Genomic DNA, 72,089 nt, shown 5'->3' with positions numbered 1-72,089 from the left:
TGATCCGACAAGGCAAATTCTATAACATTAATATTATATTTTTTAGAGAAGTTATGCGCTATATTATCGATACAGGTTTGACTTCTAATTCGAGTGGGCTGTTCGAAAGCTAATATTAAATTAAATCGCAATAGGAGACATTTAAAATCTAAAGTTACATGACTAGGCTGCAATATATTAATGTTGAAGTCACCGGCCAATATTACGTGTTTATATTTTTTGCGATTGTTCATTTTCAACAATAATTGTTCCATCTTAAGAAAGAAATAGTTTAGATTGTCAGTTTTTGGCGTTCGATATACACATATGACAGCTATCTTATAATCAACGAGCTCAATTCCACAGCACTCGAAGATTGAGAAAGTTGGGCAATCTCTGGTAGTTCCTTAAACGAAAGACCTTTAGTATTGAAAATAAATCTTATTTTCTCAAAAAAGGCGGTTATTTCATATTTCGAATTATTTGAATTGAGGGTCAGTTTGTTGTTTTCTTGTTCACTTTTTTCAATTCACTGTTATTATTTCGATATTTTAGCTGTAGTTCTAATTGAAACAACTTGATGGTAGTGCTGAACCATAGATAATCTTTTATTTGAAAAAACTTGTACCACTAAGCTGTCACAGATAACAACACAAATGAAAGTTAACAGATAACATAATTTGATATTAAGACTTCTACACCCCCACTATATCTAACAATGTTATGCTGTTAACATTTAATTTAAAGTGGGTCAAAACCGCGCCCAAAGAAGTCGGTTACAAACATACAAGTGAAGCTAACAAAAAAAAAACGTGTAACAATACATATAATAAAAAAATTAAAGAATATGTTGAACCCCTAACTTATCAAGTAAGTAATAATGCTTATTAGAGCATAAGCTCTTTGTAAGCAAGTCAGCTGGCATCTCAGCTGATGGTAAGTATTTAACATTTACAATATTATTACTTACACAGTCTCTACAAAAATGATAACGTATATCAATGTGCTTGGTTCTTTTATGGAAAATTGGATTAACAGTTAACTTTAAAGCACTCTGGTTATCATTATATAACTTAATAGTGTATTTTTTGTTAGTGACTTCAAACTGTAAGTTTCTTAGATACAGGGATTCTTTACAGGCTTCAGTCAAAGCCATATATTCTGCTTCACTGCTGGACAGAGCCACAGTCTTCTGTTTCTTTGTCTCCCATGAAATTACGCAACCTGACAAAGTGAAACAGAAACCTGTGTAGGACCTCCTGTCAATGGTGTTCCCACCCCAATCAGCATCCACAAACCCTTCAATGACCGCGTTCCCATCGGCAGAAAATTTTAAGCCATGATGTTTGGTTTTTTTTAAATATCGCAATATGCGTTTGACATATGAGCAATGCTGTTTGGTATAGGAATTATTAAATTGACTCAAGAAGCCCACTGAAAACGCTATATCAGGTCTGGTAAGAACTGCCAAATACATTAAGGAACCTATCATTTGCTGATAAGGAAACACTTCATCTACATTATTCTTATCTTTAGACACATGCAACTTAGTCTCCATGGGAGTATCAATAGGTTTACATAGATTCATATTAAATTTAAGTAACAGCTGATCAATATAATCTTCTTGACTTATTGATATTGTTTTCTCAGATTTATTTATTTTGACATTTACTCCAAGACACTTCTTAATTTCGCCCCAAATCTTTAATTTTGAAATTATTAGATAAAACATCCTTTAAGTGCTTGGTTTCTTTGCTATCATTAGAAAAAATAAAAAATCGTCTACATAAAGGGTAACAATAGTTTTCAACTTATCCTTTGTTTTCAAAAACATACATGGTTCTATCTTAGACTTAACATAGCCAATTTTTAACAAACATTCCTCTACCCTCTTGTACCACACTCTCGAAGACTGTTTTAAACCATACATAGATTTTTTTAATTTTAGAACTTGACCTTTTTGTACTCTCTCAGAAAATCCTTCAGGTATTTGTATATAAATATCTTCTTCGAGAGTTCCATACAAGAAAGCAGTTGTCACATCAAGATGTGTGATTATATCAAGATTAAGTTGAACAGATAGAGCAAACAAAAGCCGCAATGTAGTATGTCTTACTACAGGGGAAAAAGTGTCTGTATAGTCCACACCTTGCACTTGCGAAAAACCTTTTGCCACTAAACGTGCACGAAACCGAACACTATTGTCACTGTCGTATTTTTTACGCAGCACCCACTTACACTGTACAACTCTGCCATCTTGAGGAGGATTACTCAACTCCCAAGCTTCATTTTCTTTGAAACTCTCTAACTCTTCAGCCATTGCCATTCTCCATTGTTCTTTTTCAGATCCAGCTAGAGCGTCTTGAAGAGACAAACCAGTCACATCATCATAAGTATTCTCTCCAGCACAAAAATTTGAAATATAAAACCTGTCTGGTTGTTTCCTCACTCGTGTAGGTCTTTGAGATCTGATCTCTGGCACATCTTCAGGTTCAGATTCACTAGGTTGATATGTCTCATCATTCACATCCAGAAATGTGTCCTCCGAGCTACTTGTGCCGTCAGATTCCAAGTTTGCTTCATCCATCTTAACTTCTTCTTCCCCCACTGAATCAAAACTCTGTGATGAAACTTCTATCTGACATTCAGATTTTGATTCCTGCTCAACTATGATCACATCTCTACTAGTCAATATTGTCTTAGTTTCTGGATTGTATAGACGGTATCCCTTTATGTCATCTGGAAACCCAATGAGAATACATTTTTGTGATTTCTTGTCCCACTTTTTGCGCTTCTCTTTAGCTACATGGACCATTGCAGTACTACCGAAGATTCTGATGTGACTTATATCGGGTTTACAGCCAGTCCATATCTCATATGGTGTAATATTCCCCAATGCTGAAGCCACGCTTCGATTCTGTAGATACACTGCAGTGCTGGTGGCCTCAGCCCAGAATTCTTTTCCTAGGTTGGCATCAAAGAGTAGGCATCTTGCCTTTTCCACAATCGTTCGATTGAACCTTTCGCACAAACCATTCTGCTGTGGAGTGTAGGGGTTAGTCTTTTGATGTATCACACCAGCTCCTTTTAAGTAGTTGTCAAACTCTTTATTACAGTACTCTAGCCCATTGTCACTTCTTAATACTTTGATTGTCTTCTTAGTTTGATTTTCCACTTGGGCTTTGAATTCCTTGAACCGCTTCAGAGCCTCATTCTTGTGTTTCAGAAAATAAACAAACACCATTCGACTACAATCATCGACAAACAACAAGAAGTATCTTGATCCACCTATGGATACATGTTCCATGGGTCCACAGATATCTGTGTGAACAATATCTAGTAGGTTACTACTTCTCTGGCTGGCACTCTTGAAGGGTAAACGGCACTGTTTTCCTTCACAACATGTGGCACATGAAGATTTGCCAACATCCACTTTATCATCAAAATTCATACCTTGTACTGCAGTCTTCATCTGATTCAGGTAATCTTTATTAAGGTGTCCTAATCTGCGATGCCATGTTATACCGGACACAACTGATGCAGCTAAATGCTCCTGGTTTAGCAAATTTACTTTGTACACTCCATTTTCTGATAATGCTGTAGCTACTAACTCATTATTTTTGTTATAAATTGAGCAACTACTATCAGAGAATGTTACTCTGTTTCCTTTGCTTATGAGTTGGCTGACTGATAGTAAGTTAGTTGCCAAACTTGGGACGCAATAAACATCTTCCACCATTATGTCGTAGTCAATATCAAAAGTTGTAGTCGTAATCTTAACATCGCCAGAACACAAAACTGACAACTTTTCACTGTTCGCAACGATAATTTCCTTCTGCTGTTCGTAAGACGCATTCATTAGCCAACTTTCATTTGCCGTGAGATGAACACTAGCTCCCGAGTCTATGTACCATGAATTTTTGTTAAAATTACCGCTCAGGAACACTGCGCTAAACGCATTAGAATGCATACGGGGTTTTTCTTTGCAATTCGTATTGATATTTTCGTTATTTGTACATTGGTTACGATAATGGCCTTTCTGTTTACATCGGTAACATGTTACTGTTTTGACGTTTGTCTTTGACGGATCGGCAGTGCTACCAACATTAACATTTTTTCTTGGCGCCATTTTATTTTTCTTCCCGCCAATGAACTTCGAACGAGCTGCAAATGCGCCGCCAATTTCATCGTGTTCTTCTGTTGATGATTCCATGTCTAACAATTTTGACTTGATAGAATCGGCTGTGATGCTAATGCCTGAATGTTCAATAGCCATGATCATCGGTGAAAACCGATCAGGCAATCCTGCTAATAACAATGAACCTGTCCACTGGTCGTTTATTTCAAAACCCGTGCCACTTAATTTCTGAGCTGTATCAATAATTTGTGTCACGTAGGACGTCATTGAACTGCAATTTTCCAGTCTTATCGAAATTAGATTCCGTAACAAATGTATCCTTCTTGAAAACCGTTGTCATCGAACAACTGTTGTAGTTTATCCCAGAGTTCTTTCGCCGTTCTTACACTTTTCACATGAACGTATAAGGCCGGGTCGATCGTCATGATCAATTTAGCCCGCGTTTTTTCATCGTCTGCAGCTCCTACGGTTACTCCTTCTTCTGGCTTTATACATAGTTTCATGCCTTCAAGTATTAGGAAATTCTCTGCAGCGAAACACCACTCACTGTAGTTTTCTCGTCCACGTAACTTGGGTACATTTACCAAGTAGTTTGCCGCCATTGTAATTCAGAATAAAATAACTTTTTATTTCACGAATGGCCCACCAATCTTCATTAACACAGTGAAAACGCTTATCGTAAAAAGTCTTTTAACACTCGTATCGTCACGAAATTCTTGTTAAAATCTACTTTTTTACAATTTTTCTGGGCCCATAACCTCTAATTGAAACAACTTGATTGTAGTGCTGAACCATAGATAATCTTTTATTTGAAAAAACTTGTACCACTAAGCTGTCACAGATAACAACACAAATGAAAGTTAACAGATAACATAATTTGATATTAAGACTTCTACAGTAGTTATTGTAGTATTCCGTTTCGAGCACATACACTTAATTATCGTGTATAAAGCGCATTTTCTAGGATTTTTGGTGAATTTGAATGCGTAAACAAGCGTTCCACTATTTTAGTTAATAAGTTTTTTTTTAGTTTTTAAATCACATAGTTAACACTATCACATCTGCATCATAGTTATATTTTACTGTTACACTACTTTTTAGCACTTATTATACAAATAAACTATTTTTAAACTTTTTTATTTACGGAGCTGATGTTGTTTGTGGCACTAGCGCCATCTGACGATGAGCGAATTAATTATACTTCGCCTAAAAGAAAACAATAGATCTATAATTAAAAAACTACAGAACACAATACAAATCGAGATTAGCAAGGCCATAACCGATTTTAAACTCGATTTAGACCTTAAAATGAAAATTTGAGAAAAGAAATAAGAGATCTATCAGCCAGGACAATCCAAACACCAAAAATAACTGAAAACCACCATCATAAAGTTTTACTTTATGGCCTCACAGAGTACTTTCAAGAACCTGAATGTGCATTGTATAACAGACTGATAGATCATATCTGATAAGAGTACATTGAACAGTACTGACTCACCTCACCATAAAGATATACCTAATGAAACTATAAACCATACATTTCGAAACCAAAGACCTACCATTTAAAATATTATTCCAGAACTTCCAAAGCCTCTACAATAAACAATACTTACTTGACTCTTTCATATCTCAAAATTCTATGTTCAGAACAATATGTATCTCAGAAACATGGCTCTCAACAGAGAAACTAGAACTAATTCAGTTCAGTGGCTACAAAATTACATCATCATACTGCCGCAGAACCCGATCTGGCGGCGGGGTCTGCATCCTACTTCAAGAACATATAGACTACATAAATAGAAGTGATATAACAGATAAATCTATAGATTATATACTAGAGTTATGTGCTACCGAATTGCCTAAAGAAAACTTATTAATCATAACTATGTATTGGAATAGAAGAGAGGAAGAAGTTTTTTATCGGCAACTTGAACAAATTCTAAATTACATAAATACCAAATGCTCTAAACTAAATATAATTATAGGAGGCGGTTTCAATATGAACATACTAATGGTAATCCTAAATCGAACCAATTCATAAATTTAATGCAGGAATATAAATTTTCCCAGCACGTAAAAAGCGCGACGCGTGTAACACCTAATACAACTACGTGTTTAGATTTAATATTCGCAAATTTTAAATGTAAAAATATGTATGCAACCGTAGAGGAGTTGGGATTTTCAGACCATAGTAGTGCCATATTATATTTAAAATTCCGAACAGACAAAAAAAGTTGTCTGGTCCGTGAAGAAAAGATATACAATCAAACAAATATTTTAAAATTTAAATCGAAACTACAGGATATAAACTGGAATGAAATCATTATGACTGGCAAAGATATAAATAGTAATTATGAAGCTTTTAACAAAATGCTCATTAAAATACTGAACGAAACTATAATAAAAAACTAAAATAAAAAAAAATACTGGCTCACTGTAGGCATAAAAATTAAAGACTATTAAAAATAATAACAACTAAAACAAAAAATCCTACATTGTTAAAATATTATAAAAATATGAAAAAACTCTACAGAAAATAGTAACAACAGCAAAAAAACTACATTATATAAATAAAATTAGCAAATCTAACAATAAAGTTAAAACAATGTGGAGAATTATAAATGAACGTACAAATAAAAAAATACCAAGTGACAAGTGTAATATAAACCTTCAAACATATAATGGTGTAACCTCTGAACCTAAAGATGTAGCGAATACATTCAACAATTTTTTTGCTTCCATCGGAAAAAACTTAAGTGATAAACCGAAAAGAGCTACTACAATACATCCCACAAAGAACACAATCTACCTCAGTCCTACAGATCCGTTTGAGGTGAACAAATTAATTAGAAATTTAAAAAATAAAAAAAGCCACGGTATCGATGAAATCCCACCTACATTACTAAGAGAATGTGCAGATGAATTAACCTTGCCATTTTATAAATTATTACACCAATCATTCGAAGAGTACCTTCTTCCTATCGCTTTATATCGCTTTCCTAATCTTCTAAAAATAGCTTGTCCTATTCATAAAAAGAATTCAAAAACTGCCCTTATTATCGCCCGATTGCCCTTTTACCGCTTCTAAACTATTGGAAAAAGCGATGTGTAACAGAGTGTATGCGTTTTGTGAAAAATACCATATGTAATGACTTTGACAGTTTCCGTAGAAACCGTTCCACCAATTTGACTGTTTACAAATACATACAAAAGGCTCTTGATATCATTAATGATAAAAAATACGCGATAGGACTCCTACAGGACATGACAAAGGCATCTGACAAAGTTCAATTTAACAGCTTATTAAACAAAATATATGACATAGGACTCCGTGGTAAATGCCATGATCCGTTTGTATCTTACTTAAAACACAGAGAAAAAATAGTAGAAATAGAACATTACAATATTAACACAAATGAAATAGAATTAATTAGATCCGACAGAAACCAAATCACCGCATCAATACCACAAGGAAGCGTAATAGGATGTTTTCTGTTTCTAGCCTACATAAACGACCTTCCTAATTATTTATTTATTTATTTATTTAATGCAGCATGGAAGGCTTACAGCTAAATACAATTCTAATAAAAAACAGTGTGTGCAACAGTGAGCCAATTACAAGCCTTCGCTTATAGGAGATCGCATAGCAATTAATGTTTTGTGGGGCCCACATATTGAAAGGTTGTCTGGAAGATTAAGTTCAGCCGCATATGCTGTGAAAAAAATCCGACAGATAACTGATGTGGATACAGCCAGAATAGTTTATTTTAGTTACTTTCATAGCTTAATGACGTACGGCATTCTCCTCTGGGGCAGCTGTACCGATATTAATTCAATATTCGTCTTGCAAAAAAGAGCCATTCGCGCGATTTACGGCTTAGGGCCAAGAGTTTCTCTCCGAGAGAAATTCAAGGAAATAAACATTCTGACTGTAACATCACAGTATATACTTGAAAATTTAATGTATGTTCACAAAAACGAGCCTGAATTTGTAAAAATGTCTGATGTACATTCCTTGAACACTAGAAACAAACATAATTTGGCTGTTCACTCCACTCGTCTCCACAGAATTAGCAACTCGTTCATGGGTCAATGTATACGCTTTTACAATAAACTTCCCATTGACGTTCGTAAATTACCTATTAAGAAGTTTAAAGTATATGTCAAAGCTAAGTTATCCAAAAAAGGATATTACAAGATATCTGACTATCTTACTGATAAAAACGCATGGGATTGAGCTGATCGCTAATAGAGCTGTCTATTGCTGCCCGGTTATCTTCTGCATGCTGACATGTGTTTTGCATTTTGCATATGATACGTTTTAATTAATTGATGACATGTTTTGTGCTTTTGCATATACATTTATACAATTTTTGACATATTTTGTGCTTTTGCATATAATGTTATTATCGAATTATTAATTTTATTTTATTTTTACCCGACTGCCAAAGAAGGAGGGTGAATGTTTTTCGAGTGTATGTAAGTATGTATGTATGTCTTTTCCTTTGTGACCTCCTGTAGCCTAAACGGCTTGATGGATTTTGATGTATGAGGTATCGTTAGATTTGTCTTGATTACGGGAGTGTCATAGGATACATTTTATCCTAAAAGTCCCACAGGATAAAGACATAATAATATTTTTTCTAAATTTCCCTTTAAAAAAATATGTATGCGGTATCATTAGATTCATTTCAATCACGGGAGTAATTAATATAGGATACGTTTTTTCTCAAAATTCCCACGGGAACATGTTAATTCTGCGTCAACGCAAAGCAACTCATGCGTTAGCAAGCAAAAAGATAGGGCGTGGCCTGGCATGCGGCGCGCGGCGCGGTGCGGAGGGGGATATGCTCGAGTATACAGCCCGAATGCGGGCACACGCATAAGGGCACACGTCGTTGACGGTCGTCTCTAAATAGCGATTTTTTCGATACTTCGTCGTCTGACGCGAAACTTATAAAGTATAAATAACTCGTTCTTTTTTTTTTCTTTCGTGTTTCTCTCTTTAAATTTATTCGTTCTTTCTAATTAATTAACTCGTTCTTCCGTTCTTTTTTTTGGTTCTTTCTTAAATTCTTCATATTAATTAATAATATAATAATAATTATTAATAAAATAACTAGGTAGGTAGATATTTTTGGTTAGTTTAAGTAACATACTTTTAAACAATCCTCACTTATTCTTTTTGTATCTTTTTTTTAGTTATAGTTCAACTGTTTTTTTTTTATTATTATTAAGTACTTCTCCATTAGTACTGATTTTTTCGGCAATAGGTATCAGACCATTTTAAGAAATAAAAACATACAATATGGGATTATCTCGCAAAACAAAAAGGGCTCAGGCTCGGGCTAAAAAATTAAAAGCCGAATCTCCTGAGGCACGCGAAAAACGCCTTATAGAAGCAAGAGTAAGAATGTCCCAACGGTACAGCCAACTTTCACCTACTTCACGTCAAGAGCTTATAAATAACAAAAGTACCCGTAGACGTACTTTACAAGCACGTGAGTCTAGCGTTGATAGGGAACAAAAGCGGCGTAGACTTGCAGCTAGCAAATCTGAAAAGAGAGCTGCTGAGTCCCCGTCGTCTCGTATGACACGACTCCAGCAGATGCGGGAATATGCCACAAACGTTCGTGAACATGAGTCTCCATCATCTCGCGCTGCTCGACTCGAGCAGATGCGGGAGCATGCGGGAAATGTTCGCGAACACGAGTCTCCACCAACTCGCGCTGCCCGACTCGACCAGATGCGGGAGCATGCCGAATTAATTCGTGAGCATGAGTCTCCATCATCCCGCGCTTCTCGACTCGAGCAGATGCGAGAGTATGCTGTGCAGTCTCGTAACAACGAATCACCTGGCTCGCGTTTAGAAAGACTTTCGGCTATGAGGTCACAGTCTCGTGTTCGACGGCAGTTGTTTACAAATAGTGATGCCACATTCAATGAAGCGATTTCTCAAGTGGCGGATGTGGTGTGCTACGTATGTCATAAGCTTCTATACAAGAAACAGTCACGCAGTATCTTAACTGCTAATATTACTGTTCTACCACAAAATGTTTCAGACCGCATAGATTGTTGCAATAAATAATAAATAAATGCGGACAACATCACATACATTGTTCTGAACCCAAAGTAAGTTGCTGAAGCACTTGTGTTATGGAATTCAGATACAACGAAGGTACCACAAACACCCAGACCCGAGACAATGCAGAAAATGTGAATTTTTACATTGACCCGACCGGGGATCGAACCCGGGACCTCAGAGCTAGCGACACCTTGAAACCGGTGCGTACGCCACTCGACCACGGAGGTCGTCAATAGATGCGCCAACAAATTGTCAAGGAATCAGTGCCCGTCAAATGCATTTTGGAACAACATGACTGTTGCACCTATTCCGCCTGAAATTGAATGTCTATCAGAGATGGAGCTGCGGCTCATTTCTCGGATAAAACCGTTTATAAAAGTGGTGCGTCTGGGTGGTCGTTACGGACAACAGGGATTTAAGGGGCAAGCCATCCTCTTTGCACAGCAAGTTGAAGAGATACCTGAACAGCTTCCATTGAATATAGCAAATGCGGGAATAAGTGTGGTCACTGAAAATTTAGATAACGTGACAAACAATCGACGATACTCGGTAGACATCGAAAAAATTAAGAAAGCATTAGAGTGGCTATTGCGAAACAATCATTTGTACTCTAATGTGCAAATTAATACTAACATTACCAATGAAGAGATACGGTCAAGTATTCTGGAGGCAGTTATCACATTAGAAAATGCAGATCACATTAGAAATGAGCCAAAAAATCACTTCAAGGCTTTGGGACATGACCGTCACATCTTGCGTGGGTCTTTTCACCAAGGCAGTGATCGGTTTGAAGAGGAATCCCGTGGCCGCCAGTGCACGGCTAATGCCGCCACGGCTATCGCCTACTCCAGTTCCAAACCATTAAATGAATGGGCCCCATCTGACTTGGATCGAATTTTATTAGCTGGTAATACATATTTCAACAGGTGCATGTCACGACTTGCAAACAGACCGCAATTTTTAAATACTGAAGAGCTATTACCCGCAGTTTCTGTGGCCGCTACAGAATTCGAATTAAATATACAGCCCGATGTTGTCGTTGGAGTTGTTAACTCGAGTGCGCCATCTGACGTTCTTGAAGGATACTTCCCTAATTTGTCTTCGGGGATTGAATATTTTTTTACAACACACGATAAAGGAATTATTACATGTCAAACAAATATTGCATTGGCGGTAATGAAAGTAATCGTCGAACGCAATCAGTCTCCTGATGTCGAGATCCCAGAATATTACTTATTCGACTCACATTCTCGGGGACCCAAAGGTTATGTTGCACCTAACAGAGGAGCCTCCATGTTGATGAAGTTTGCAAATCAAGGCGATTTATGTCAACATCTTGCTGTTGCACTACAGGTAAGAGGCCATCGAGATATGCAGTATAGTATCACAGCTATAAATGCAACACCCTTGGTCATCCCAAATGAATCGCCAGTACTGAATGAACAACACGACACTCAGATAGTTAGCGACGGCAATCTGAATAGCAGTGATCCTGTTCACGAAGAACACGCGTTTGTTACTACAGCTCTTATGCCGATTGATACTAATATTCCAGATCTAAACGAAGTTGTTTCGAACGCTAATACCGTAGAAGAGAGACCAATACCTATCTACGAACTCAAACGGAAAACTGTGCCCCCGGTCAGCGTCTTGAGAGAGCAAAGAGCAGAAGAGCTAGCGTGGATAAGGTTATTCCCAGATGGTCGAAATGGGCTTAGGGAACAAAGACCCGTTCCAATAACACCGCTCGATTACTACCAAACTCGAGTGATGAGCAATGACAAACGGTTCCAATTTAACGAGTACATATTTTACGCCCTCTCGTTAGTAGAACTTTGCAAGGCTCAACAAAATGTTTCAGTCTGTGGCCGGTTGCGTCAGGATGGAGCTGAGCCCACAGATGTTGTACAAAATGTGCACCTGGTAATGCGCAACATACGTGGCACGTCCGCGTACTGGCACAAAGCGTATACGGATCTTCTTGCCATGGTGAAAAATTTAGGTCCTCCTCATTGGTATCTTACTCTCTCTTGTAACGATTTAAATTGGCCCGACATGCTAAAAGCCCTTTTAGTTGCCGATGGCCGCCCAAATTTTTCTTTTGAAGATTTGACCTTCCTTGAAAAGCAGCACCTTGTCGAGTCCTACCCAGTCACGTTATCAAGACAATTTATGTTGCGCCTAAACACTTTGTTTACTAGGCTGAGAAGAGAAGAGGATCCGATTTTAGGAAAGAAAATTATTGATTTTTGGTGGCGCATAGAATTTCAGCTACGAGGTAGCCCTCACGTTCACATGGTTTTATGGTGTGCTGATATGCCGGCTTTTGACACCCCTGAAGGTATTCAGTTGCTGGAGCGTGTTGTCACGTGTGAGGTTCCCGCCGCTGAGGACGACTCAGAGATGCATGATTTAGTCGTTCAGTTACAAACACATCGACACACTCAAACATGCTTCAAAAATAACCGAAACGTTTGTAGATTCGCTTTCCCGAGACCAGTGTCTGAAAACACTACAATCTTAGACGACGAGCAAGCAATGAGAAATGGTGGAAGATTTTATATATTAAAAAGAACAGATTCGGAAACCATGATAAACTGCTACAATTCGAGATTATTAAAACTGTGGCGCGCCAATATTGATCTACAGCCTTGCGGGTCAGCTTTAGGTGTGGCGTACTACATCTCAAAGTATATCTCAAAAGCTGAACCTGCAGAGGTCTCTAGATCAATAAGGCAAGCTATAAGTGCTGTAAGAGACCGCGGTGGAAGCAACTTAAGACGGCTGGTTTTTGCTATCCAAAACGCAATCTTGTCTCACAGAGAAGTCTCTGCCAACGAATGTGCGTTTCGATTGTGTCATTTAAAATTAAGAGATAGTTCACGTAAATGTGTTTTTGTAAACACTTGCGCGCCTGAACAAAGATACCGAATGCTTAGGATTGACACAGAAAGTTCCGAACCGTACAAAAATGTATTTGATAGGTACGTTCACAGACCTCTTTCTCTGGAGCAACTTAGTTTAGGTGAGTTTGCGATTTGGTACGAGGTTGCCTCTACTAGAAACGATACAGAGGAGGATGAACAAGATGCTGATGCCTATGATGCTGAGGATGAGGACGTGTCTAGTCGTCGATACATTACCTTATTAGACAACGTAGGTAGGATGAAAAAGCGGACACGTCCAGCTATACTCCGAACGCGTTATTATACGCTGTCTTCAGACCCAGAAGCATATTACTACTCATTGGTCCTGACTCATATTCCGTTCCGAGCAGAGGAAGAGTTGTTGGATGGTTTTAATACTGCAAAAGAAGCTTTCTGGGCCAAAAGGCATCGACTACGTCCGCTGCAAGAAGGTTTTGACGCCGAAACTATGATGCGGTGGGAAACTGAGATCCAACAAGCTATAAGCCGCATTGTGGCAGAAAACTTGGCAGCAGGAACCGTTGAGGAACAAAACGATGACGCAAATGACAACAATGACGTTCAGCCTATTGAACACATACTCGACGACGGCGGTCATAATATTATGATCGAAGAAGTCGAAGATGAACCAACTGACATAGGCATGCCAGACAATCAGTTTGAAACATTTGTAGCTTCGTTGAACATGAGTCAACGACAACTGTTTCAAAAAATTTCCCAAAAGTTATTGGACGTGTCAAATTCTGATCCGTTACTAGTTTTTGTTACTGGAGGAGCTGGTACCGGAAAAACATTTACCTTAAAAGTTATGACTGAACAAATTCGTAGGTTGAGTAACACTGAAATAGGTAAAAACGTGGTTGTTACTGCACCAACTGGAGTAGCAGCCAGACTAATCGGTGGAACTACACTGCATTCCACTTTTGCGCTACCAATTGAAAAGGGAAGAAATGAAACATTACGCCCACTAACAGGTGAAAGGCTGCAAAGGGAGCGACAAAAGTGGAGGCATATAAATTGGCTCATCATCGATGAAATATTAATGGTGCCCTACTTAACACTGCGAAACATTCACATTCGCCTCCAGCAACTAAAACAGGATCAAGGGAACTTTGGTGGTATCAATGTAATTTTGTTTGGAGATCTCATGCAGTTACCACCAGTTTCCAGAATCACCGGTGGTTCTTACTGCTTCCGACAGCCGTCGAACTTAACTGGTGAAACAAATCTGTGGCAATTGTTCAGCTTTTGTGAATTGCCACAGAATATGAGACAGGCAGGAGACAATACCTTTGTGGACATTCTCAATAATATTCGTGTTGGTGAGTTAACGATGGACCAACTTAAGATCCTGGACAGCCGCAGAATTCCACTAGAGGGTCCATTTGCCGATGGAGAGGCAGTTCGAATTTTCCCTACTACGAAACAAGTCGATGCTTATAATTCAGCCATGACTAAAAAGTTGGGCAAATCGTTAAAGCTCTACCAAATAAACGCTGTTGACATCTCCCTAGAAGCTAAAACCTACGGTCAGTGCCCTCGCAAACAATTCATTTCTGACGACCCGAACAAAACAGGGGGCATTCTCGGCACACTAACTATTGGAATTGGATCTCGCGTGATGTTACGCCGCAACATCAATGTAAACCACGGTCTGGTGAACGGTGCTATGGGTATCATAAGAAGAATTGAGTGGCCTTCTCTTCGCAGAGAGCAGTTAGAACCAGGTGAGTTACCGCAGGCAGTATTCGTAGAGTTCGACGATCGTTCTGTTAAGGGCAATGAATTGGGTGTGGGGGTTCGCATAGAGCCCTCCACTGTCGACTTTGATGCGCTTCGCGGACAAGGGAAGATTGAACGTCGGATGCTGCCTTACACAAACTGCAAGGTACCACCTTGGATCGGGCTGTCGTGGACCTATCAAACGTGTTTGCAAAGGGCCAGGCTTATGTAGCCCTAAGCCGTGTTAAAACACTTGCTGGGTTAGCAATAAAAACACTTGACCCAAAAAAGCTGTTGGACCGGCCCCACGACGAATGTTCTTTAACTGAACTTAAACGTTTGCGGGATCTTCAGCAGTAATGACTCACCTAATTCTTTTTCTTCTTCACTACCAACAGTCCAGATTGGCGGTAAATTTATGTTGCGGAGTAACATCACTCGTAATCTAAAGCCAAATGTCGTCGAAATAATTTAAAATGGTACTTACATATACATAGTCTTCTACATCTACAACATTTTCGTTAAATAAAAACAGCTAAAAAGTTATAAATAAAAAAAATATTATTAAAAAAACAAAATACCCGACTGCACACTAAAAAAAGAGTAAAACAAGCCCCACAATAATATTGATCAATCAAATGCTAAAAACTAATTATGTAATACCGTTTAAACAATACCTATATTAAAATACACTACAATATGTGTTCGTAATCGATAGTTAAATAAACAGAAACTTATTTTGAATACAAATTTACTGAATATAATTTATAAATGTTGATGGAAAGCATCGCAGGCGGGGACCAACAGAGGCTCATGTTTAAGTTTGCCTTCATTTAGTCCATTTTCCATACCAGAGCTTCGGGCGGAAAACTCACTATCATTGCAATGAATTTCCAAATATTGTGTTGGCAAAATGCTTGAGAATACGAAGAGTGTCACTTTAATCCAATTGCCATTTATTAATCGGCCATTCTAAATAGCGAAATCGGGGCCCTGTCATGGCGTCCCATCGTGTCATTATTCACGTAAAATCGTCTAAAAGCTATAACGGAGTTACGCAACAACCTGTCAACCTTTACACATATATTATTTTAACACCTATTTTGGGTTTACAGCGCCGACATATATAAATAGAATGCTCTGGCTTAACCACCTTGACCAACAGAGGCTTATAGAGCCTCTGTTGGTCCCCGCCTGCGATGCTTTCCATCAACATTTATAAATTATATTCAGTAAATTTGTATTCAAAATAAGTTTCTGTTTATTTAACTATCGATTACGAACACATATTGTAGTGTATTTTAATATAGGTATTGTTTAAACGGTATTACATAATTAGTTTTTAGCATTTGATTGATCAATATTATTGTGGGGCTTGTTTTACTCTTTTTTTAGTGTGCAGTCGGGTATTTTTTTTATTTTTCAATCTTTTTTGCTTTTATTTTATTTTATTGTAAGTATAAACTTTATGCAGGTATATGTTAATTGTAGTTTCTCAAACTGGCGATTTGAGTGAGATTATTTGTTTTTTTCCCTTGCTCAGATCGATCTGGTACTTTCTTCAAAAGGCCAGTCCAAAAAAATACCGTGCATTGGTTTATACATATCTATTCGCATTGAAATTGTCTGGACTTTAAAAGAGACTGTGACCCCTTGAGTTTGTTTCGACATTTCTTCTCAGGGTAGTCAGATAGGAAATGTCGACTCCAGCGTTCTCAAAAAAATAAGAAGACATGTAAAAGTGATGATATATCCTACTTACAGAATAAATGATTTCATTTCATTTCATTTCATTTCATTTGTGAGCAAAGATAGGTAGAAGAAATATAATAAAAAAATAAAAGGAAATTACTCGTACTTAAAGAATTCTAGGCTTTGCATCGTCTTGCCGCTGACACACTAGTTAAAAATGGATCAAGATCGTGCTGCTTACATAATTTGTTAAAGGTTCTACTTGCACATACAACACAACTATTTTGCCTATAGTTTGTTAGGGTGTTTGGTATTCGTAATGGTGGGTTGAAACGAACCGATTTGGCCGGAACATTAAAGCCAAATTTCGCCAAAGGTCGGAGCTGTCAATTTCACTTGATATTACTTTGGACAGAAAAACAAAATCTGCTATATCTCTACGGTTCTGAAGTGGCAATAGATGGTATTTTCTGCAGAGCTGGAAGTACTTACAAGAATCATATGGAATCCGCTGATGGTAACATAGATATTTAATGAAGCGTTTTTGTACACTTTCAATGCGATCAATATATTTTTGATATCGCGGATTCCATATTTCCGATGCGTACTCCAAGTGACTACGAACGTAGGTACAGTAAAGAATTTTGAGTGTCTTAGGTCCGTATTACAGAAGGCTACTCAAGTCCAGTTTGATGTTAAATCACCTGATCATAGTTTAAATATTGAATCCGCACTTGAGGGTCATTCTTATTTCAGAACATTACCTAAACTTCAATCAGCTGAATCGAGATTCAAATCGCGTCTCAAGCAGAGAATATGCCTTGTCTATGAATCAGGCTGTTTTTGTTTACAAATTTATCTTTCCCGAAATTCTGGTTCAACATACGCAAAATAAGAATTTAGTTTCAAACCGAATTAATAATTATATTGTAGTTTTAAGACAATATTAGCTTTTTACCCTTCGATTTTATTTAAAAAAACTTAATTTCACGTGGCGTAAAAGTATTAAAGAATGTGAAGTCGGATATAACATATAAAAATTCAAAAACACATTGACGTGTTCCTAGAATGGAATGTTTTACAGGTATATCTGTGGTGGTGGAGATTGACACTTGACAGAATAATTTAAAAACAGTTGTTGATTTTTGTAATCAATGTTTTGGAACGAAATTTATTAATAGAAACTCTCAAAGAGTTCAAAGATGTTATAGAAAATAAAAAAAACAGATAGTGTAAGCGCAGCGAAGAAGAAGTCTGCTTAGGCGCATATTGCGGAAAAATTCAATGCCTCATCTATGATTAATGAGCCTGTAAGTATCTTCTTATATTTATATCCATTATTTCCTAACCGTCACTCACCGTTATGGTTTCATGTCAGTTTTAAAAGTATCTAAATTACGGATAAAAAAAGTTCTAAGCAGTCAATAGGTAATATAACCTACTATTGGTCATTTATTTTTACTCCTCAATGTTAAAGGCGTCAGGAGAACAATTAAGGCGTCTTTGGCAAAATTTGAAGACCCGGCAAAGAGATGCTTTCACTCTGCCTCCGCAGCCCCTTTGTGCTTGCGCACTGGGGACTGTCTCCACAGCTCGCCTCTGTGTTTGCGCATAGGGGGCTGGGGTGCCGGTCCCAAGCCCGGATAAAAGAGGAGGGCCCGCGTCCCTTTGGGGCACTCGGTCATCACTTACGATGGCTGACTGACACAATGGGACGCACCATATATAGGTCTATGTAATTTATACCTTATGAAGCAGATATATATTACCCACTATGTATATATGTACGCAGTCTATGTAAGTTCATCTCACACTCACACACAAATACCTCCACCTGCACCGCGTCTCATAAGAGGATATGTTGGCGCGGGCCCGTTCATCACAACAGTCCGTGATGTCGGGTAAGGTAAACATCCTCCCGCGTGTTTGTGCCGTGCGTGGAGACCCGTAAGGCAGGACGAAGGAAACCTGGAGGTTGAGCTGAAAGATGGCCGGGTCAGATGTCGTCTGGAAGCAACACACCTCTTTGGTCTGGACTTCTGCCAAAACGGGAGGCCTGGGTCCAGCCACCCCAGGCCAATCGGCTGCGGCAACCCGTCAGAGGGCTGCCAGGCGAGGTTCCTGAACATGTGGAGGCGAGCGGTTCCGTCGCGGTTGTAGGTCGGCGACTTCGGGTGGTTCTTACCCTCCACCTGAAGGTAATCGCGGCCACGATCTCGGCGGGGGACTGCGCCGTCTGCTGCATGGGAGGAGACCTATATCCTCGTAGTAATCCTGGCGTCTGGGTACGCTCGGTGCTCAGCGCCCCCTTTTGCGGGCTCCAAGGAGGGTGGGAAGCTACGAGGACGAAACCAACTAAAAGATCCCATGGATACCAAAAGGGACACTAAAATAACAAAAGCCAGGCCGGCAGCGACACACGCGCCGGTGAGGGATGTGACGCCAACCAGTGAGCATCCCTCCAACAACCACAACCGACAACCTGCTGCGCTCCCTTGCGCGCAGGTAAACAGCAATGACCCGTTGGACCTGTCCAACCTCAAAGCTGCCATGCCGCCCTGCACCCGCCCTGCGGAAGCACTGTGGCAGGTGGTGGAGAGGAAGGGTAAATCCAAAAAGGATACGCTGGCCAGGCAGACCACACAGGCGCCGAGCACCCCAGGAAGGGAAGGCCTCGAGAAACTCTCGAGAGGCCAGCGTAGACGACGAGCGCGCGCTGAGCGGCTGCGCCGGCTTGAAGAGGCGGTCGCGAGAAGGGCACAGCCAGAGGTCCCACGACCAACGGCCCCGGCGAGGTCAGCAATGGCCAAAGCCGCCCCGACGTCTGAGCCGAACCAAGGCGCGGGACCCAGTTCCGCTGCCAGCGCGGGAATCAATTCCGCTGCAGGTGACGCGGAAGGCGGGGGGGCTTCTCGCGGTCGCCCCGGAGAGTCTGGCGGCGCCGCCAGCAATGAAGCAGCTGCAATGAGAGCAGTCCCGCGTGGAAAACGCGGGGGCAGACCGAGATGGGTGAGGCGGGAAGAGGCCGCGCTGGAATCTCGACCGGCGAAGGGGGGTAAGAGGGCTAGACCCGACGACTCTCTGACGCCGCGAGAGAAAGACAAGCGCGCCAAACTAAGCCGGTCATCCCTAGGACCAGGAGCGGTCAACTACGCCGACGCGCTGAGGTCTAACGACCTTTGCGTGGCCGTGCGGTATGACCCTCACCGCGCCATCACAGAAGAGCAGTATCAGCTCATTCAGGAGAGAATAATGGAGGAGTACGATACAACCATCTTCTCCACCGACCCCACAGTGCGGACGCCAGCGTTCAGAGGAAGAACCTTCCTCAGCGAAGGCGTCATCAAGATGTGGTGCGAGGACGAGTTCGCCCTGAACTGGCTGCGCCGCACGACTAATAAGATACCCTCGCCGATACCCGGCACCAAGCTGGTCGTATGTCGGCAAAGGGATATCCCACAACGTGTCAAGGGGGCGGTCTACGTCCCCGACTTCACCGACGGCGACGTAGACCGCCTCCGCATCCGTCTACACAAAGCCAACGCCGACACCTACGACATCAACAGCTGGTGTCTATATAACGCACAGCGTACGCCCGAATGCGACGGGATCAGGCTACTGCTGGGGATACCCATGCAGGAGGCCGAAGTCCTGAAGCAAAAGGAACGGCGCTTGCGTTATAAGCTAGGGTCGGTCTACGTTAAATTCGTAGACGAAAAAGAAGAGGACGACAACAAGGGGGAAAAGGCGCCCATCACCAACGCACCGAACGACGAGCCTCTTAACCTCGCCCCTGGCGAGGCAACAGAGGCTCCAGTAGAGGCGGTTACCAGCGTCCTGCGACACCCGGGTCCATCCATGGACCAGGAGATGTCTGCAGACACGCCGGCCCGGCCCCGGGAATCTACCCCGGAGGCTGTCGACTGGTGGAGGCGCGTCGAGAACGAGGCGAGGGAGGAGATGCTGCTGGGTAGTGATGGACCCGACAGCTCCCCGACCAAACCCCATTAAAGCCATTCAGGCCAACCTCCAGCACAGCCGGACTGCATCGGCCATGTTGTGCAGGCAGCTGGAGGACTCTACGGAGACCATAGCCCTAATCCAAGAGCCGTGGATTAGGAAGGGCAGGATTTGTGGTCTCACCAACACAGGACACAAACTGATTGTCAACAGCACCGTAAGTAACCCACGTACTTGCCTACTAATACCAAAACATTACAATGCAATAATCATGACTGAGTTCTGTTCCAGGGATCTCACGGCTGTGAGGCTCCTGGTAGACCCATCCAATAGCCTATCGAGTGTCGTAATAGCATCTGCCTACCTGCCGGGCGACGAGGTCACACCGACGGCTTCGCTGGTCGCACTAATCACCCGGTGCGAAGAAGAAGGTCTGGAACTCATCATCTCAGCGGACTGCAACGCGCACCACGTCATTTGGGGCATGGATAAGTCCAACGCGAGAGGTGAGGAACTCATGAATTACCTTTTTTCCACTAACCTTAATATCCTCAACAGGGGCTCAAAGAAGACCTTTGTAACCTCAAGAGCGCAAACAATAATCGACATCACCCTAGCCACCGAACGGATATCTCAGCACGTTTCAAACTGGCATGTGTCTGACGAGCTAACCTGTTCGGACCACAGGTGGATTCGGTACCAACTAAAAATGGCCATCGCTCCTGCAACACCAAGACGAAACCCCCGGAAGATAGACCGCAACAAGTTCAGAAGCTTAACCGCGGAAGGTCTGAGGGAGGCAGACGCCGAAATCCACCACGGCACCACTGCAGACATCGAGAAGCATGTGGAACAAGTAACGCATCTCTTGAATGACTGCTTTGAGAAAGCCTGTCCTTCAACACTACCCCAGGTCAAACCGAGGGGTGCGAACCAATGGTGGGGACCTGAGCTAGACAAACTCCGCCACAGGACAAGACAACTGTTCAACAGAGCAATGAACACCAAATACCAAGAAGACTGGGAGCTCTATAAGGAAGCCCAGCGACGTCTAAAGAAGCGTATCCGACTCAGGAAGACGGAAGCCTGGAGACGTTTCTGCGAAGATATTTCAAGCAACAACCAAGCAGTCAAGGTAAAAAAGATCCTATCATGCGAACCTGAGCGCAATATAGGATCCCTTAAAAAACCTGACGGTGAATACACCAGAACCGACGATGAAACATGCGAACTTCTACTCCAAACCCACTTCCCGGGCTGTAGGATTACCACGGAGAAAGGATGGCTGGGAACGGAGATACACGTGCCGCAGGCGTCGGACTGGAGCACCGCCCGAAGAATTGTCGACGAGGACAAAGTCAGATGGGCCATAAACACCTTCCTCCCCTTTAAAACAGCGGGCCTAGATGGGATATTCCCGGGTCTGCTGAAATGGAGCGCCGAGGGGCTGATAAAGCATCTGGTAGGTATCTACAGAGCCTGTCTGGCCTTCCGGTACACCCCGCAAAAGTGGAGAGAAGTGAAAGTAGTATTCATACCGAAACCCGGCAAGAGTGACTACACACAACCAAAGTCCTACAGACCTATCAGCCTGACATCCTTCCTTCTGAAGACGATGGAAAGGCTCTGCGACAGGGACATTAGGTCAAACGCGCTACTACAACATCCGCTTCACCCAAACCAGCACGCCTACAGCGCGGGCAAATCAACAGAATCGGCACTACACAGTGTGGTCAGCACGATCGAAAGAGACTTATCGGCAAAGCAGTCGACCCTGGGAGTCTTCATAGACATTGAGGGAGCCTTTGACAAAACCAACTTTACTAGCATTGCAAAGGCTCTAGTACGACATGGCGTTGATCCAACGGTAGCCGGATGGATAGATGACATGCTCAGGAACAGGGCCATACAACTCACCGTAAATGACACAACCAGGGCCATGGTGGCGAGAGGCTGTCCTCAAGGTGGAGTCCTTTCGCCGCTTCTGTGGAACCTGGTGGTCGACGAGCTCATCACAAGACTCAACGCACAACGCCATTTCACGGTGGGCTACGCGGACGACATCACCGTCCTAATCAGCGGACCATGTGAGAGTACTTTGTGCAATCTTATGAGCTCTGCTCTAAGGACAGTCGAAAAATGGTGCATAGACCACGAGCTTTCCGTAAATCCAACGAAGACGGAACTCATACTATTCACCAACAAACGCAAACTGCCAAGCCTAAAACTACCAAAACTATTCAACACCGAACTCTGTTTGACCAGTGACGTCAAATATCTGGGAGTGACCCTGGATAACAAACTGCTATGGAATAAACATGTAGAACAAAAACTCAACAAAGCCTGCATCACCTTCTGGCAATGTAAAAGACTAATGGGGAAAAGATGGGGCCTTTCACCCAAGATTACCCTGTGGTTGTACACAGCCGTAATAAGGCCAATCATCACATATGGAGCGGTAGTATGGTGGCCCAGGACCAAACTAACTACCGCCATGGATAAACTACAAAGCTTCCAAAGGCTAGCATGCTGTGCTGTCACAGGATGCATGAGAACAACACCAACAGCGGCTCTGGAAGTGCTGCTTGGACTGCCACCGCTGGATCTCTTCATACAACAAGAGGCAGCGGTGGCTGCTACAAGACTACAACACTCGGGACTGTGGCGCGCACAATCTAGAGGTCATGGTGACATATGGCACAAAAGCCTTGAGTCCATACCAATGCTGAATGCACCATGTGACCGAATACCTAGGATGTATGTCTTCAACAAAGCATACACGATACAAACTACAGAAAACAAACAAGATTCCTCGGGAATACACGAGGTACGCGTCTACACAGATGGCTCAAAGACGGACTCAAGCACGGGCGCAGGAGTATTCTCAATGGACCTGAACATCAACATATCAATACCTCTGGGTGCAGATAACTCGATCTTCCAGTGCGAGTGTGTAGCCATCACCCAGGCGGCCAGAGCTATAGAAAGAAGAGGGATCCAGGACCAAGCCATCAGGATTCTCTCCGATAGCATGGCGGTTCTGAAGGCACTGGACAACTACATCATCACATCGTCGCTGATACAAGAGTGTCACCAAGCACTTGAGCGCATTGCTGCAAGCAACATGGTGACCCTGCAATGGATAAAAGGCCACAGCGGATCCCTAGGAAACGACGCTGCTGATCAGCTGGCAAGGAGGGGATCGGACACGCGGATCTTTGGCCCCCGGCCATACCTGCCTGTGCCCTTTGGCCAGTGCAGGTCATGGCTAAGGCGACAGACTACTAACAATCACAACGATCGCTGGGCTACAGTTAACGGCTGCAGACAGTCAAGGGAGGCGGTCCCTATCCGTTCACCGAAACTGTCTCGCGGCCTGATTGGGCTAAAGCGGGTCGACTTACGAATAGTGGTGGGCTCGCTGACCGGGCACATTCCACTCAATAAACACCTTTTCACCATCAATGTTACAGATAGTCCACTATGTAGAGGCTGTCTTCAACATGAAGAATCAGCGGCACACGTGCTCCTGGAGTGCACGGGGGTCGCGGAATGCCGGGCAGGGATCCTCGGTTCACCGAGCTCCGTCACAGAAGCCTGCGAACGTCCCAGGAGACTTCTGCGCTTCTGGAGGGAGTTGGGATGGCTGGACTGACAGCCTCCCAAAGCCACCTGACGCACAATGGGCCGACTTAGAGCCTACGTGCGGAAAAAGGAGCCCATCACCAAGTACCAAGTACCAAGAGATGCTTTCACAAGAGAGCGTCAACATAGAATGGCCACTGGCGGTGGTGGTCCCTGCCCTGATGCTGACATCGACCCAAATATAGCCGAGATATCTCCCGCTCTCTTCGTGGAAATACAGGATAATTTGGACTCGGACCATATTGGTATGTGATCAGTGCTAATACTAGTACTATCTTGATTTACTATTCATTACCATCAATCAAAATAAGCCTAGAATATATACAGTGAGTATAAGCTCATCCTCTAAGAATATTAATGACATTTTAATTTAATTTCAGAGGTAGAAACTGTTCAGGAAATAAGTAACATGGAAACAGATGTAACCGCCACTGTTCCTGATCCTACATCCAATCCAATCATTTCACATAGTGAAATTCAATCTGATGATCCTAGCTCTGAATTTTCATCAAATGAAAAAAAACTGCGTGTACAAATTTTAAAAGCAGAACACATCAGCAGAGAAAAAAGAGCAGAAGAATTACACAAGCTCCAAGTAAAATTTCTGCAAGAAAAACATGATGTAGAAATGCAAATTATGAAAGAAAAATTAAAAGAAGCGAAAGCTAAAGCCGAGTCAGCACAACATCACCAGTGATATAAGTCATTTTAATGTATTTTTAATGAAGAGAGATCTCCGCAGATGAGCCTATAGCACCTTTTATTTGATGTGTTTATTTTATAGTTGTTGATTTTTTATTAATTATGCTTGTTTACGATTGTTAAATTATTTGTATTAAGACCATTGAGAACAAAAGAGATCTCATTTTGTGTTATACTTCATTGAAAATAAATAAAAAGATGATTATTTTTACTTAGTTTTTTATTGTTAGAAAAACTGAATAATATAAAACAAGAGTAATTACTAATAATTGTGTTTCTAAAAGCAAATCCATCGGTAGTCCCTTTACTGTTGGATTCATCATATATGACTTCTTCATTGATTTCACCATCTTCTTCATATGAAGGCATCATGTCATTTGATATATTAAAAGTAGAACACATGCTATTATATTTGACACTGTGGTCAATTTGTTGCCCAACCCCCTACTTAGACATGGAAACCGCCGTTTCCATCGCCCAAAGGTTCTTTCCACCACATTTCTTGTTTTGACATGCACTTTATTGTATGTTTGTTCCGCATGGGTTGTTGGAGTACCTACAGGTGTTAGCAGGAACCTTAAACAAGGATATCCGCTGTCTCCAATGAGATAACCAGTATGTTGTTGATGTATGTATTTGGTGCGCAACAAACACATCTGGAATATTCTGCTGTCGTGTGTACTGCCAGCCCATCGAGCCACAATGTCCATGAAATTGCCAAATGGTCCAACAACTGCCTGAAATAAAAATAAAACAATAAATGTTATTGGATGACATGCCCATTTCAAAGAAGAATAATAATTTAAACCTTATTTTGCTGACCTGGACATTTATAGAAAAGTAAGATTTTCTGTTTCTGTAGGCTTCATGATGTTCCACACCTGGAGTATTTACTATTTTAATGTGTGTGCAATCAATTGCACCATCCACATTTCTTAGGCCTGGATTTTGTTGATACTGGCCGAGCTGTGCAAACTGTGCCCTGTGTGAGACCATGTCTTGAGGATATTTTATGTAATGCCTCTGTTGTAGAGCTATCAACCTTGATATATTTGCAACTATATTTGAGGCAGCTGGTTGCGATACATTTAATAAATCTCCACAAACTATCTGCAAAAGTAAAAAAGTATTGATATGAGTAGTATGATCAACTTTGCTGAATTTATGTTTTTTTTTATATATTTGCCTATTATGTATTGTAATGTGAGCAGAAAAAAACTTACCTGGATCAACTTTGCTGAATTTATGTTTTTTTTTTTATATATTTGCCTATTATGTATTGTAATGTGAGCAGAAAAAAACTTACCTGGAATGACGCTGTCGCATAAAAACGCAAACACACAAGAATTTGTAATTCCGGGGCTATTGGATTGCCACGGTTGCTTAACCTTCTCAGATCTTGGTCAATTAATGGCAAAATCACAGATTTCACTACATCTTGTGAAAACCTGCACCTTTTCTTGAAATTTTCAATATTGTATGGGTCTTGCACATCTCTGAGATATCTGAGAGGAACGCGAAAGTTCAACCTTCTGTTAGAATCATCGTTAAATAAATTATCGTAATAATCAAACTGTTCAAAAATATCCATTATTTATATTCACAACACAATTATTTGCTAAAACTCAAAACTGACAGGGAAATCTCTGCTCAAGCGCGGTGTCGACCACACTTGGGTATTCACACATCAAATCTCTACTTGAGTATTAATCTAGAACTGAGTAATGATTTAGAATAAGATCTACACTCAGCGGAACTATGATCACTTAATCTATGCTTGAGTAGCATTCTAAAATGAAATCTCAACTCAAATCTAGTTTTAAACAGAGATCAGGACTTAAGTAGCCTTCTGTAATATGGACCTTAGAGTTTGTAAAGCATTTGGAAAGCCGCATAATGAACCCTAATGATTTCGATGCTTTTTTAACGATGGTATCAATGTGATCATCAAAAATTAGTCTGCAATCGTGATGGACTGCCAAGTCCCGAATAGTAGTTTGTCTTGGTAAGGGTTTGCCGTGTACGTAGTGGTTATTATGTCACGTTTTCTGCTGTAAGTTATTACCGAACATTTAGATGGGTTTAAATCAAGTTTATTTATGCGGCAGTAATTTTCGAGACCATACAGATCAGACTGAAGAGCAACAGCATCCTCCGGCGACGATATATTCATATCATCAGCAAAGCATAATAGTTTGGATGTTTGCAGGCAGTGTTCGATGTCGTTAACATAGACTATAAATAATAGAGGGCCAATCAAGGAACCTTGCGGAATTCCGCTAGGGACAGAATACCAGCTAGATATGTAGTTATTGACAACTACAGCTTGCGACCTATTGTCTATATAAGAAGAGAACCACCTGAGGAGGTCACCATGAATGCCCATGGCACTTAGCTTTAGGATCAAGGTGTTATGATCAATACGGTCGAAAGCTTTGCTATAATCGGTGTAAACCACATCGACCTGCCCGCCACCATCCATAGCTTCAGTTATAAAATCATTAAAGAGGGCCAAGTTACTTACTGTAGAGCGACCTCTCAAAAATCCGTGTTGAAAAGAATTAAATGACTGTGATAAACTAGCTTAAAGTTGATTATATATGATTCTTTCAAAAACTTTAGCAATAATGCATAATTTGGATATTGGCCTATAATTAGATATTTCCGTTTTAGTGCCTTTTTTATGGACAGGAGTAATGAACGCGGCTTTCCATATTCTGGGAACAACGCACTGTGACAGAGACTTTTTAAATAAAAGTGAAATGGGATAAGATATAGATGTGGCACAACTAATAAGAAGATTAGAAGACAGATTATCAGGGCCAGCTCCTTTGGATGCGTCTAGCTTGTTAATTAAGTTGGCAACATCTTCTACTTTCACCTCAATATGACTGATATAGGACGAAGGGTTAGGCAAGGATGTATTATAGTTAACAGATGAGATAGACTGGTTACTTATAGGCAGGGTTCAAAAAACTAGAACGAAAGTAAGAAGAGAATGCCTCACAGATAGATTCACCAGTAGAGTGTAAGCTGTTCTCATATTGTAAAGAACTGGGAATTGAGTTAGATTTGTAGCGAGATTTGACGAAAGTCCAGAAGCTTTTTGGATTCTTTTTTATGGAGTCTTCAGTAAGTTTAAGATAGTTATTATAACATATCGATTCTAAAGTTTTGACTCTTTCGCGCAAAAGTTTGAAAATTAGTTCATCAGCTTTATTTCCATATATTTTGTTTTTTTTTCAGATATTTGAATTTCTCTTTGATCAATCTAATTAGGGCCGATTTGTACCATGTAGGATAAGTGCTATTACGGGTCTTCCTATAATATAAATGAGTCATGTTCGCAGGCGATATATCTATATTTAATTCGTGCGAAAATAACTCAAATATAAACGAAAAATTAAATTCTATATTAGATACAACAATTAATTGGATGACAGACCATAACTTAGAAATTAACTTCCCTAAATCCAAAATAATTAATAAATAATAATAATATAAATAAAATTTATTTATTTCCAATAAGTGTATACACAGTTACAGATATATCTTAGGCTATATTTGTAAATACAAATGAATTAGACAACTGTAACCGAACTAGGCAGAGCCTGTATTTCGGTTATCAGTGCCAAAAACCCCTCAAGTATTATTATAATTTTAATAGCCATCAGTTAGAATTATACAAATAAAAGGTATAACATTTTTGCAAGTCTAGTTTTTAAACTAATTTAAACAATATTATATTTACTAAAGGTATGTGTGTGTGTGTGTGTGTGTGTGTGTGTGTGTGTGTGTGTGTGTGTGTGTGTGTGTGTGTGTGTGTTAGCTGTGTGTATGTAGGATAAGTGAGTGTGTGTTTTGTTCAGAACATTGTCGATGTTTTATGTAATGATTAAAGTGGAATATATAAGAGTAGCTCAGTTTCGTCATAGTTGAGTTTCTGTAGATATTGGTATATTTTCTTCTTGCATTGAGCCTTTGTGAGTGGATAAATATTTAGTGTTTTGTTTAATTTATTATAGATATAAGGGCCTATGAAGTTGGAAAACCTAGTGCTGAAGGTTGTGGCAGTGTGGGAGAATCTATTGCATATCATATAATTTCTACGTTTTTGCATAAATTTTGGATTAAAAGTTAATTTGCTATGTTGTAATAGGACGATGTTAAGTAAAAACAACTGCCTCACAGATAGAACATCACACAACTGGTAAAGTAATACAGTAGGAAAATAAAAACTCTTGAACAGACAAACTTTCAATATAGCACGTTGGGCGACTTCAATGGACTTCATTGTGGTTTTTGCTGCTCCACCCCATGAGGAAATGCAGTACATTATAAGTGACTGACAAAGAGCATAATAAATTCGTTTCAGTAACTTAGGTTCCGTGATATGTCTAAGATTTTTGAAAATGTAGATTAGTTTTCTAACTCTACCACATAGTGCTTTTATGTGCTCTTTGAAGTTAAGGTTGCTATCAATTGTAACACCAAGATATTTAATTGTTTCCACCTGTTCCAGAGGATCACATTTACAATTTTGTTCAGAGACACATATGTGCGGTATAATATTTAGAGTGTTACTAATCTGTTGCATATGCCTAATGCTGAAACAAATGTACTTGGTCTTGTCTATATTAAGAGTAAGGATATTAGACTTCAGCCACTTTCCAACCTTGTTGAAACCTAGTTGTGCAGCATCAAAGGTATCATCCCATGTGTCGGCAGAAAAAACTAGAGCAGTATCATCTGCAAACGAGATAATCTTGCCATGAGTGATATTGAGATTGGTGAGTTCATTCATATAGACGAGAAACAAAGTAGGACCCAGGATGCTGCCTTGTGGTACGCCGTGTGTCACTGGCAGATATGTACTATGGTACTTATCCACTTTGACACACTGAAAACGCCCAGTCAGATAACTCTCAAAAAGTTCTAACTGCTTGTCTCTGACTCCGATCCGCTCAAGTTTTTTCAGTAAGATGGAGACAGAAATTGTATCAAACGCTTTGGCTAGATCTAGGAAAATAGCAACACATTTTTTCCCTTTATCCAAGTTTCTATTTATATAATCAACAAGTGAGTTTACAGCTTGTTCGGTGGACATTCCTTGCCGGAATCCATATTGGTTTGCTGAGAGTAAATTATATTTTTCGAGATAGTTGATTAGTCTAACATTTATTATTTTTTCTAAGATTTTGGATAAGGATGGTAGAATAGATATTGGCCTGTAGTTGTGAATACAATTTCTGTCCCCACTCTTATAAATTGGACGCACCTCCGACTTTTTTAGGGAGTCAGGAAACACTCCAGACTGTAGACATTTATTGAAAATTGTGGTAAGTGGCTGAATAAGAACATCCCTGTTCTCTTTAAGAAAGTTACTACTAATTTTGTCACATCCAGGAGCGCAATCCGATTACAGACCTAGTATTAGACGTTCAATTTCTTCTTCATTAGTGTCTGTTAATAAAAATAAAAATGAGAATTATTTATTTTTATGTCAGGTTTTCTTGTATTTATATGAGTATTTTCTTGGTGTATTTTATCAGCAAGCGAGCTTCCCACATTTATAAAATATGAGTTTATTTCATTTAATGATTTATTAGTAGAATTACATAATGTCAGGAGTTCTTTAGGATAAGCTGAATTCTTGGTTGTATTTGTAACAGTTTTAATAGCCTTCCACAGTTTTTTGCTATCATTCTGGGCAGATTGAATTTGATTTGTTTCATAGGCTCTCTTTACCTTTCTTAATATAGTGTTACAGTAATTTCTATAGCGAGTATAAGTAATTTTTAAGCATTCGTTTCCCGGTGAAGATTTACACTTTTTATGCAATTTATCCCTGTTTCTCATGCATCTAAGTAGCCCCTGTGTTATCCAAGGTTTTATAATTTTTTTACGTTTAGAGAGAGTTATCGTTTTGGTATTTTTGTTAATAACGTTTTGTAGGCAATTTATGAAATTATTGAGCGCGACATTTGGATATTCACATTGACTTATTGTTTTAAAATCAATTTCCTGGAGATCTTTTACTAATTCTCTTTTGTTTACCTTATTTATAGTAGTAGTTGCAAACTAGCGTATTTTTTTTAAACTTAAGCTTATTAAGACCGGGTAATGGTCAGTTAATGTTGTACAAGGGACAATAGTATGTATAGGATAACTTGTTTTTATTAATATATGATCTAAGCAGGTCTCACTACTACTTCGTGTGATCAAAGTATGAGCTGGTAAAAGACCATGAAAAGATGCTAAATTTAGGTATCGTTCACCGTTTAGATCTATTTTGCTGGCGTTGATCGCTATATTAATGTCCCCAATGACCATTACATGTTTAAATAAGGAGAGTGTTTTCAAAATTGCGTCTAAAGATGAGAGAAAGGGATCTAAGATATTATAAGAAGGTGACCTATATATGGCGATTATGGCGATTTGGTTGTTAAGTTTTAAGATCAAACAATTACTATCTTTGGTAACCGGTTCTTCAATGCAGAGATTTAATGTATCTTTATAATAAATCACAACTCCGTCATTTTGTTTAGGATTGATTTGTGTAGCCGTATGATGATATCCAATTAGATTTGGAATTACTTGTGCACGTAAGAGCCAGCATTCGGTCAATATAATTATGTCAAACTTGAGTCTTAATCTAGTTATTAATATTTCCAAACCTGATATATTGCAGTTAATGCTTCTTATATTTTGCGTTATTATTAATAGGTGCTCGCTAGTTACAGATATTACTTTATAACAATCATCAATATCTACCGTTTGTGATTGGTAAACATATGTGTTATCTATGTTACTAGTTAGGTTAACTACATCACTGAATGTTTAAGTTGTAGGTTATGTTTTAAAAGGTAGTGGTCTGGGTTTGCGAACAGAGTCTTAGTAAATTCCGAACAAATGTGTGTGTAAGTAAGTAATTGTGTAAATAAATATGTATAATATATGGTGTAGATAATGTAATATAATGTTATCGTTATTTTATAATGGAGTCTAATTTTTAAACATAATGGTATATAATAATAAGTGTTGTAGTTTTGATATATGAGTGTGTATCGTGTGAAGTGAGATGTGTTACAAAAAAATAAACTTAGAATAGAAAAAGTAACATGCAACAAAAAAATAAAAAATGCTTTACAATACTTGATATTATAAAATTTTACCCTAAGTAGTCATGCTGTGCGCCTCAGTTTATCTATGTCTGTTACACTATTTATGCGAATATGAGGTGAGTCTTCGTTTCTTTTAAGGTAAACTTAATTCCATTCTACCCTCGCCAAAAACTAGTAAAACAACCCATAAATATTAACTTTAATTTCAGAAATAATAAATTAGAAGTAGTCGATAAATTCACCTTACTAGGCCTTAACATTGATACACATATGAATTGGAAATCACACGTACAGAAAGTAAGAGCAAAATTATCCAAATTTTCTTACGCCCTTCCCGAAATAAAAAAAACTACGGACCTTAAAACTGCATTAACAACATATTACGCATACGCTTACGCATGGCTCAAATATGGTATCATCCTGTGGGGAAATAGTACCGAGGCGCCCACACTGTTTACTTTAACAACTTTGAAGTCTGAATCGTAAATATTACTTTACTTTGTGACAACAGCGAGTTTACCGGTAAAATGGGGTGAATAGAGATTGAGGTGAATAAGGTTCAAACCAGGAAAATTTCGACACTCAATATTAATTCTAAATTCGTTACAAATTCTTCCATTTTTTGTGGCGTAATAGTAGAATATTGATAGTTTTCATGCAAAAACGAATATGTATGACATTAGCTGCTAACTGTTAATAAATAGCATTTGAATATAACTTCCTGTGGCGGTAAATATGTTAGTATTTGAAACTTTGACTCTCTTCAATTTATTTGATAATAGTAGAAGACGACTGTGATTTAAAAACGTTAGAGCGTGGGGCATACGATGCGTTGCGGCGGCGATGCGGCACCGGAGCGGTGTCGCTGCGTTGCTGAAATGCTAATTGCATAGTTTTCTATCATTTTGATCCAGAAATAGCAATATATCCCTCAACTGCAATCTTAAAATTGTTCGTAAAGTTGGGGTTGGTCCTTATTCACCCCGTTTTACGTAACTACTTATTGTTTTTTCTTCGTTAAGGTTTCCAACCAATGAGGTCCGGCTATAAGAATGGATACAAATTGTTCGCAAACAAAAAAATGAGTCGGACTGAACGCCTTCAAAAAGCAGTAGAATTTGTAGCAATCACTTCAAGGCCCCTAATAGATATACTTCGAACAAAGGACGAACACTTCTCCAGAAGAATGCTGTTACTTTAATTAAAAATGTAATAAATGATTATTCTATAGCACTACCCGCAGATTTGCCCAACCTGAAATTGTTCTGGCATTCTAAGTAAAACTGTTAACATTAAAATCGTCTAAATTCGCTACTAGTTTCTTCTCTTTAATTTGAACGTACATTCATTTAACTTAGTTTATTTTATTTCTCAGGAAAACATAAATATAAATATGCAGAACTCCCCGAAAAGTCTCGACAATGTCAGCTTACCGGACATGGAAGATATTTTTGAAACACCCAGAAAAGCGGCACTTAAAAAACGCGTACGTGAATTAACATTTAAGCAAAAACTTTTACAGAAATGAAATAAAATACTTGTTCAACAAAATAAAAGACTGAAGAAACGAGTTGCCACCGTAGCCGTGATATTGAGAGATTTAAAGACAAAGGATTATATTTCAAAAGATCCGTTTTTGCAACTCAACTTAAAGACCGAAGTCCTAGATTTAATAAATAGAATATATTTAAAGAAAAAATCTAAAAAGTCATATCACGTAAAGTATCCCCCCGCTCTCAGAAAATTCGCACTTACACTTAATTTTTATTCTTCTGCCGCAAACAAATATGTAAGAAGTGCGTTTGATACTGCTTGCCACATCCACGTGTGTTAGCCAAGTGGTATGAAAATACTTCTTGTTCGCCAGGGTTCACGCATCAAGCCTTTGATATTTTGGCAAAGAAGAGTGCTTTATCAGGTAAACGCCTATTTTGCACCCTTGTAGCTGATGAAATGTCGCTTAGTCATCAAACCATTTGGACTGGTAAAAAAACTGACGGTCTTGTTGATTTCGGTATTGATTTTGCAATCAGCAATGACATTGCTACTCAGGTGTACATTTTCATTTTAGTTGGTCTTAATGGAAGCTGAAAGTTGCCAGTGGGTTACTTTTTTATTAAAAATCTATCAACAGAAATGCGGGCAAATTTAATAAATAATTGCATAAGTAAATGTTACGATGCAGGTGCTGATGTTGTGGCGGTCACATTTGATGGTTGTCCAAGTAACTTAGCTGCGGCTGAACTTTTAGGCTATGATTTAAAGACACCAAATAATTTTAAAACTACTTCCTTACATCCTGATTGTGGCATTGAAGTCGCTGTATTTTTAGACCCATGCCATATGATAAAATTAGTACGCAACACCTTCGAGGCTAAAAAAGTTATATTAGGGAATAATAATAATGAAATAAGATGGAGCTTAAATGTTGCTTTGAATCAACTTCAAACCAGTCAAGGATTAAACTTTGCGAATAAACTCACACACAGACACATAAACTTTCGTAACCAAATTATGAAAGTTAAGTTAGCCACACAGTTATTAAGTAGAAGTATAGCCCATGCTTTAGAACTTTGTGATCAATTAATAATTTCAGCCAAAATCAGAAATACAAAACCTACAGTAGAGTTCATATCAATCTTCAATGATTTATTAGATATTTTGAATTTTAGATCATCAGGAAAATATGATTTAAAAAAACCCATTAGTTTAAATAATTCTGCACAAATTTTAAGTTTTTTAGGGCAGGCCAGGGAATACATTTTATCATTACAAATTTTCAATAAAACAAAGCGCGTAATAAGACAAAGAATCATAATGAACATATTGAAAAAATCTATACTTGAATGCAAATCTAAAACTGGCTTTTTAGGTTTTTTAGTTTGCATTCAAAGTTTAAAACATCTATTCACCACATATGTAACTGCAACTACATTACCAGGACACTCACCAACATTAGCGTACATTGCAACTAACCGGTTAAGTCAAGACCACATAGAATTTTTTTTTGGTGTAATCAGGCGACAAGGTGGTTATAATAACAATCCAAATACAGTACAATTTAAAGGGTTGTACAAAAAAATCTTATCATCTTGAATTACGCAGCTCCTTTAGTGGAAATTGTATTCCTATGGAACATTTTCCTATGCTTACATGCTCATTATCGGGGATCGAAAATATTAATTCATCATCAGGACTTCGTGCTTTAAGTTTAGAGGAAACTGAAAATGTTTTAGATATTCCTACATCTAGTGACAAAAATTGTGATAACAACATAAGTATTCTTTCTGAAATGTTGGATACTGAAAATTGCTCAGAATCAATTAAACAAATAACAGGTTACATTTCTGGCTGGATTGCACGAAAATTAACAAAAATGATTAAGTGTGAAATCTGTGTTGATGCCTTATATACCGATGAAAAATTGTGGTTTCATAAATTGGTCACCATCAGAGACATGGGAGGTTTATGCTATGCATCACAAAACTTGTTTTCAGTATGCTTAAAATCAGTAATTGTAATCACCACATTGAGACACTAAAATGTCATATTCTGAAAACTTTTTTAAATTCCAATATTTTTGAATCACTTTAGAACATTCCAAACAATTTTCTGTAAACGCACCTCAAACGTGTAACTTTATCTATATCTCTGTTCTGTTTAGAAAAACATTTAAAAATATAATTAAGTGCAATTCATCCAAAAAAACTCATACAAAGCATAAATGTACTCAAGTGAAGTGTTATCAAATATTAACAATATCTAACAACTACAAACAACTCCAATAAAAGCTACATAAAAAGTGCTAATTCATAGAAGCCATCTTTGTGACTTATTATTGTGCGTGGTCAATCCGTTGCAGTGCACGGGAGTTTCACGGTTATGCGTACGACGCAACCGTGACAATTGTATGCAGCGGAGCAGTTGACAATAAAACGAATGATTTTCGCAAAAACACTGTTGACATTAAATGTGCGTTTTTGAAGTTCGTGTTCCATATTTCCGTTTTTTTTTTCATAATTTAAAGACAATTTTTTTTAAATACTGGGTTAACTTCCGTTCGCAAGTAATAAAAAAAATTATAATATTAAAAATGTCGACAGCAAAAAAAACTCAAGAAGTGAAAACTAAGAAACCGATTAGACAGACAAGACTTGAAAGAACTACAAACCGAAAGGCTTCTCCACCTAAAATTACTATGAATAAGGATATTGAAACCTGCAGCAAATTGTCACCGAATAGTCAAAATTCTGACAGCGACACTGAGGATGTATTACCAAATATTGGCAGCAGTTCTCTTAGAGCAATCATCAGGGATGAAATAAATCGTGCCATTAAAGACTCAATAACTGTTCTTGTAAATGAACAATGTGCGAGAATCAACGACATTGTGGCTGAATTTAAAGTGTCCCTGTCTTTTTTCAACACAAAATTTGAGGAAATGAAGAAAACTATCGAAGTAAAGTCCGCGGAAATACTAAAATTACAAAATGATTCTGCTGGGCTTCAAAAGTCTCTTACTGAAGTTACTAAGCGCATGAATATACTGGAACAGCACGCACGCTCCAACAATATTGAAATACAATGTGTGCCTGAACATCGCACAGAGAACGTTGTGAACACCGTGCTCCAACTCGGAAAAATTATAAAATGCGAAGTCAAAGACACCGATATCCAGCTATGCACAAGGACTGCAAAGAGGGATACTCAGAACGTGAGACCAAGGTCGATCCTCGTCAAATTCAATAATCCACGAATGAGAGATTCCTTCCTAGCGGCAAGCATTGAATTTAATAAGAATAACTCGAAAGCAAAACTCAACACCTCACACCTTGGTATAGCTGTTGACAAACCAGAACCAATTTACGTCGTCGAACACTTGTCCCCGGAAAATAAGGCACTTCATGCAGCGACACGTATTAGGGCTAAAGAACTGTGTTACAAGTTCGTATGGGTTCGCTATGGAAAAGTGTTTATAAAAAAGGATGAAACTTCTGAAACTGTACTGATTAGTGGCACTGATAAACTTAGTTCACTTGTTTAATTTGTTTATTTTTTCTTTTTATTGTAAATTACAAAGATATGAATATCTAGACTTCAAGATTCACTTCTTCAATTTCATGTTACTACCAAAACATGAGAGGCCTTCGAAGCACGTTAGCAGAGGTACGTCAACATTTACTTAATAACGATTATGATGTCTATGTTTTTACTGAGACTTGGTTGTGCAGCGGTATATATGACTCTGAAATGTTTGATGACAATTATAGGGTATACAGAAGGGATCGTGAGTCGTCCAGTCACAGTAATTATAAGAAAATGGGTGGGGGGGTGTTAATAGCCATATCTAACAGATTTAATTCCATTCGTATGCATGAGTGGGAGAGCAATCTGGAAGATCTTTGGATAAAGATCGCTTTTGGATCAAATAACAATCGTAATTACCTTAAATTATGCGGTGTTTACCTTCCTCCACCAGTACAAAGTGACATTTTTGAAGGCTTCCTAGAGAATTGCAGCTCTGTCATACACAAAAATAGTGAGAGTCCCACATTATTGGTGGGGGATTTCAACTTGAGCAGTATCGACTGGATAGATAATGATACTAATCAGTGCTTAGTACCATCACCTGTTAGTTCTGGTTCCTTAAAAAACGCTTTATTCGATTTCATGTCCCTACATAATCTAAATCAATACAACAGCGTTAGAAATTCACAAAACAAGATCCTTGATTTGTTAATTTCTGATTGCGAGCAAATAAACGTTAACAACTGTTGTACGCCTATTAGGGCGATAGATAAATTTCACCCCGCTATAGAATTTTGCCTAGTGCTGCCGAAATTAATAAAAAATAAGTTTAGTCATATAAAAAAACTAAGTTACCACAAGGGCGATTATGAAGCCATAATTTCGTGTCTCAATAAAGTAGATTGGAATACTGAATTTTTAACCTGTGTGGACGTAAACTCTACTGTAGAAAAATTCTACACTTTTATCAAAGAAATTATAACAAATCATGTACCTGAAATAAGTTACTGTAAGGGTAAATATCCACCCTGGTATTCTAATTATTTAAAAAAGACATTAAAACGTAAACTGACAATTCGTAATAAAGTTAAAAAATACAATAACCCGTTGGACTTAATCGAATTCAAATATTTGAAAAATGAATGCAAACTATTAATGCGGTGTTGCTACAATCAATATATAGAGGATATAGAGAACAGAATTAAAATCCACCCAAAATTCTTTTGGACTCACATAAAAAGTCTTCGTAAAGACAAAAACTCTTACCCAAGTGAAATGTTTTTAGGTTCGAAAATTGCTAAAGATACCAAAGGTGTTTCAAATTTATTTGCTGAGCAGTTTTCTTCGGTATTTGACATGTCGGGTACGAACCATGACGTTAGGGTTGATCACATCTCACCAGTAATCAATGACATCAGTGATTTCTCCATATCTCCTGAGGCTGTAGTTAAAAAGCTATCACGGCTCGACATTTCAAAAGGTGTAGGACCTGATAATATTCCACCATATTTTTGGTCACGTTGTGCTCCAAGTCTTGGGTTCCCCTTAGCCAAAATCTACAATATGTCACTTACGACGGGAGTGTTTCCTGACGCATGGAAACATGCTAAGATTGTTCCCATTTATAAGAGTGGCAAACGGGAACTTGTCTCTAATTACCGCCCCATTTCAATTCTTTCCACTGTGTCAAAGGTCTTCGAGACCTTGGTGTATCCAATATATTATAATCATGTTAAAAATTATCTATCGACAAGTCAGCACGGTTTCATTGCTAAACGTTCTACTAACACTAACTTGGTTACATATATTTCTAATTTAACAGCTGCAGTTGATAAGGGCCTACAAGTGGATGCAGTATATACTGATTTTTCGAGGGCCTTTGATAAAGTCAACCACCTTATTTTAATTAAAAAACTTAAGTTACTGGGTATTACTGGAAACACTCTATTATGGTGTAAATCGTACCTTGATGCTAGGCCGTCGTTTGTTGTCGTAGATGGACAGGTATCTAACGCATACTATGCAACATCTGGTGTTCCTCAAGGTTCAAACCTAGGACCACTATTCTTCAACATCTTCATAAACGACATAGTTGATATCTTCAAACACTCCAAACCGTATCTTTTCGCGGATGATCTTAAGTTGACCCGTATAGTTTCTAGCGATAATGATACACATTTATTACAATCAGACATTGATAGCCTTAGCGAATGGTGTACAGCCAATAAAATGAGCCTTAACTGTAGCAAATGTTATCACATTAAATTTACTCGTAAAAAGAAAAAAATCGACTCTGCTTACAATATTTCGGGGCACTCAGTAAACGAAGTCACCGTAATTAGAGATTTAGGCGTACATTTAGATAGTCAGTTACGTTTTGTGAATCACTTTGACCATATGCTTAGTAAAACGTATCGGGCTCTCGGATTTGTCCTACGAACTACTAAACTGTTTAAAAAGCCATCAACAACTATTCTCTTATATAATTGTTATGTTCGTAGTCAGTTAGAATATTGTAGTACGGCTTGGAATCCGGTGTATGAGATCCATGAAGATAGAATAGAAAAAATACAAAAAAGGCTTGTCAAAAATCTGGCTTTTAGATTCAGACCACGAAATACTTCCAGATCTTATATTAACAGGCTAAAAAAATTTCAACTCAAAACACTTAAAAGTCGCCGCACGATTTCTGATCTTGTCTTTTTATATAAGCTGCTGAATAACCACATTGACTGTCCAGAACTCCTTAGCAACATCAACATCAATGTCCCTTCTAGACTTCCTCGCTATTCATGCTCGTTGCTTAAAGCTCCACAATTCCGTACCAACTTAGGGAAACATTCTCCTACAGTGAGATTAGCTTACCAGTACAACACCGTGACAGTCGCTTCGAAAGACATAGACATCTTTTATAATTCTATAAATGTATTCAGAAAACTAATAACTGAACAATTGAATTAAAACTGAATTATTGTCAACCATTTTTTTTTATTGACTTATTGACGTACCTCCTTACCTATCATATCAACAGTATATATATATTATTATTATTTTTTTAATTTCTAATGTTTGTTTTTAATTCGATTTTTATTTTAATTGTGATCTTTTGTATGTGTTACCACGTTTTTTTCTTTATTTAAGCTCACAAGGCTTATTATGCATGATGTGGTCACCTGTAATTAAGGAAGCACAAGAACCCTGAAACTTCTTTTTCTCTTGTATAGCATGTAAGGTGTATTCTTTGTTGGTGATCCATATAAGTAAATAAATAAATAAATAAATAAACACCAAGCACCTGCTTTTAATCATCGCATCCATTTAATTAAAACCATTATACATAAATACACAACTGTTCGCCTTCATTCCGCTCATAAAAATAATCCCGAAATAAAAAAAAACTCTCTAAAAGGCAGAAAAGGAATAAATTGAATCTATTTGAAGATTTTTTTTTTACAAATTAAATATTTTTACTTTTACATCGTGTTTCATTTCTTCCCTACCTATCTTTAGTAGTGTTGCTTAGTTGTTATAGGCACAAACCGTACATACATATTTAATACACGCGGTTTGTACCTTCTGTCTTGTTAAATTTGTTAGTCTATGACGCCAGGATGCGGTGATTGGTCGCCAGAATAATGTTTGTTTGTATTCAAGCGTATTTGACAACACTAATTGTCTCTTTCTTTCTTATTGGTTTTATCAAGCTATCCCTTTCGTATAATTTTGACATGTGAGCTGCCGCTGCTGCGCGGAACACTTTTTTCGGTTGTTTTGTATGGGTGTAACATATCTGTTTATTAGAATATCATTGTTCGTGCGTATGTACCCAGAATTCTTCTCAAAAAGAGAGGACATACAAATAAATATGTCATTAAGACATAAAAATAGACTGAATCTACCAACGTCACGTTTAAAAATGCATTCTAATAGTACTTTTGTCATGTCCATAAAATTATATAACAAACTATCGGCAAAAATAAAAAAAGTAAATAAAAGTACCACTTTTATCAATAAATTAAAAGATTTCCTTAAAGGTAAATGTTACTATAGCATAAACGAATACCTAAATGATAAATAAAAGCTTTCCAAGATAAGATAATTTATTATTACACACATAAAAAAAGCATACCGTCCGATTAACAAACCTAAGATATCAAATTAATAAACAAAATAAATAATAATAAATAAAATGGAAAAAAAACTCGGAATAACGAACTAATTTAATTACATACTAACCCTCAGTGCTCTTCCTCCTCTCTCCTACTAATTATGTTAAACTAAACTAATTATGTGACTAAATATCTAGATATCAACAACCTGTATACATTATGGTACGCAATAAGGAATTGAGAATTGAGAATTGTAGTATTTCTAAAAACTCTTTTCGTTCTGTTGAACTAAATGCATGTTTTTTTGATTCCATTTTAAGTATTTAAGTTTAAAAGTCATCATCGGCCTAGCCTTTTCCCAACTATGTTGGCGTCGGCTACCAGTCCAACCGGTTTCAGCTAAGTACCAGTGTTTTACAAGGAGCGACTGCCTATCTGACCTCCTCAACCCAGTTACCTGGGCAACACGATACCCCTTGGTTAGACTGGCTGTCAGACTTTTTCAAGCTTCTGACTACCTGTAACGACTGTCAAAGATGTAGGAATAACAGCCGGGACCCACAATTTAACGTGCCTTCCGAAACACGGAAGAACTCGTTATGACAAAGATGGTCACCTATCTACGGACCAACCGCGTCAAGCATAGCTTAACCTGTGATCGACTCACTTATGCGGTGATAGCTTAGCCACGAGCTCCTCACTTTTTTATCATTACATTTTTTTTTTCATTTCTGTTTAAAAGTATGTAACTTAAATAACACCAACCAAAATGTTTGTTATGAACAAATTTTTCCTTACCGGCCAGCGCCATCTATATTCCATCCACGAGGACTAGAGAGTAGAAGCTTGGGCGGGATTTTATGTGCACAAGTACACTGTGTTCGCCAACTGTGCGAGAAGTACAGACGTGCGCACAAGAACTTGCACATGGTATTCATTGACCTCGAGAAAGCTTATTATAGGGTGCCTCGTGAAGTGTTATGGTGGGCTATGAAAGAGAGAGGTGTGCCTGGAAAGTATGTGGAGTTAATTCGTGCTATTTACAGGCACTTCTGTACATACGTCCGATTATCTGCTGGCAACTCCGACCAGTTCAGTGTGGCAGTGGGCTTGCACCAAAGGTCGGCATTAAGCCCTTACTTCTGCCTGCTGATTATGGATGCCCTTACGGCAGACATACAGGAAGAGGCACCCTGGTGCATGCTGTTTGCCGATGACATTGTTCTGGTTGGGAAAAGTGGACCCGAGATCCAGAGCAGATTGGAGGTGTGGCAACAGAAGCTGGAGAGTGTTGGCTTGAAAATCAGCAAAACCAAGACAGAATACATGTTCTGCGATTTCGGCGGTCTCTCCAGTCCTGAAGCTATAAAGCTTGAAGGTGTGCGCCTTCCAGTCTGCTCCGATTTCCGGTATCTTGGTTCATTCATTCAAAGCGATGGCGAAAAAGATCGGGCGGTTAAGCACCGAATTAACGCAGGATTGATGAAATGGCAGCAGGTAACGGGAACGATTTGTGACCCCCACATTCCCCTTAAATTTAAGGGACAGATCTATAAGACCATTGTCAGACCTGCTGTCTTAAATGAATCAGAGTGCTGGGCGACAAAAAGGATGAATGAAAGACAATTGCATGCAGCAGAGATGAGAATGTTAAGAGGAATGTGTGGTGTTACGAGAGCGGATAGAGTAAGAAATGAGTATATAAGGGGAAGTTTGAAAGTGGCACCGGTTACAGAGAAACTACGTGGTAACCGGCTGTCGTGGTATGGGCATGTTATGCGGAGGAATAAAAATCATGTGGTAAGGAAGGCGTTAAGCATGGATGTGGATGGATATAGGGGAAGAGGACGACCAAAAAAACGATGGATGGATTGTGTGAAAGACGATATGGCTGTAAAGAGTGTTTCTTGTGAGATGACGGCCTATAGGAAGGTATGAAGGAAGATGACATGTTGCGCCGACCCGACAAATAAAATAATTGGGATAAGGGCAGGGGAATGATGATGAAGTATACTGTGAAATGTGAATGTTAACGTCAAAATCAATATGAGTTCAATGAGGTGCAGAGATTAGTGCTGCCACACACTAACCCTGTCGTTTTTTTAATTTCATTATCTAGTAATCAATTAAATATGTCATATTTTTAAATAAAAAAATATGGTTGGCATCAGAATAATAGTAAAAATTATTTTCAAGAAATTTACTTTAAAAATCAAGTAATAAGCTTAATAGGATGAAGCATACGAAATTATATTTACAGTGGCAGCATTCTGTAAACGCATATTTTCATCTCTTTTACCCCGATGTTGTTGTCTCTCTTTAATCTTCCCGCCTGCCCACATAATGTTCTTCGGAAGGAGTTGATAGACCCTGATATTGAACAGTCAACAAGCACAGATTATATAAGGTGACGCGCAATTGCAGGGATATTCGTTTTGTTGACTTGTAAAATTCAATACTTTTTAAATAGATAATGCTTTTTTTATAGTTTAAAAAAGTAAAATGTATATATTATAAACATGTAACTACATTTTATAAAATTTTAATTAACGATTTAAATAAAAATAAAAAATAACATAAAGAGTTGAACATTGTACATCTGCGAAGCAATTACTAAACACAAAAAAAAAGTAATTCTGTGACGTAGCATATCTTGAGATCAGGATTTCAAAGATAAGAGCTCAAGATCGGTATCTGATGTCGGTTTATTAATTAGCGACGATCTCAAGATGCCGATCGCATCTCAAGACCGGTATCAACTGATACCGGTCTTGAGATCACGATTGAGAATGGTTTATTAATACGGGCCTAAGCACATCATTATTATCTGGTAGCTTCCGTTTACTACGGTGAGTAATCTGGGGCGTAGTATCGATAAGCGCATTTGACAAGTTCGGATGAGAACCTCCAAGTCCCGTGCGGATGTCACTTCCACTCGGTGAGCGCAGTAATCTCATCGTAGATCTGCGTAAATAATGACTCACGTGGATCGTGCGTGTGCGCTGATGCGTTTGAAAGGTGCAATTAATATCACCTGTCTCTTTTACTCGAGGGGGTGAAGAGCGGTTACCTATTTGATGGCCGGAGCTCAGGATTTTTGTTGGGTTTATTTCACTCCCGATTTTTTACGGAAAAATCTTAATGAGGTGTATAATAGTTTAAAATGACTTAGCGATTTATTTTATCGACGACATCCGTGGTCGAGTGGCGTAAGCACCGGTTTCAAGGTGTCGCTAGCTCTGAAGTGCCGGGTTCGATCCCCGGTCGGGTGAATGTAAAATATCACATTTCTACATTGTTTCGGGTCTGAGTGTTTGTGGTACCTTCGTTGTATCTGAATTCCATAACACAAGTGCTTTAGCAACTTACTTTGGGTTCAGAACAATGTATGTGATGATGTCCGCATTTTTATTTATTTTATTGATTTATATTTATTATTTGAAGAGAAAAACAGCAATACGTCAGATCTGTACGCTCGCTCGCGCGGATTTCCGAATCTAACCTAAAAAAATCGGCTTTACTAAAATTCCAACTGACCTGTGTGCGCGTATCCGATGATGATGTGGTCAGATTTGACTCTAAGTGAGTATTTGCATCTAAACATGGGCTAACAGACACCTCTAGCGGCGGGTGATATGCGTCCACCGGCACGAGCGGCACGTACACTCACACACTCCCCCTCGTTAAATGTACTCAATACTAGGTCCAAATATCGGTCATTGCAATAAACTATTCTGTTGCTCTGGGTGAACCCACAATAGGTAACATAAAATTCATAGTATGAAGTAATGTTTGAATAACACGAATATAAATTAAAATCGCCCGTCACTACCACTTCACGATACTTATTACAATACTGTTCAATTATTCTAAATAATAACTCATATTCATTATCACTGCTATTAGGTGGAATATAAACTACACAGATACAAAATGAAAACCTGTTACGCAAATAAACAGTGGCACCATAGAAATCTAAATATTTAGATTTCTATGAGTGGCACCAACTACTTCAAAAATATGGTTATCAATGTTAATATCGCCGGGTATATGTACCTGGCGCAGCTCGATACGCGGTGTGGCCACGAGGCACGCGCCGCCTTGTTTTCTCCCATCCGCTCGGTCACATCGCAAGATAGTGAACCCTGGAAGAACTAAATCCGTATCACATATTGACTCGTTTAGGCCAGTTTCCGTGATAGCAAATAGATCTGAATTATGACTTGATATTCCGACATAAAACTCCTCTAATTTCGTTCGTAGACCTTTTACCTCCTGATAATATTTATTCCGCGGTTTATTCCGCGATTTTCGTTTTTTGAAATGGTGTACGAAACCAAACCCATTCACGGAACTTCACAGTTAGTGGCCAACTTTTAGTTTGACATAACATATTGTATTTACTCTCTGGAACTCCTACTATAAAGGATGCATAATCCCCCTCCGTTTTATGCTGTATTCGTCCTACTTTTACAGGTGCTTCCAAGCCACATATGTTTCTTTCGTGAACTTCCAAGTTTTCTTCTTTTGTCTCTTCATACAGACGCCAGATATGTATATGTTTCTGTTTCTCTATACCTTGAATTTCAATTATCGTAGAATTTCCTCCTCTTTTCACACCTTTATTAGAATATCGGCTTTTCTTCTTGGTAACAACTGTTCAGTTTTCTTCTCCATTTGGACTTTTCCTATCTTCATCAGTTACTTCAATTAAGTTAGTATACATTTCATTTACTTTAGTAACTGATTGTGGTGTTTTATCTTCCGAAACTGAACTTGTGGGTTTTGTGGCCACACATTCTTTGAATGGAATCATATTGTTGGTAGGATTGTTAGCTACCCTCTTTTGATTTTGTTGAAGAATGTCAACAAATGTTTTAAATGAAGACGTTATTTGGCCCTTAGGTGCTTCCAATCCCTCAATATTGTCCCGGCTTGATTTTTCCATAGTAAGACGGGCACTTAAAAGTTCATTCGATTTTAATTAATCTTTGATTTGTGTTTCCAACGCATCTACTTTGCTAGCTTTTTTTTGATCTACCTTCAAAATTGTTCGTAAATTCCTTAATTCAGACTCGGTCTGGCTTTTTTTTTGTGAAATATGCTTTGTATATGTATCAACAGAGTAAACCTCAGCAAAACTTACTTCATTGTAAGGTTTTCTCTTCTCTGGATGTCAGTTTTTATAGAAAATCATTAACATTTTGCTATTTGATACTTGTTTTGCTAATTTACGCTGTTTTTGCAGACATTCATTATAATGTAAAATGCTACTGTAATATTTTATTTTGAAAAGAGTAACTTATGGAGTTTCTTGCCGGTTCTTCTCCATAAGAATGACACTGTGGAACCGTGCAACTAGAGTCAGTAATGTAACGTTTTAAAAGTGCCTGAGAAACGGCCCATTTAAAATAAAAACTTTTTGATTTTCATTTTGGTCTTGATAAATCTATTCTAAAGTAGTGCATACTGCACATGAACATTTGAATGTATCCTACATGTAGCCTATAAGCTGCCAGTGCAAAAATACAGGGAAAGGAAATCAAAGGAGGAGAAAGACTTAGAAGGCCAAACCAAGAAAGAGATTCAAAGAAGGTTTCGCAATGAAACCGGTCTAATAATAGAAAAAAAAAAATGTTTATTTCAGTAAATCTTAACAAATAAATTACCGGGGCTTCTCAGAAAGTAATCAGCAGATACTTGTATTGGGAACCTCGCTCTTCCATATGTTTACATAGAAGATTTACAAACAGTTTAACTTGATTATATTAACCTTTTCTAGAATATCATTAGAATAAAGAAAAACAAAAAATATGTTCTGATATATGTGTAGTGTAAGTGTGTGTGTGTGTATGAGAGGGTGTGTGCGTGTGTATGTATGTGTGTATGTATGTGTGTGTATGTAAGTGTGTGTGTATGAGAGAGATATACATATGTGTGTACATGTGGGAGGTATATGAAATGGTGAGGAGATGATGGTATTCAAGTTAATGTAGTCAGGATATTTTCTACGTCGTCATATTTGCGTGGGTAAAGCCATTCTGTTAGAACTGTCTTACACTTAAAGAGTTGCATAGGATATATATTTAGGATACGGTTTAGTTTGTTATAAACACGAGGGGCTTGAGCTACATTTTGCCTGCTAGCAAATACCTACTGTACGTGCGTGGTACGTGGGGGCTACTATATCGCACCGTCGTTTTTTAAGTTTCCTCTGGTCGAAAGGTAATGCTTTATGATGATTAAGTGTCATGTGTAAGATATAAAGTTTTCTGACAGAGAGCAGCTTTGAGATTGCGTATAATGTTTCTGTAGAAAACCTAGACGGCTTGAAGTACATGACTTTGAGCAATGATCTTTGAGCCCTCTCTAAGTCTATAAAATGTGTTTTAGCAGCCCCTCCCCATACCGAGATATAATTATCGATTGAGCTATGGCAATATATATTTTATTCAATAGCTCAGTACTCATCACCTGTCTTAAAGATTTAAAAACCCAAATGAGCTTTCTCACCCTCTTCATGGTAAGTTCAAGGTGTGGGTTCTAACTTAACCTTTGATCCACAAGAATTCCAAGGTACATCACACAGCCAACCTTCTGAATTACCGGGCATCTGCAGGTGCTAGGGAAAGAAAGACGACAGGAGTGGATTTTAATTTCAAAGTCAGATGGGGGTTGCGAATTTTTGTTTGGAGCAAAGCACACATAGTTTGTTTTCTGAGTTTTTAACGTAAGAAACCTTTCAGTAAGCCAGAGACTAATTCTAGCCGGTCCTCTCTCTGCCGCCATCCTAACCCTATCCCATGTCTTAGCAGAAAAAATAATAGCGGTGTCATCCGCATAAGACAGAATCCTCCCCCCGACGCCTCCGAGGTTACAGAGATCATTAATGTATATCAGAAAGAGCGTTGGACCGAGGAAACTGCCCTGCGGGATGCCAAACTTTACACTTTCCTCCTCGCTAAGGTAATTATCAATTTTTACCCCCTGTTTCCTATTCTGAAGGTAGCTAATGAGAACGGAGAGAGCCGAGCCACGGAATCCAATGCTCTCCAGCCTGTGTATAAGTAAAGGGATAGAGACGGTGTCAAAGGCTTTTTTAAGGTCAATAAACACAACCAGACATTTATTGACCCCATCAACCTTCTTTGTGATCTCGGCGGTTAGCTCCATGGTAGCATCCTGTGTTGACATTTCCTTTCTAAATCCATATTGGGAGGTAGAAAGAATCCCGTACTTGTTTTAATAATTAACTATCCTTGAGTTCAAGAGTTTCTCAATGATTTTAGAAATGGAAGTCAACACAGAGATGGGCCTGTAGTTGTTAACGTCGTCTCTATCCCCGGCCTTAAACATAGGGGTAACAACGGAACGCTTTAGAAGGTAAGGAAAGATACCAGTACTAAAACATAGGTTGGCTAGTTTACAGATCAAGGGGACTAAGATCTCCTTAGCTAGTTTTAGGAAATGGGTAGGGATTCCATCCCATCCTGGTGCACTTCCAGAGTCAAGGGCCATCAAGATACTTTCAACTTCCTCAGGATAGGTATCTAGGAGAACAAAAGAGGTCAGGTTGTGCTTACCTAAGTTACAGGGTTCAGATGGAACATGATTATTTAAGATATTTTGAGCTAGTGCTTGGCCGATGTTGACAAAGTATCTATTTATATAATTAACTGAGGATTGGGGGCATGGTTTGACCTTAAGTAGTTCAGCATTTGTGATCTTAGGTGGTTTGTAGTGCGTGATCTCGTTAATGGTTGACCAGAGTGCACGAGGGTTTTCAGCAGAGGCTGTAATCTTGTCCCTGTTGTACTTATTTTTTAATTTCTTTATGAGATTACCACAGAAGGTCCTATATCTTTTATATGTTATTTTCAAATTTTGATTATGAGGGTTAGACTTTAATTTTAGATAAATAGTATTTCTTAACCTAAACACTGCACCTTTGGTTATCCAAGGTTTTATAGTTCTGCTACTGTTAGTGACGGTATTATGTTTGGTATTGGATAGTAAGGCTGACTTGACCATTTCTATAAGTGCAAATGCGTAAGTGTCGGGATCTTTGAAAATGTTAAAGAATGATGTGTCAGTATTTATTAGCCTTTTATGAGCATTTTCGTAGTTGACTACAGTCTTGAGCCTTTTAGATGTTGTATGTCTATACTTATTTGCAATACATACCATTATAAGGCAGTGGTCTGTCACCGTTGTATTTAAGACCGCGGTAAGAGCCGTGTTATTTTGGTGTTCAAGACTTAGAAAGACATGGTCAAGGCAGCCATCCCCCTCGTAGGTAAGTTATGTGACGATAATAGGCCATACAGCGATAAGGTATTTAAGTAACTTAGTCTATTATTTCTTTGTTGACTTTCAGTAGGTGAGATTATTAAATCTATGTTGATGTCACCTAAAATCATGACATTTCTACGTGGATTAATATTTTCAAGGTGATTATTGAGGGATGTAATAAAATTTCCTACATTTGGGAATGATGGGGACCGATAAATACCTAGTATGGTGTAGTTCGCTATTTGTATTTCGAGTCCGGTAGCATTTACTAAGTTAAGTTCTTTAAATTTTACTGGTAAACTATTTTTGGTGTAAGCTACTACCCCGTTACTTTGGTTAATGTGTAGTTTTGATTGATATGCTGAATAATTCAATAATTGCGGTATGTTTTTGTTAGGGTTTAGCCAACATTCTGTAAGTATTAAAACGTCTATTTCACATTTTAGTTGTGCCAGAGTGAGTTGCAGGTCATTAAAGTTCTTATATACACTTCTAATGTTTTGTGTTAAGGTAATTAAATTGTATGTAGAATTATTAGTTTTTATTTCATGTATACTGCATTTAAGTGAGTCTGAGGGTTTTATATGATCAATTTCCTTAAGTATATTAAAGTTATCCATTATTAAAAAATTGTAAAGAACTCTTGTCGTTGCTAATAGTGTAGGTAATTAGATTTTTCATACAATGGAATATCATATCTTGTTGAATATAGAAATATAAAGATAAATTCATCATAAAAAAGATATCAGCTAAAAAGTGTGTGGCCCGTTGTATATTTAAAATAGAAATATATTTATGTAATCTTACGATTAGGGTAATAAAGGGCAAGAAAGATTGTAAGTTTAGGTCTTGTGTGTGTTTTACTTTGTTTGGGTATTTATGGTATTGTGTATTTAAGATATGTAGTAGATGTTTATTTTTATGTGATGAGGGTGTGTTAGTTTGTGTGGATTTGTATGTAGACTGTGATATGTGTTTGTATGTATAGTGGATGTTTATAACTACTCCTAAGAATTTAATTATAAGTTAACGGTGGACGGATTTATATAATGAGAATAGTTGTGAAAGAGATAAGCTAATTATTAGTCATGTTACTTGCATTAGTTGTTGAACTTGGGCCTAATGTTGTATATGAATAATTTTGGACGCGTCGTCTTTCCGAACTAGTACTTTTCCCATGGATGTCCAGCAGTACTTTAATTTTTGAGCCCTCTTCAGATCACGGGCCAAGAAGAAGAGTCGAGCCCCCTTAGAGGTGAGTTGTTCAGCTATAAAGACAGGTGAGTTCTCCTCACTTGTAAGGCCTACATGTTTAGCCTGCAATCGTGTTTTGTTTACAAGATTGAACTCTTTCACCTTTCGCAAGAAGTTCGATCTAAGAATCGCTGACCTTAGTTCTACAATAATTGTAGGTCTTTTCTCACCCTCTTTTCTGGGTTTTAAACGGAAGATGTCGGTAATATCTTGGCCGTTCATGTCAAGGTTTATTGTTTTAGACAGGTTCGTAATCATTTGAATCAGATCCTCCCTGACTTCCTGTGCCTTTTTAGGAACGTTTTTAATTTCTTAGCAGGTCTTGCGGGAACTTCTTTGGAGATCTTCTACTTTTTCCTCTAAAATGTGAATATATTCTTGGTCTTTCTGGGCCTGGTTTTCAAGAAGTGCAATTTTGCTCCGGTACTCCTCATTTTGTGCAGTTAATAAAGATATAGCCGCGTCAATTTTGGCATTTGATTCTGTTAAATCGTGTAATTTGCTGGAGATAGATGCGAGTTCTTTACTTTGGGCACTTGCAAGCGAGCTAATTAAGTCCTTTATCTCGTCCTTAAATACTGAGAATTGATTAGGTGAGTATTCTTCATCTCTTGGCCGTTTGTTTCGTTGGGTGATATTCTCATTGGGCGAAGGATAAACTTCACTGCAACTTGCAGTACGATTAAGTGAGGGTTCAGAAGAGTATTGTTGTATTTGAGTTAAATTTCCATCCGATATCAGTGACTGGGAAGGAGGCGTTCTATGCAGAGACATGGTAATGTAGGCCTATTTGCAACGGAACCGACGGCAAGTTAATTACTCAACTAGGTATTATACCTATAGTTAGATCAGTAGCGGACGGAAACTTAATGGACGACCACCGCTAGGACAGACAGTTGTCCATATAAGTTGGTTTCACTCACACGTAATCTGGGCGTGTCCACCGCGATGTCAGGCGCTCTCGCAGACAGTAGCCACTTGATTTATTGTAGTTGTCTTGAAAACTGCTGTTAGTGGCTCACTGCGGCTCAGGTCAGTAGGTAACCGAGAGATGGCCGTGCAATCGTGGTGATGGATGCAACAAATTTCAACTTTTGATTTTCTCAATCAACTTCAGCTCTGCGTCGAACGAAACGTTGCACCTCTTCTTCTGCTCCGATGACAGGTGACACGAACGGATGAAAGTTGACGTATGCCAGATGTCACTTGGTCGATGTCAGTTGACCGATGACAGATGTCAGTTGACCGATGACAGATGTCAGTTGACCGGTGACAGATGTCAGTTGACCAGTGACAGACTTCAGTTACGTCAGGTGAATGGCGGCTCTGTCTTGACTTGCTGTCCTTGTCGCACCACAACTCCCCGTATCTTGATCAGTTATGCGCGCCTGGTACTTGTTGCTGATTTTAGTTATTTATTTTACTTAAAGTTTAATATTATTTTTTAGAAATAAAATGATATACGTGCACACGACTAGTCACTTTCGCGGTCCGGGGGAAGAGGAATGCCGAATAGCTATGCCGAAATCCAATTTCGGCAATACTAATGATGGAAATACCAGCAGAAGGTTCTTTGAGGACCCCAAATTAGCTGCAGAAATAACTGGCATCAGTTTTGAGCTAATTTGTAGACTAAAAGTCATATTGGAAGCAATTTCAAGCGGGTTCAAAATTGATCCCGTAAAATATGAAAAATTTGCTTCAGAAACTGCTCGCATTTATGTGGACCTATATGATTGGCACCCTATGACGCCAACAATTCTCAAGCTTTTAGTCCAAGGCGCAGTCTGCCAATCGAACAGCTTTCCGAGGAAGCAGTTGAGGCTCGCAACAAACATTTTAGATGTTACCGCCAAGATTATGCGAGGAAATTTTCAAGGGAAAGCTGTAATGAGGATATTTTTAATCGGCTTCTTACCTCTAATCCAATGCTTAGTAGCATGCGGATTGTAAAAAAAAAGGAAATCTGTTATATTTTTACCTGAAACTTTGGCCATGTTTGCACCTGCAGAACACAATATATCAGGAGTTCATCGGAGAGTGAAGAAGAATGCCAATAAACGAACATTTTTACGTTATTTCCCTTTGTACAGACCGATACCCTTAAATATACATATATAAGGATACCGAAGCTATCGGTAATATAGGCATCGCAGCCATTACATTTCGTCCCCATCTAGTTAAATTATAGCGACCTCTTTCATAACCGTTACCATCGAATTAAGTGACATATCCTTAGAGGCTGATCTAATCGTTGTACCTAAATCCTGTATCAATACATCGATAATAATCGGACGCACAAAGGATAGACAGTACATAACGCGAATTAGACAAAGTAGAGTCGATAGCCGGATTATTGCCGTGCAACATTTAGATCGGGCCATGGTTGATACTCCCTTGCACGGCAATTTACGTGATTCTTTGATGACCGTTATCCAAGCTTTCTCAGATTTTCTTATTTCCGGTACGGCGACAAGTACAGTTACTACCGGCGAGATGGTAATTAAGTTAACTTGCACCACACCCGTAGTATACCGTCCGTGTAATGACCACATTGATCGACTGGGACAATACACGTACTTCAGCAGTTTAGATATGGCATCCCGTTTTCACCAAATTCGAATCAGTGAAACAGTCGAAAATCCATACACCTCACTGGTTTCGTCACCCCGGAAGGCCATTATGAGTATCTCAAAATGCCATACGGCCTGACTAATTCCCCGATCGTTTATCAACGTAATACAAGTAGAATACTTACGTAGGTAGGGTGATACGTTTTGGTCGTTGTCGATCAAACGATGTCGTATTGACTGGCGCTACATCGAGGTGCTGAGATGCTTATATGACACCGCCACCATGACTGTCCAGCTCCATGACCGTAAGACGAATCCGATCGAGCTGCGTCGGGGGGTGAGACAGGGGGATGTTATATCCCCAAAGCTGTTCACCAACGCGCTCGAGGATGTCTTCAAAACTCTGGATTGGACTGGACGGGGTATAAATGTGAACGGTGAGCACATCTCGCACCTTCGATTTGCCGATGACATCGTCATAGTAGCAGAGTCGCTGGACCAGCTAAGCGAGATGCTGCATGGCCTAAATGAAGCTTCACGACTGGTCGGTCTTGGCATGAACTTGGATAAAACCAAGATCATGTTCAATGAACATGTCAGGCCGAGACCGATATATGTCGAAGGATCGTTGCTCGAAGTTGTTCAAGAGTATATCTACCTAGGGCAGGTCATTAAGCTTGGTAGAAACAACTTCGAGCGGGAGATTGATCGGAGAATTCAGTTGGGCTGGGCAGCGTTTAGCAAACTTCGTCGAGTCTTTTTTTCGCCTATACCGCAATGCCTGAAGACGAAAGCATACAACCAGTGCGTCCTACCTGTTATGACTTACGGTGCCGAAACGTGGACATTAACGGTTGGACTAGTCCACAAATTTAAAGTTGCACAGCGGGCTATGGAGCGAGCTATGCTCGGAGTCTCTTTGAAGGAAAAAAATTCGAAATGAGGTCATCCGACAAAGAACCAAGGTAACCGACATAGCTCGTAGAATTAGCTTGCTGAAGTGGCAATGGGCTGGCCATGTCTGTCGAAGGACCGATAGCCGTTGGAGCAGACGAGTCCTAGAATGGAGACCGCGGCTCGGCAACCGTAAGGTAGGACGCCCGCCCGCCAGGTGGACCGATGACCTGAAAAAGGTCGCTGGAGGGGACTGGATGCGGAAGGCGGAAAACCGGGTGTTGTGGCGTAAATTGGGAGAGGCCTATGTCCAGCAGTGGACTATGATTGGCTGATTGATTTGGAACTTATAACGGAAAGATACAATAACTCACATCAGCTGATTCACAATCATCTTCACGCATTATTCAGCATACAAAACATTGAAAAAGAATCTGCAATATCAATCAGACAATTACTAGACACAGTAAAAAAAAATCTTAAGAGCTCTTAATGACTTAGGCGAACCCACAGTAGATACAATGTTAATTTATTTTATAACCTCCAACTTAGATTTTGAAAAGCCCACACTTCAAGATTTAAAAACATATCTCAGTGATCACATTAATATCACATACCAAGAAACAACTATCAATAACGCTGACACTACAAAATTTTTAGGTATTACTATTGATAGAAACCTTAACTGGAAAGCCCATACAGAAGACCGCAATAAGAGAATCAGCTCCACATCCTATGCCCTCTATAGACTCTCTCGAGTTATAACTAAAGAAGCGCTCTGCACGGCCTATCACGGTATGCTTGGTTCAGTCCTCAGGTTCGGAATCTTGCATTGGGGAAATTCCACAAACAGATAAATCATCTTTAAGTCACAGAAGCGTTGTATCAGAGCTATGTCCGGTTTAAAAGTTACAGACAGCTGCAAACCGTTTTTCATTGAACACAAAATATTGACTCTGCCATCTCTTTTTATATTTGAAGTAGCAAATTTTGTTCGGAATAATTCACACATTTTTAAAAAACAAGCTGTCCGTGTGTTCCTTCACAAACGCTGTAGTGTTGCCTCTGAGTGGTGAGAGTGTTTTCGCGACGTGCTGAGCCAATCTGTAGGTTGGTGTGTCGATTTGGCTTACAATAGGACGTAGCGGGGCGTTTGGTTTGTGTATCTTTGGCAACCCATACAGTTTAGGTGGTTTTGCGCATGTAGGTAGGCCTCTCTTACATCGGTCAAACCAAACGAAGCATAGGGACCCGCGTTAAAGAACACATAGCTGACGTCAAACACCGCCGCTCAACGAAGTCTGCAGTCGCCGAACATGCTGAAGGTTCCAGCCATTATATTAGATTTGACCAACCACAGATCCTCGCTAAAGAATCCAAATTCCTACCTAGGATGTTTCGCGAGGCTATTCAGATTAAAAAACACCCTAATTTCAATAGAGAAGATGGCTGGAAGATATCACCTACTTGGGATCCAATAATAAATAAACTCAAGGCCAAACCCAAGAGCAGCGCTGCAAGACATCAAGACACAGTGAGCTCATACTGCGTAGGTCGGACCACAAATAATTAATTAAAATATGAAGGTAGAACGAGCAACATCTTCTGTCAAGACGAACGCCATCTCAGTCTGCCCGTGACCATGATACCTGCAAAGGTTTCGAAACGTCGGGAACTAAAATCTAAAATTAAACCGCGATAAAATCCGTAAAAGTAGTTTCATTTCAACTACATTAAAGAATAAAAGTGTTTTCTGTTTGGCGCCGAAAATCTATAACAAATTACCCAAAGCAGTAAAAGAAATGTCATATGCCTTATTTAAAGCCCATTACATACAGTGATGCACACATATTTCGCTTTTATTGGTGACATTGATCTTGTTTTTTTTTATTGTAACTACTGAATAGGGATGATGACAATTATATACGATAGATACGTATTTTTTAATTTGTCCCGCAAACATGAATTGACCAAATTACAGTGAATGAAACTTACGCGTGACGTTACGATTGAGTATAAATTTTACCATATCGTTACGTCACAAGTCTCTCCTAAACTCTAAAGCAGATAATCTTTGTCAATTCTAGTTTTTCTGAAAAAGGAAAAAATACGTGTCTCATACTTTTCAATTATCTAACTAAGAGACTAAAGAGATTTTTTCTTTTTATACCCAGTCATCATCCCTATTGTACTAATATTTTTTCTTTACTTTTATATAGAGTCAGTGTATTATATCTTAAGCTAGCTTAAGGGTGCGGTGAACGAATACTTTTCCATACAAACGTAATACCAAAATCATTGTCGCTACGAACATATCACCGACTTAAAGTTATGTTATTCGGATACAGACGGTATTTATCTAGGTTCCTATTAAACTTTTAGTTTAAAACATTCACTATTTACGAAATGCGAGCGAATTGCATTTCGTATATTTTAACACCGCTAACAGCATGTTTTCAACTTAATATTTCTGTACTTAAAACATTAATATTCTTAATATCCTTTTAATAGGAACACAGATTATATAGTATAGTTGCAATTTATCAAAAAAAAAGTGGACATATAATAAGTTTTCATTCATAATTTTTGGTATTACGGAACACAACCAAATTTATCACAAATCTGGAACCATATTATCGCTGTCGCATGTCTCACCAACGTCCAACACGCTATGTTTGTGTGCGTGTACGCACTGCTCGTGGCATGCGCTGGCGTTGGGTTCGACCATAGAAATCTAAATAACATCTAAATAACAAGGTAATAGAAATGGCATACACCGCGGCGATCTATCGAAACGCATGTCGCCGGTGGGCGGGGCTTCAACACATTCACAGCAAATAACTACGCAATCACGCAAACATTAACATCGAGAAGACCAAGCAAACAACACTAGGCCGTACGTCTAATGCAATAAGATTGACTTTGTCGTTGTATGGATTCACTAACTCACACAGTCATTGCTTTTTTTGCATTAGTTGTAGTGATTACGTAAACTACACTAGGGATTGACTACGGATCCGAAATATAATGAAAGACGAAATTATGAGTGACAATGTTTTTTGTTGTATTCTTCTATGGATTACATTATAATATGTACCTACTTACAAAAAAAAAATCGCTAATTGTCGGTTGACAAAAAAAATATTATTAGGAAATACTTGGTACCTAGGTAGGTTTGGTTTATACGGTGACTTTTTAGTCGTCTTACAAAAGCAGCCCAGTTCATGTATCGAATGACTAGTAAACGTTCATAATAAAAAATAAGTATTTATGAGATTTGGATAAATTTAAATTGCAATTTTTATTCAATGCTATGCTATAGCGCATGGCGTACTTTTTGAAACATTCAGTTGCGAGCGCGGTCCGAGCCGTAAAAATGGAGAGGGGCGCGGGCGGCGGCGGGCGGCAAGTTATCAAGCATGCAACTAATTTCATAGTGTATATTCGGCCTAAGTTATAGGGTACCAATTTCGTTTACCCGTGGTAGTCATCTACTTGTCTTTTGTATTTATTTGCATCCTGCGGGATTCTGAAATAAAAATATATTCAATAATATGTTCACAAAAACAAACGACTATTAAAATTGTTACTTTTCGTATACAATGTTCATTTTGGATAATTTGTCCGCACTTAACCACATCACTATTTCCGACAGTTTTGTGCGGCCGTACCACTACAAACACGATCGCATTGATAAATATTATTTTTCGTTATACATTTCTCTTTTTACAACGGTGCATTTCTGTAAGTCTCTTACTGCAGAGGCAATGATTAGTAAAGAATGAAATTGTTGCAGAATGGTGCGATATAAATATGGTTTATAATGAAGGTTATGTTTTGAACTTTAATTTTGCAATAACATCAATATTACTGCAATAATTTACTTACCGATAAAATGTTATTTCTTTATTTATGTTATTACACGATGCAGATGAATTTCCAGCCTGAGAAACGCCGCAAAACACCATTTTTAGTGGTTCTTGCTGTGACGACGTTCCGCGAGCGACTGAGCGTAAGTTCGCGCGCTGGTGTCGTCCAAGACACCAGTGTGGCGACAAGGTCACGCGGCGTTGGCACTTCTATTACCTTGTTATTTAGATTTCTATGGGTTCGACATTATAACTATTAGGTAGTTTACCGATGTAAAAGATTGTTTTGTTGTTTATAGTTAAATAAAGTATTCATTTTTGACGACGACGTAATAAGTGATTATTAAAATTAATAGTTAAATAAATTTAATAATTTGGATGGGGTAGAGCGAGGGCAAGCACATAGGTTTTGTTTACTTTTTGTCTGCTTTACTCTGGTATAGCGCGCCTAGATTAATACCTACTCTGTCAATGTTAATTGGATTTCTCCTTTACTTTAAATTTGAGTGTTATAATGTATTTGTTGTAGCATTTGAATTTGAAATTATGGTTTCAAGACTAAATAGCAAAAATATATATTTGTCAAGGTTTTTTGACACTTTCATTCAATTTGACTACACGGATAGCCGAGCGGTTGAGGTCATCCCGCCTAAACCACTGGGCGCGACGTATCGCGGGTTTGATCCCCGTGTAGGACAAGCGTTTGTGTGATTCACGAATGCTTGTTCTGAGGCTAGGTGTCTTTGTGCATGTGAATTGTATGTTTGTGAAAGCCCCGCAACACATGGATTAAATTCCTTAGTGCGGGAGTAGCTTTTTAACAAAAAAGAAAGAAAAAAATCTGTTATATCTGTAAGCACTTTAAGAAGACGAAGAACTGATTTTAATGAAATTTGGCACAGTACCTACTACGTAGTACGTACCTACAAGCAAAGTAAAATTTTAACAAAGTAGGTATGAAAAAAAAAACGTTTTAATCCCTACACTAATATTCCCTACTATACCTAATATTATAAATGCGAAAGTAACTCTGTCTGTCTGGCTGTTACGCCTTCACGTCTAAACCACCGAACTGATTTTAATGAAATTTGGTACAGAGATAGAGTTGACCTTGAGAAAGAACATAGGATAGTTTTTATCCCGGACTTTTGAAGAGTTCTCTTTCTTGGAAACGCGATATAACCGACATCGACGCGGACGAAGCTGCGGGCGAAAAGCTAGTAATAAATATATTTTTTATTAACTAACTATTTACTTACGAAATATTACCTAACATTAATGTATGTACTGTTTAATATAATATTTAAATAAACCGCCTCTAGCATACCTACTTTAAAATTTTAAACGGAACTTAGTAGGTAACAGTTGTCGCTCGCTGTAGGTGATTATCGCGTAGGTATAGGCGAGTTAGGACGGAGTCGACGGAGGCCTCTAGCCAATACATGGATGTGGTGGGAGTGAAATATTTGGAAAAAGATTTAATGGAAAAATGGGATAGTGTAAAACAATAGGTACTCTTTCTTATTGCAAAAAAAAAATAAACTTGGGTTGGATTACTTACGTAATATTTGTTACCTATTAGGTACCAAAAAATAAGTTTCATAACGAAAACATACTCTTGATCATTTTAAATTTACCGAATTTTAATCTACACTAATAGTATAAAGAGGAAAACTTTGTTTGTTTCATTGAATAGGCTCATAAACTTCTGGACCGATTTTAAAAATTATTTCACCATTCGAAAGCTACATTATCCACGAGTAATATAGGCTATATTTAATTTTGCACAAAAATAGGCTTCCGTAAGATATTAGGGTTTTTCGAACACAAGGTGTAAATAATCAACCAAAAAAGTTACTTATTTTGCGTACCCTGCCTAAACTATTAAAGATAGAACCATAAAATGTTCTAAGTAATTGTAGATGTTATAAATATCTACAAAAAAGTTTGCGACACACTATACCTATCTATGTCGAGTGAGGTACAATAACCATTTTTTTTATTGAAAAATCTTCATTTTTTTTGGACTACATTTAAACGCGTTTATTTTACTCATGCTATTAATCCTTATCAAAATTAATTATTTCATCACTATGTACAGTTAATGTAGATAATATTTGGTCTTTGAATAATTAAAATTGGACGTTTGGTTCTGAAGTTATAGCGAAATTAAAATATTACGATTTCTGCTGCACGGCCCGTTATGATATTGTTGTGGTTATAAACGAGAAGGCGCTTTATATTAGCAAAATTTTTGTATTTTCTATCATATTTAAGCTCATAAATGTTATCTATACTTCTATAGGTCCTAATATATAAAGCTGAAGAGTTTGTTTGTTTGAACGCGCTAATCTCAGGAACTACTGGTCCAAATTGAAAAATATGTATTTTATCATCACACTGCGACTAATTATTATTAAATATTAAGAATTAAATTACAGAAAAAATAAGTTGAAAACATGCTGTTAGCGGTGTTAAAATATGCGAAATGCAATTCGCTGGCATTTCGTAATAGTAAACGTTTTAAACTAAAAGTTTATTAGGAACCTAGATAAATTAAATACCGTCTTTTGGTAATACCAAAAGACGGTACGTTTGTATTGAAAAGTTTTCGTTCACGTTTTATTTTATTAGATTTTTAGATTTAAGATACCTAATATCATTAAATCTTCTGATATAGACATCGTACAATAATTTCCAAAAAAAGCATTACTGGTTTTTGTGTTCACCAACGGTTCCGAAAATTAAATAACAAAAATAAAGCATTTACTAAACAAAATTAGTACAATGCAGTGGTTATCAGTCATTATGAATGACTCGCTACAAAAGTACTACACGCACGCACACAGCTACGCGCTGCGCCGCGAGAAGTCCGATAGAGATAGCAATGTTTCGTCCGATCCACAAAGGTCCTCGTATCTATTGCGCCTGCGCATCTCTAAACAAGTTACAACCGGTCGCTTAATACTTATTTGTTCTAAAAACAAATCTGAATCGGAAATCCCGCCTTCGACCTTCTACCTCGCGGCGAGTGGAAGACCAACCGGATCCTGTCTGGAACTACTTAAGGCGTACCTGGGAAGGAGCAGGGCCGTCGCCAGAGCTACACCACGGTTCAGGCCAGTGTTCCCAGACTTACTGCTACGACCTCCTAATCTGGGTGTGATTGGGGCAACAGAAGTTGGCCGAAATAAAGTCAAATTCGTTCTAAAAAATTTGTGCTTTATTTGGATCCTACCTACCTACCTGCCGGCAAGCCTAACTACCAGGCATACCTCACACAAGTACCGCAGTGGCGCCCAAAACGTGGTTTCTGTTGCCTAATCACATCTGGATTCTAGACCTTTGTCAGCTGCTAGATATTCTTCTACCTACAACGTTATTGTGAACGAGACGGTGACTCAGCGAACTGGTACGTACTTTCACGTTATCATACTTACTGTACTCTTTTCCTTTTTTCTCTATAATTTCTGTGTCTGTGTTCTCTTCTGTCCTTCTGTTTTATGTTCATTGCTAACTGTTGCGTATTGTATATGTTACCTTTGAAGCACATAACGGTTATTATTTTAAAGAAGAAATCTACTATACATTTTTTTCATATTATTTTGAGTACAATTAAATGGAACTAAATTTAATATTAACTGCAAATTTTATACTATTATTGTAAATAATTGTAAAGCTACTTTATTAACTATTTCTAAATAGTTAAATACTATTAATTGTGGTTATACGTCACAGTTCGCATACTTTTTTCTATTCTTCCTCTTTTTTCTGTTCTATAATTTTAATTTTCAGTCACTCACTGATTTTCATTTCTCATCTCATTTCGTTTATTTTGGGTTTATTCATTTTTCATCACCGCATCGTAGTTACTTTTACTTGTAAAGAACACCATTTCATTGCCATCTAGTAGTTTGTAATCTATCTCTGTTTTCATTTTCTTAATTTCCGCTCTTTAAGCGTCATGGAAACCTACCCTATTAAATTATTTTTGCTGAACAAAAACGAATTAGTGTACGAGGTGCTTATTAGAGGCGAGGAACCTGCGTCAACGGTACTTGAACTTCGTAAACAAATTAATAAACTAGCGCCTATTATTCCTACTTCTGACATTTGTGAATCGGGCATAGAACCGGACGTTGATATTTCGGGTGCTAGCACATCTCTAAGCGAGCTATTATCACGCGTTAAGAACCTTGAAGATAAGTTCAATAATCTCTTCGAACGTACTAGAGCTTTTTGCAATCGCCTATATCACCATATAAAACGTTTTGATGTTTCGGATGCTAAATATTCAGAAATAATAAAATCAATAATAAAACATATTACTACACTTTCAAAAGCAAAATTAGACACTATTAATAAACCTGCTAATCCTACTAGCTGTGAGCCTGTAGTAGATGTTGTTCATCAAATTCCACCTAGTGATAATCCACCACACGTGTCGTTACATTGTGACCGTTCGCATATTAATGATTTACAAAAACTTAAATATAATGGCAAATCTTGCGTTCAGGCCTTTATACAAAGGGTGAAGGAGTACAGCATGGCTAGGAACATACCTTCTTCGAAACTGTTAGCTTACGCCACGGAAATATTTACGGGTGATGCGTTACATTGGTACCGTAGCATCAGAACCTCTGTGTCTACGTGGGAGGAACTGGTGGCAGCTGATTTCAGTCAGTTCGACTATGACTATCGACTTCTGTCTGAGATTCCGTAGCGCACTCAAGGTGATTCTGAGACCATCTCATTCTATTTCGCTAAAATGATAGAATTATTCTCCAGGCTTAGTAAAGGAATATCGGAACCAGAAAAACTAGAGATCCTTCTACATAACATTCGACCTTGTTATGCTAGTGTGTTGGCTTCTAACTCATCACCAATGAATTCTATTGACAGCTTAAAAACAATCTGCAAGAACTTCGAAAGAATACAGTCTTTAACTTCGCAATTTAAAGAACAGAACCTCCTAGAGTTACAGGTGAAACCTTGGCTCCAGATCTTGCCTTCTCAAAATTTTCATGAATCTAATTCAAATAAACCTAAATTCTACAATCAACATAGATGCAATAAATATAATAACAACCCTGATAATACTTCATGTCACACTAAAACTAATTTTAAAAATCAACATGGTAATAATAATTCCTATCATTTTAATAAAAAACCAAACACTAGTATATCTGCTATATCAAAGCCTAGTTCAAACACAAAAACTGTTTTCTGTCCACGTTGTCGTAACTCTGATCATCCCTTGAGTCAATGTAAAGCTAACAGGTACCCTATTTGTCTTAAATCATCATTGGCCTAGCCTTTTCCCAACTATGTTGGGGTCGGCTACCAGTCCAACCGGCTTCAGCTAAGTACCAGTGTTTTACAAGGAGCGACTGCCTATCTGACCTCCTTAACCCAGTTACCTGGACAACACGATACCCCTTGGTTAGACTGGCTGTCAGACTTTTTCAAGCTTCTGACTACCTGTAACGACTGTCAAAGATGTAGGAATAACAGCCGGGACCCACAATTTAACGTGCCTTCCGAAACACGGAGAACCTCGTTATGACAAAGATGGTCACCCATCTACGGACCAACCGCGTCAAGCATAGCTTAACCTGTGATCGAATCACTTATACGGTTATAGCTTAGTCACGATAGATAGCCTTATTTGTCTTAAATGTGGAACTAAAAACGTAAAATACCCGATATGACGACCTCCGTGGTCGAGTGGCGTACGCACCGGTTTCAAGGTGTCGCTAGCTCTGAGGTCCCGGGTTCGATCCCCGGTCGGGTCAATGTAAAAATTCACATTTCTACATTGTCTCGGGTCTGGGTGTTTGTGGTACCTTCGTTGTATCTGAATTTCATAACACAAGTGCTTTAGCAACTTACTTTGGGTTCAGAACAATGTATGTGATGTTGTCCGCATTTATTTATTTATTTATTTATTTATTTTATTTATTGCCCTAAATGTCATACAATACCTAATTCAAAAAACTAACTATTGAAGATTGTTGTAATTTAAAAGATATAACTAAAAGTAAAAATTCTAAAAACTTTGAATTTAATGGCAAAACTGGCTATCAACTATTAAAACTTCTTTGTGGGTAGGCATAGTGGTCACAATTAAAAACCGTGTGCTGCTATTACATTATATTAAAAGTTTAATTATAAATACTAAACTTAAATAATTTAATGATTTATTAATATTTTTAAGTGTCAAGCCATCCTAAGCTCACCATCAATTATTATCTTTGAGCTACAAGCAAGTTTTAACTGATTTCATCACTACACTTTGACCCCATTGAAAACATGAACGCTAACTTCTCTCTTGGCGACCTGGAGCAGCTATTTTCAAGCCGGATGCACCAATATGAAGAGAAGTTGCAGCGTGCCACAACCGGATTGAACCCAGCACATCCAGATCTTGTGTCACTGGCCACTGATGTCGCAGAATTAAAGTCTTTCGTCTGGCAGGCTCTGAACAAGATGAAGTTGCAGCTTGATGCACTCAACACTGCAGTGGACCGACATGAAACCTTCATGCGACGGAAAGTGTTGCTGTTGCACGGAGTCCCGGAGAACACTACAGAAAAGGTGCAGATGACTGTTCAGGGCATACTGCGGTCGCATCTGAAGTTGTCCGATGTGAACATCAGTAACTCCATCCACGTTTGCCACCGGCTTGGAAAATCGCAGCTTAAGCCCAGACCCATTCTGGTGCGGTTCTTCAATATGGAGCAGCGGCAACTTGTGTGGGACAACAAAAAGTTGTTGAAGGGCTGGTGTGACAGTGTCGGAGTTCCTGACTCGTACTCGCCTTCTAGCGTTTACTGCAGCTCGCAAGCACTTCGGCATCAACAGTTGTTGGACTGTAGAAGGCAGAATTGTTGTAGTCAGCCCTGACAAGTCACGACATAAGTTTGAGACGATGGACGAACTTCGCCAACTACTGGCGCATTTCCCGTCAACAGCTGGCGAAGAAGCTGTACCACCAGAGGAGCCAGGATCCCCGGAGGACCCAGGATCGCCGAAGGAGCTGGGTGCCCCTGGGTGCTAAGGGCTTGAGGAAGGCACGGCGGCGTAATTGATCGGATTTCGGCTTGTGTTTTCATCTTGTACGCCATAAAGTATGTATCCGTTATTCCCATAAAATTAGATTTGCGAATCACCGACATTTTGCTTGTTAATATTTGGGTTTTTTTTTTTTTCTTTTCTCACAAGCAGGTACATTTTATTTTTACTTTAGTTCTAACCTCACTTGTCACCGGTCATTAGTTTAGTTTTTTTTTTTTTTTTTTTTTTTTTCCTGGCTCTTCACGGTATTAGTTTAGTTGTCAATAATAAATTTGTTTGACGTTTTGCGTTTAGTTCATACATAAAGTGTTGGTGATTGCAAATGCTCGCACAATTACTATTTGTCTTTGTTTTTATTTTCAACTTTTCGGGCTTATCGTTTTATTTTTTAATATGAAAATTATATTGATTAATTTAGAATTTCCTGAGCTTAGGGTGGTTGGCAGTGTCCAAGTTGTATTAAGAAAAAGTTCACACAGCGCCTCAATAGATGGCGTTGTTAGTTTGCAGGTGAATCCTGAATCGCGCTATGGTTTGGTTACATGAGAAATTATAAATATCACCTAACTATATTTGTTTATTGTGTGTTTAGTTAATAATAAACATTCAGTTGAGTGATTTGGTTGTTTCACTATTCACTTGAAGACCGGGTATCTGAACATTTCTGTTCATGGTCTTTTGAGCCGGATCAGTGCGTACAGTGTGTGTACGTACATTTTTTGTGATACCAGCACAGAAACCAGTGGCGGATTGCCACTGAAGTGCTTAGTCCCTGGAAGTAAGGGACCAGATCGTGCTTTGAAGAGCACTTCATCAGCCTGCAGAGGGCGCCACTGGAGTCGACGCCTAGCAGGTGCTTAGTGGAGCTGCGGAAGCGCTACAGGAGCGCCAAGGCAGAGTGCAGTGCAGACAGGAATCAGCAGCCGGGCAGTACCGGAAGATTCCCCACTACTAAGCAAAGGAGACACTAGCGCCATCTACCGGACGTTTCTACACAGAGAAGTATTTGAAGACTGAAACCGTGAGTAAACTTTGACTTGTGATTTGTGAAGTGATTATTCAAGAACTAGAACATTAATTTAAATTTAGTTATTTTTAATGTAAATTAATAACTTAGTAGAAATTAAATGTAGTTTGGACTTAGAATAATTAGGCTAAAATGGTTACTACGGGGAACCTATGCCCGATTTTTTTCTAAGTGTCAAATTGCAAACACTTGTAATTTTTTCAAGATTGTTATATCAACTTAAAATATTTTAAATGTTTAGAGACTTGTAATTTCATGCCAATAGTTTTGCTGATAAAAAAAAAAAAATTACATTCTAATTGAGAGTTGTTCAATATAAAATATATAAAAAAAAAACTTAATTTTAAATTTAAATTATTATTAAATTGATTGTTCGCAAATAAAATTAAAATGGAATCGTTCATAAAATTGCAAATTGATACAAAAAGTTCAATTGAAAAAGGCAGGACGAATTATAAAAAGTCACCTAAATATCGCTTAACTCAGACATATTTAGAGACCAGATTAGAATCTCTAGAACGGCAATGGAAAAGCTTTTTAGAATACCATAAGAAAATAATAGAAATAGCAACAGATTCTTCACATAATTATTTTAAAAGCGAAATGTTTGACACAACTGAAGAATTTTACATTAATTATAAATCTGAATTAAAAGAGCACATTTCCCAAGTTAAAAATATAAACCAGGTTTCAGAAAAGATGCAAACAACAAAAATTTATAATAATGTTAAGTTACCTAAAGTTACTATACCAACATTTTCGGGTAAATACACTGAATGGACATCATTTCGCGATATGTTTTTGTCACTTATACATAAGAACGACACCATCGATGATGTTCAGAAATTACACTATTTGAAAGGTCATTTATCCGGAGAGGCGGAACATTTGTTGCGACACACGCCTGTTACCGCGGCTTATTGTCAAGAATGTTGGCAAATGTTAAACAAACGGTATGATAACAAACGATATTTGTGTAATTCTATTTTAACTAGATTGATCAACCAACCTAATGTGTCTGTATCATCAACCGCCATAAAGGAACTATTGGATAGTACTGTCGATTGCTTGCATGGTTAACAACCCTAGGTATAAACATTGATTCTTGGGATGCTATAGTAATATACATCATCAGCGCTAAGTTAGATAGCGAGTCACGTAAGTTATGGGAATCAAAAATAAGTACAAATGAGGAGTTACCAACCTTTGATGAATTTAAAATATTTTTAGAATTAAGGTTCCGTTCATTAGAATACTTAGACACTCCTACCAGTAAACAAAAATCAACACTTACTAAGCCAAAGGTCCTTCATGCGGTCTCTTCAAAAAATTATACCTCTGTTAATATAAGTTGTCCGTTATGTAAGCAACCTCATAAACTGAGTCATTGTAAACAATTCGGTAAAGATGATTACCAAACTCGCAGTGAATTTGTCCGTACCCACGGTCTTTGTTACAATTGTTTAGGCGCGAATCATTCAGTTAAATTTTGTCGTGTTACTACAAGTTGTCAAGTTTGCAATCGCAAACACCATTCATTATTACACCCAAAGGGATTCTCAAGCTCGGCGTCGCCTCAAGGCCTTTCAGGAGAAACGTCAGCAATCAAAGCAGCAGTGTCCACATTGAGCGCTGCTTCCGATTCGGTGCAAGAATCGGATGTCATTAAGGTAACCACTCACTTTTCTAAAAGGGCTGTTCCGAATCAGGTTTTACTGGCAACCGCTCTTGTCGAAGCACAGACTAAGAACGGTGCTAACCATCTGCTTAGAGTATTATTAGACCAGGGGTCGCAGGCATCATTTATAACAGAGTCAGCGGTCCAGTTGCTCGGGCTTAAGAAATTGCCTGCTAGAGGTGTTATTTCAGGCATAGGAGGTGATGAGAGTGCTGTGGCTTCTAGGTTTATAGTCTTCGTAACCATCAAGTCACGCCATGATCCTAATTTCATTTATCAAGTGCGAGCATTCGTTTTAGGCACCATTACAACGTTGATCCCTGGGGAGAAAATATCAGTACCAACTTGGCCTGAACTAGATAGTTTAACTCTGGCTGATCCAGAGTACCACACTCCAAACAAAATAGATGTTTTGCTTGGAGCTGAAGTTTATGGCCAGGTCCTTAGAGAAGGTCTAATCAAACACTCTCCTGGATCTTTAATAGCGCAAAACACGTGTTTAGGTTGGATTTTGTCTGGTGCCACGCGAACATTAGATTTCGAATCGAATTCAGCTCATTGTCACCAAGGTTTTATCAGCATGCATTCGCAAATCAGTGAAAATGAAATGCTCAAACGGTTTTGGGAAATCGAATCTGATGCGCGTTATGTTAAAGAAAGAATACTTACCCAGGAAGAGCAATTGTGTGAAGAATTTTATAATCGTACCACTCAGCGGGACAGCACTGGTCGATATGTAGTTAAGCTACCATTTAAAGATGCTGATCCACCATGCAAATATGGGCACACCAGGGAAATTGCACTCAAACGATTTCAACTTCTTGAACGCCGTTTCAAGAAAGATCCAGAGATTAAGAAAAAATACACTGACGTTATTCAAGAGTACCTTGACCTTGGCCACATGAAAGAAATTCTCCCTGAAAACGATAAGGAGAGAGCAGAAGCAGTGTACTTACCTCACCACGCTGTAGTTCGGGAGGATAAGGCCACGACTAAAGTCAGAGTTGTGTTCGACGCTTCATGTAAAGGGGTAAATGGTGTATCTCTTAATGACTCATTAATGGTAGGCCCTACTATCCAACCAGATTTGCGTCATCTGGTTATGAGATGGCGCCTCCATCCAATTGTGCTGTGTGCCGACATTGTAAAGATGTATCGGCAAGTCATCGTCGCCCCTGAAAATAGAAATTTCCAAAGGCTGCTCTGGCGATGCGATCCGGAATCTGAAATAAAGGATTACAAATTATTAAGGGTAACATTTGGAACTGCATGCGCACCTTACCTCGCAGTGAAAACCTTGCAGCAGCTGGCACACGATGAAGGAGACGATTTTCCGCTGGTATCTGAAAAATTAAAGAAAGATTATTATGTAGATGATTTTATGTCAGGTTGTCAAACTGTAGAGGAAGGGATAAGAATTTATAAGGAGATGAAAGGATTAGTAGCGAGAGGGAGCTTTGAATTGCAAAAATGGATGACAAACAATAAAGATCTTTCAAGAGAAATAAAGGAAGATAGAAGCATTCAGAAGGTGGAATCGGTGGAAATAAAAATGGATGAAGTAATGAAGATACTTGGAATTTCTTGGGATAGAGAACGTGACAGTTTCAAGTACACAGTAACATTTCCTCCGCAACCTGGATCTGTAACTAAAAGAAAGGTTATATCAGAAATAGCTCGACTATTTGATCCCCTGGGATGGGTAGCACCTTGTGTGGTTACAGCAAAAATACTTATTCAAAAATTATGGTTAGCTGGAATCGATTGGGACGGTAGTTTACCTAAAGAGCTACTTAAAGAATGGAAAAATTACCAAGCTGATCTGTTACACTTACCTCAAATTGTTATCCCACGCTGGTTTGAAACCAGAAGCAAGGCAGTTATGGAACTGCAGGGCTTCTGCGACGCATCTAATAAAGCATACGCAGCAGTTGTTTATTTGCGAGTAATTGAGGAAGATTGTGACGCCAAAGTCCATTTAGTCACCGCAAAAACCAAAGTTGCACCTATAAAACAGCTTTCGATTCCACGACTGGAGCCAATGGGAGCAGTAATTCTAGCTAAATTAATAACTGAAGTTGCTGAAACATTGGGTATTGAAAAGGAAAATATACACTGCTGGACCGATTCAACAATTGAACTAGCATGGCTCAGTGGCCATCCAAGTCGCTGGACAACCTTTGTTGGAAATCGAGTCTCAGAAATCTTAACGTTACTAGAAAACACACAGTGGGCACATGTTCGTTCCGCTTGCAATCCCGCAGATATAGCCTCCAGAGGCGTAACACCGACAGAACTTTCACAGTCTTCACTGTGGTTTCATGGACCGTCGTGGCTCGCAAACGAAACAATTAATTACACTAAGCCGAAGTTAATTTCAACTGAATTGGAGAAGCGGTCAGTGAAAGCACATGTATCGACGTGTCAAGACGATAAGCTGTGGACAAAATTTTCATCACTTCAAAGGTTAGTACGAGTAGTAGCTTACTGCAGAAGAGTTTTAGCATCAAATAAAAAGAGAACCACTTACCTAACAAGCGAAGAGATTGCAAAGGCATTAGAAATTTGTATTAAGAAGTTCCAACAACAAGCTTACAGTGAAGAAATAGAGGATATTAAGAAAAAAGGAAGCGTAAGCAAGAAAAGCAAATTAAAAGCACTATGTCCTTCAATAGACAGTGAAGGAATATTAAGAGTGGGAGAAAGGATTGAAAACGCACAGATTTCCGATAATATGAGACACCCTATCATAATTCCACAGCGAAGCCATCTTGCTTGGCTGCTTGTAGATGAAGCCCAAAAAAAGACTCTCCACGGAGGTCCGACTCTTTTGTTGAGTTACTTACGCACGAAATACTGGATAATTTCTGCAAAAAATTTAATTAAATTGTATGTGCGTCAATGTGTCGTGTGTATTCGGCACTCAGCTAATTTTAAAAATCAATTTATGGGACAGTTACCAACCTGTAGAGTTACTCCTGCCAGAGCATTTTTGCACAGCGGTGTGGACTTTGCAGGTCCAATCAACATTCGAGTATCCAAAGGTCGTGGCAATAGGTCGTACAAAGGGTATATATGTTTGTTCGTATGTATGGTTACGAAGGCAGTACACTTGGAGGCCATAAGTGATCTCACCTCTCAGGCTTTCATAGCTGGTTACAAACGATTCGTCGCTAGGAGAGGACATTGCAGTGACATCTGGAGCGACAATGGTAAAAATTTTGTCGGTGCATCTAGAGAACTGAAATGTTTGTTTAATGCAGAACAATCATCGGTTTCCAGTGAAATTAAAGATTGGTGCAGTTCAAGTAGTGTCAAGTGGCATTTCATACCACCTCACGCCCCAAATTTTGGTGGGCTCTGGGAGGCTGGGATTAAGTCCACAAAATTCCACTTGAAGAGGATAATTGGTGAGTCGACCCTCACATATGAAGAAATGTCAACTCTCCTTGCTCAAATTGAGGCCTGCCTCAATTCCAGACCAATCTCATAAATCTCACAAAATCCAAACGATCCGATTCCTCTAACACCCGGTCACTTTTTAATAGGCGAACCTCTGGTTCTTGTACCGGATCGTAACTATGAACGCTCCAATATCGGCACTTTGAAAAAATGGCAGTATTTACAAAGACTGACCCAAGATTTCTGGCGACGTTGGTCGCAAGAATATTTAACTACTATGGTTCATCGTTACAAGTGGTCCCAGAGGGAACCTGAACCAAAGATAGGAGATATTGTTTTAGTGAAGGAGGATAACCTGCCTCCTGGTAAATGGTTACTAGGTAAAATTTTAATGAAGCATCCGGGCACGGATGGAATCACTCGAGTTGTAACTTTAAAATGTAAGGATTCTGTTATAAAGAGACCAACGTGTAAATTGTGCATTTTACCTGTGACTGATTAAACACATGTTTTTTTTTTTTTTTTTTTTTTTCAGCCATTACTTTCCCACTGCAGGGCAAAGGCCTCCCTTAGGTTCTTCCACTCTGTCCGGTCTATTGCTTTTGCCATCCACTGTTTGTGGTACGCATCCAGTTCGTCGCGCCATCTCATTCGAGGCCGTCCTCGTCGCCGTTTTATGTTTGATGGGACCCAGAGGGTACAGACTTTGGCCCAGGAGTTTTCGGGCAAACGACAAACGTGGCCGGCCCATTCCCATTTTAAATGGGCAGCTTTCAGACCAACGTCAGCGATTTGTGATTTGGAACGCAGTATACTGTTCCGTATTCGGTCAACCAGTTTAACTCCTAACATACTGCGCTCCATGGCTCGCTGGCAAACCCCGAGGGCAGACTTTTGATGTTATGCTCCATA

General features: G+C 38.7%; 2 protein-coding genes, 1 long non-coding RNA gene and 1 pseudogene across 3 annotated transcripts; all 4 read left to right on the top strand.

Moving 5' to 3' along the window:
• The first annotated feature begins 17,642 nt into the window (after positions 1–17,642).
• Positions 17,643–18,219, top strand: LOC113506053. The gene is made up of 2 exons (XR_003401683.1): positions 17,643–17,853; positions 18,021–18,219. It is a non-coding gene; the product is annotated as an uncharacterized LOC113506053 (long non-coding RNA).
• Positions 18,220–19,741: 1,522 nt separating this feature from the next.
• Positions 19,742–20,887, top strand: LOC113506052. The gene is made up of 2 exons (XM_026888912.1): positions 19,742–20,720; positions 20,795–20,887. The coding sequence occupies exon 1, from the start codon at positions 19,796–19,798 to the stop codon at positions 20,552–20,554; it is 759 nt and encodes a 252-aa protein (XP_026744713.1). The 5' UTR covers positions 19,742–19,795; the 3' UTR covers positions 20,555–20,720; positions 20,795–20,887.
• Positions 20,888–36,067: 15,180 nt separating this feature from the next.
• Positions 36,068–37,018, top strand: LOC113505997. The gene has a single exon (XM_026888863.1). It carries the CDS (start codon positions 36,068–36,070, stop codon positions 37,016–37,018), a length of 951 nt encoding a protein of 316 aa, XP_026744664.1.
• A 5,020-nt stretch (positions 37,019–42,038) lies between these two features.
• On the top strand, positions 42,039–54,459 carry LOC113505996 (annotated as a pseudogene).
• Positions 54,460–72,089: the final 17,630 nt, after the last annotated feature.

The sequence above is a fragment of the Trichoplusia ni genome, chromosome 28 (genome assembly GCF_003590095.1).
Source record: "Trichoplusia ni isolate ovarian cell line Hi5 chromosome 28, tn1, whole genome shotgun sequence".
Lineage (NCBI taxonomy): Eukaryota > Metazoa > Arthropoda > Insecta > Lepidoptera > Noctuidae > Trichoplusia > Trichoplusia ni.
This window is presented reverse-complemented; position numbering and strand designations above follow the sequence as displayed.

Coding starts and splice junctions, on each gene's coding strand:
- LOC113505997 (XM_026888863.1), top strand. CDS start 36,068: ATGTCGACAGCAAAAAAAACTCAAGAAGTGAAAACTAAGAAACCGATT.
- LOC113506052 (XM_026888912.1), top strand. CDS start 19,796: ATGGAGGAGTACGATACAACCATCTTCTCCACCGACCCCACAGTGCGG.